This window comes from Henckelia pumila, chromosome 1 (assembly GCF_033568475.1).
Source record: "Henckelia pumila isolate YLH828 chromosome 1, ASM3356847v2, whole genome shotgun sequence".
In the NCBI taxonomy this organism is placed as follows: domain Eukaryota; kingdom Viridiplantae; phylum Streptophyta; class Magnoliopsida; order Lamiales; family Gesneriaceae; genus Henckelia; species Henckelia pumila.
Genome location: NC_133120.1, coordinates 155,490,757 through 155,552,004, shown reverse-complemented (window position 1 = coordinate 155,552,004; position 61,248 = coordinate 155,490,757). Strand labels below are relative to the sequence as shown.

At 34.7% G+C, this 61,248-nt stretch overlaps 4 protein-coding genes and 1 long non-coding RNA gene across 5 annotated transcripts; 3 read left to right on the top strand and 2 right to left on the bottom strand.

Moving 5' to 3' along the window:
• The first annotated feature begins 20,120 nt into the window (after nucleotides 1-20,120).
• Nucleotides 20,121-21,467, top strand: LOC140874277 (uncharacterized). The gene is made up of 3 exons (XM_073277552.1): nucleotides 20,121-20,274; nucleotides 20,403-20,707; nucleotides 20,799-21,467. Exons 1-3 carry the CDS (start codon nucleotides 20,121-20,123, stop codon nucleotides 21,465-21,467), a joined length of 1,128 nt encoding a protein of 375 aa, XP_073133653.1.
• A 191-nt stretch (nucleotides 21,468-21,658) lies between these two features.
• Nucleotides 21,659-22,970, bottom strand: LOC140875394 (large ribosomal subunit protein eL34-like). Its single transcript, XM_073279058.1, has 3 exons — nucleotides 22,775-22,970; nucleotides 22,527-22,606; nucleotides 21,659-22,126 (listed from the first exon to the last, which is right to left on the bottom strand). The coding sequence occupies exons 1-3, from the start codon at nucleotides 22,851-22,853 to the stop codon at nucleotides 22,013-22,015; spliced, it is 273 nt and encodes a 90-aa protein (XP_073135159.1). The 5' UTR covers nucleotides 22,854-22,970; the 3' UTR covers nucleotides 21,659-22,012.
• Nucleotides 22,971-23,756: 786 nt separating this feature from the next.
• LOC140874456 (uncharacterized) lies at nucleotides 23,757-27,542 on the bottom strand. Its single transcript, XM_073277748.1, has 5 exons — nucleotides 27,099-27,542; nucleotides 25,827-26,983; nucleotides 24,631-25,041; nucleotides 24,331-24,536; nucleotides 23,757-24,244 (listed from the first exon to the last, which is right to left on the bottom strand). The coding sequence occupies exons 1-5, from the start codon at nucleotides 27,212-27,214 to the stop codon at nucleotides 23,999-24,001; spliced, it is 2,136 nt and encodes a 711-aa protein (XP_073133849.1). The 5' UTR covers nucleotides 27,215-27,542; the 3' UTR covers nucleotides 23,757-23,998.
• Nucleotides 27,543-35,880: 8,338 nt separating this feature from the next.
• On the top strand, nucleotides 35,881-38,011 carry LOC140874276 (uncharacterized). Its single transcript, XM_073277551.1, has 3 exons — nucleotides 35,881-36,807; nucleotides 36,931-37,233; nucleotides 37,346-38,011. The coding sequence occupies exons 1-3, from the start codon at nucleotides 35,881-35,883 to the stop codon at nucleotides 38,009-38,011; spliced, it is 1,896 nt and encodes a 631-aa protein (XP_073133652.1).
• Nucleotides 38,012-56,208: 18,197 nt separating this feature from the next.
• Nucleotides 56,209-58,502, top strand: LOC140874968 (uncharacterized). Its single transcript, XR_012148279.1, has 2 exons — nucleotides 56,209-57,608; nucleotides 57,745-58,502. It is a non-coding gene; the product is annotated as an uncharacterized lncRNA (long non-coding RNA).
• Nucleotides 58,503-61,248: the final 2,746 nt, after the last annotated feature.

Below are 61,248 nucleotides of genomic sequence, written 5' to 3'. Positions count from 1 at the left end.
TCTCTTCTTCTAGTTCCTCACACCTTGGGCTTGCTCTCATTCTAGCTTGTTTTTTGTATGTAGGCTGCCCACGCTTTGAATCTCATGCCCAAGCTTGTGTTTAATCTTCAAAGTGTTGTATTTATAAGCTCCAAGAATAATTTGAACGTTAGATTCAATAAAATGACCGTTTGGGATGTTTCTGGACACTTTCTGAAGTTGCAACAGTCATATTTGAGTAGCTGGCACTTTTCTAAGTTTGAGCTGAATTTACTGTTCATCGGGCTGGTTTGACCGATTCGATCTGGTCAAACTCATCTGGTCTGGTCAAGCTTTGATTTGGTCTGGTCCGAATTTGATCTGGTCGAGCTTTGATCTGGTGTGGTTCAATTGATCTGGTATAGAGCAACTTCGATCTGGTCTTGTCACTTGATCTGGTTTGGCCATGCTTAATCTGATCTGTTCATTTGATTATAGCTCTTGATTCACTGATTTTTGGGCAAGGTGATGAACATGAAAGTTGTATCCCTTTCTCTTGGCTTTCCACAGAATCTAGAATCGCTCGATTTCAAGTTTGTATGTGAGATATATACTCAAAATACTAAGCTATGTCAGAAATTATGTTCTGCAGAATTTCTGTGCAGATCTCGAAACTTCATCGTGATTTATCTGCTTCTTAAGCTCCGATTCAGATTGAGATTCTTACAAATGATTTGTAGATCATTGTCGTATCTTCGTAACGCATACTTAATCACCCCGTTTGAATAAGTGAGCTGTACGTTATGGCCAAAATACCAGGACTTGTCTGTTTGATCTGGTTGCTGTAGCTTTGATCTGATTTGCATCTAGCTCGATGTTGCAACCAACTTTTCTCCTTGATAACGTCCGAATTAACTCATCTGTCCTGAGATATGACTTGTAGATATTTGAGTAAGATTTCCAACCGTTTTGGCCTCAAGTCATTTGGATCACCGAGCTGTGATATATGATCGATTTACTGAACAACGCTAGCTTGAATAACTTTGAGTTCCAACTCAAACTTTCCAACTTTGATCTACTAACTACAACACTTGATTAAATATGTTAGAAACACAATAAAAAGTTTTGTTATCATCAAAATCAAGATTTCTTGTGTTTTACAACCCAACAATGATTATAGTAAAAATTATACAGTATTTTCAAAAAATTTATTTTTTATTATAAAAGTATGAAGTAGGAGTAACGTTTTTTCATTGTCTATATACATATTTACCCTTTTGTTCTATATAAATTATATAATAATGAGTAAATTGGAATTTATAAGCTAACGAACAAATCTAAAATGAGAAAAAAAAATAAAATAGGCTAATAAACAAATTAATTAAAAAAACATTTAATTAATCTCACTATTAAATTAAATAAAAATAATTTATATTTAATTTTCAACAGTTTTGCTGCTCAAATTTCTTATGATGTGTAACAGTTAGACTAAAATATTTTAAATAAATAGAAAAAAATTCAAAAATCCAAATTTGTTTCAAATAGTATATATATATATATATATATATATTAATAAAAAGTATTGCAAAATAAATAAATTATTATAGTAAAAATTATATAGTATTTTCAAAAAAATTTATGTTACCATAAAAGTATGAATTTAGGATTAAAGTTTGTACATTATCTATATACATGTTTACCCTTTTGTTATGTATAAATTAGATAATAATGAGTTTATATAAGTAAAATGTCAAAAAAAAAAGAGACAAAGATGAAAAAATACACAAAACAATTAGGTGTAATAATTTCTCACATATAACTTCCATTTAAATGGAGTCTATTTAATTATATATCTTCCACTTTACTCTCTTTCTACTATTAATTGTGTCAAAATTGCCACAAAAATTGTTATACATAAATTTCATATGTTATTATATGAAATTTGAGCAGCAATATTGTTTAAAATTAAATATAAATTATTTTTATTTAAATTAATAATGAGATTAATTAATAATTTTTTTAATTAATTTGTTCATTATACTATTTTATTTTAATTTTTTTTCACATTTTAAATTTATTCATTAGACTATAACTTCCATTTTACTCTCTTTATACTATTAATTGTGTCATTTTGTCACAAAATTTGTTATACATAAATTTCATATGTTATTATATGATTTTTTTTCATTCAATCTATGTATTTTTTATTAAAATTATTAAAGATAATAAATATTTATTTGATTAGATTGTGTACTATTTCGATTAACATAAAAATGATTAGATGTTGGAAAATAAAAATTTCTATTTATTAAAATTATTGAAGATAATAAATATTTATTTTATTAGATTTGTATTATTTCAATATAAAACAATTAACATAAAAAATATTTTCACTCTAAATTTTTTATTTTGTCCTTAGATTGTGTATTATTTCGATTCATTGTATATATGGATATTTTTTACATAATGCTTTAAAAATATAAAAATTGATATATTAAGTGAATAATTTATATATGTTTGGAAAATAAAAAATATATTTATTGAAATTATTAAAAGAAAATTATGTATATTTAATAATATATTACCTTTCTTATCTAAAAGTATGAATAAAAAGATAAAGTTTTACCATTGTGAAATAACAACTTTGCCATTTTATTTACACTATAAGTAAGGTCGTATAAAAATATATAGAGATATAAAAATAAAAACAAGATTTTAGTTAAGGTATAAAAGTAAATAAATATTTATATTATATTATATGTAAATATTAATCCATAAATACATTATACACCTTTATTAAATTGCAACTAATACGTCCATTAATACCATTACATAATTTATTTTTTAATTATTATTTTCTGAAAAAAACCATTTTTTCATTTTTCACAATTTGTTTTTATTTATTTTACACCATATGTAATGTTAGGCAATATAAAAATATATAAGAATAAGTTAAATTTTAGTTTGTGGCTTAATTAAGTTGCCGTTAATCAAATAGATAAATAAATTTTGAAAAGAACAAAAAAAAAACTAAAACTTACGGTATTAATATAAAAAGTTAGAATTAAAAAAAAATATAAGAATATAATTCTTGAAAAGAACAAAACTAAAGTTTATTTGATTTTTATTATGAGACCGTGAAAATCTCAATAATTATAAAATATAATAAATAAATATATTATATAAATAAAGTGTCATCACGTGCATCGCACGTGCTGTTTACTAGTATAAAAAAAATACATGATACAAAAGATCTTAAAGAAGCAAATATTTAGTTGATAGCTTATACATGACATGTCGGCATCATTTATTTTAGTGAGATATATAGTTTTTATCTGTGTTTTTTACGCTTTGTGGGACCGTTTGATTTATGAGAAGGGATGGACGAGACGTATAAACACGATGTACATCTAAGTTCTCAAATCGAATGGATGCATTTTTGACACGATCATGTATCCAAAAATCAATAGTAAACATCTGATGAATCAAGTAGTGGCCATATATAGGAAAAAGGGAATGTTCTTTGGTTAATTTTACAACGACACGCAAATTATATAGAGAGCTAGCAATGAGAGGGATATGGGACGCATTGCATAACCACCATATTAATGGCATGGTCCCTCCATGTAAGGGGACAGCCATTACCAGGATGGCAATGTGCCTTCCTCTTTATCTAATATCTTGCGAAGGTAAAATAAGATTAGGGGTGATTCGGTACATTATACCGTATACCGTACCGAATACCGCATATCGTATCAGAAATTTCGATACCAAAATTTCCGATACCGATATCTTACCGAAAATTTCGGTATACCGAAATTTCGGTATGACATAAATCCATACCGATACCGTACCGAATATATGATACCGTGTATACCGATTTTTTTATACTATTTTTTTAAAAAAAATATCGGTTTACACGGTATCATACCGATACCGTGTATATCGATTTTTTTCCGATATACCGAAATACCGAAAATTCGAAAATCTTATACCGATACCGATACCGAAAATTTCGATACGGTATGATTTAAGGTATACCGAAATTTTCGATATTTTCGGTTTTTTTCGGTACGGTAAAGGCGATATGACGGTATTTCGGTATATTTTGTCAGCCATAAATAAGATAATGCTTTGATATATATAAAGAAGGGAAATTCACATTTTAATATTCCAATCAGGTACATGACTTTCAAATAACTTTCACGTTTTTCATTTTCGATCATATTATAAGTTAATTTACAATTTTGTTATACAAAAATAAATATGATATCGTTCATTTTGAACCAAAGTGTCAATTAGTGCATGGATTTGTCATTTGACTTTTTATCTAAAAGACTGCATATCAATGAAGATAACATTCGTCTTATAAACTAATGATCTTCCTCAAATAAGGGACTTTGGTTGCATTCCGAACAATTTTAGTCCACGAATATTTTTTTTTTTTTTTTTGCACTTTTAGTTACGTTTCACTGGGATGCTGATGTGAGATTGGACTAATTGGTAATATCTGTCGTCGTATTAGCACTTTTTTCGATAACATATCAGTACTGCGATAAAATAAATAAATAAAATCGAAATTAAAAAAAAACATAAATTTATGGCCTAAGACCGGAATATTAACAATGAAATAATAATGAAAAAACATACAAGTACTCAAATAACCAAAACTCTAATCTCTCTATATAATTTGTCTCATCGTCATTATATAGAACCACTAGAATTGAAGACATTAAGGGCCTAAAAACTATTATTTTGGGAGATACATAACAATAAAAAAAAACATCGACGAGCGAAAAATATATAGATGAAAGCCTTGAAAATAAAAGTATCGGTTCAAGTAATGTGCAAAGAGATTACGATCAAACAAAATATTGGGACCATATTGGAATTGAAGTGTACAGAAAATGAGGAGGTAACAAATATTATTTTATTTTTTCGAATAATAAAAAAATTTATAATAAAAACATAAATAAATGAGGTTGGGAAAATGTCAATCAATGAATGATGTATGTGCCCACATTCCCTTGACTTAAGCCAATCCACAACATGGAAGTATTCATACCAATTTTTGTGGTTTTTAAATTCCATTTGGTCCAGATATGTATGCAACAAATATTGGCCACAAAAATAAGAATTTTAAAATGGACAAACCTATTTTTCGACATTTTTTTAATGTCAATAATGGAGAGATAATAATTTAGTTTTCATTTGTCAGGTCAGGATATATTTTCGTAAATTATGATTTTTTTTTATATTTCAAGAAAATATTATTTCATTATTTTATAATCATGTCATATATTTTATGATAAATATATTTTCACCACATTTCCGCCTTTTTCTATATAATTAAGAGTCAATTATGAATAAATCTCTAAACTCAAACCTTTTTTTCTCCCAACTCCCTCCCTTAAAGATTCTTTCTTTGCACTCCCTAAGGACCACAAAACTTGATTATTTTAATATTTAATTCTTGTACTCAATATGGGTTGTTTTGTGCTTAGATCTGAAGGTTTTATACTTATATCTAAAGATCTCTGTGCTTATATCTCATGTTTTAATGCTTATTTTGGAACAAAGAATTATGTGCAAAAAATGGTATCAGAGCTTTAGGTTAAATATTCAGACTTAATATTATTCGTTAACTCATACTTTTCTTTGTTGAGGAGAAGATTTTTTACAAAAGATGACTTCAAACGAAGGTTTGAATCAAGAGGATTTTATTTATATGAAATCCTATAAACAAGTTAATCTGTTCACAATAGATTACTTATGACAGAAAGATGATTTCTAACTCTCAATTTTTAGAAATTACCCCAGATTCCTCTAAACTCTCCGGAGATCTTAGAGAAATTCAAAAGACGGTACAATATTATAGCAATCAGCTGTATGAAATACCTCGGCAGATTGAAGGAATCCTTAAGAAACAAGAAGAAATTCTTGTAACCCTAAAGGATCTTCAAACTAAAATCACAAATCTAGAACAAACTTCAGGTTCTAGAAAAGGAAATACAGGAGGAAGGTTACCACTCTCGTTTGGTATCGAACCGTTGTTACATCAGAAAGGTAAAACCAAAATGGTTCAAAAACCTTTAACTGATGATGAAAGGATGATTAATCTTATAAAAGCAGTATCAGAGAAAAACACTATCTGATGACTACTTTAGAGAGATTAAATCTCGAGGATCTACAAGATCTCGCGGATTCTTTTGCGAATCTCAAAGTAGTAGATCTAAAAATGAACTCCCCTGAGGGTGAACAACCCATAGGGAATCCCCCAAGATATGCGGTTAAAACAGAAGAACCACATAGTGAGTTTCAGGTTGGAGAAAATTCACATCCAGTAGGAACCAGATCAAGAAGGAGTAAAATCCCACTCCATCAAACTCCTTACGGAAAAACTGTTTTAGATCCAATACATCCTTACGGGGTTATGTTAAACCTTGATGTTTTGGACTTAAAAAACAGAGAAGATCTTATAGATGATTGGACGTCAGCTATGAGAATTGCAGCCGGGATATTAGATCTCAATAAAGAAGGATTCATTAAACTTCTAGAAATGAGTCTAATGGGATCTGTCAAGATTGCTTGGGAGATGACTATGCCAGATACGAAGGAATCAATCTTAGCAAGAGAATCCCTCAGCGAAATTGGAGAAAGAATGACCACCCTATTTAAAGCACAATTCATAGGGGTAGACTATTTCAACAATCAAGATACAGAGAAAAAGAGAAGATATACTCAAGCTCTGTATAGCCTCGAGTTACATGATATCTGTTTAGTTGATGAATACATTATGTTATTCACTAAATACAGATGAAATTCAGGAGTCGAGGAAAATGTAGCTATTCAGCTATTTTTCGCAAAAATGTCAAGTCCCTGGAGAGAAATGCTGATTAAAAAATACGTTCCAGGTTATCTTGACACTTTGGCAAGACGCGCGTCCTTTTTGAAAGGCAAATTGGCAGAATGGTGCCATATGGCATCATTACAGAAGAACTACAAAAAAATAAGGGGTATAAATAAACGTACACCTTTATGTTGTAAAGATAATGATCTTCCAACGATCATTGGAAACAGATCACAGGGATTTAAAAGGAAGAAATTCAGAAGTAATCCCTACAATAAAAGAATGAGAAGTTCTTGGAAACCAAGAATATTTTGGTCCAAACAAAAGGCCAGATCTTATAGGTCAGGAAGAAGAAGTGGACCTACAAGAACATCTCCAGTAACAAGCTCATCACAAAGTAGGGGAAGAACACCATCAAGAAGAACTTTCAGAAGAACTCATACAAGAGCAAGTGAAAGTTTCAAGGATTGCAACTGCTGGACATGTGGAGCAAGAGGACATATATCTACAAATTGTCCAGAAAACGAGAAAAAAGGAGTTAAACTCTTTGAAGCAATACCAGATATGGATGATGCGGTCTTCTTTCAAGATCTAGTCCAAGTATATCAATTTGAGGATATTCCCTCAGATGAAAGCATATACGAAGAAGAGATATTGTTTAGTCAAGAAGATTCTGAGGATGGATCAGAATAAGAATCAGAATAAAGAAGAAGTGTTTCGGCATGAAACACATGAAAGTTTGGCTGGATTCTTTAGCCAAAACACGATATCTCATAATATGGTCCAAAGGATTATGAGAGAAAATCCAACGTTACAAAAGTACCAGAGATTTTCGGCAGGACAAGTAGGAAGAGTCTTAGGCAACCTAGGGCTTAGACAAAGAAGACATAATTTGATTACAAAGTATCCAGAAGGGAAATGGCAATCCCCATGGAGTTAACAAGTAATCAAATAGAGATGCAGTTAATTCCTTTTGAAGAAATAAGAGAGGAATTGCAAAAGCTGAAAGGTGAGGTAGCAAGGACGATGTCTTGGATTCATATTGGAGCAATCCAAATAATGATCAAGGCAACTTTTAAAGAAGGAATAGATTCACCCATAGATATCGTAGTATGCGATAAAAGAATGGAGAATATTCAAGATACTGTCCTGGGTACTATCTCAGGAAATCTTTGTGCAGGAAAAATTGTAGGAGTTATCTATCCAAGAATAGCCTACAATTTAGCTGGCAGGGACTTTAGTCGAGCCTTGACGTTGCATCAAAACTTCAAGGAAAAGAGACTAATGAAGGAAGGTAATATACCATATTCTATTACATATCAAATTTCATATGCTCTTTCTAATACTCATCATTCTGAATTATTTATTAGAAATGAGTTCATTGAAATTCCAGAGATCTTTGGAAAAGTTGCTCATGCAATATACCCAAAAAGAATCGAGTTTCCTTTAATTCAGGAAACAGACATTCAAATTCAAGACAGACCGGTTCTATACAGAGACCTTAAAATAGAACCTCGAAGGTTATCTTTTCAAGAAAACCGAATGACAAGTAGGAGATGGGACAAATCTCCTATTCAAGAAATTCCACCAGAAGAAAAAGAGTTTTCTATAATAGGAAAACTTAGATCTCCAGAAGGATGGAAAGAAGTGAAAATAGTATTCGATATTACAAGTCATTGGAACCAGTTCCCTTGTAACTCGATTTACTATTTGGAACAACATGAAAAAGGAACTTACCAAGGATTGATAAATATTGGAGAATTGGAAGTTCAAATATGTGGAATTCCAGGAAAAGAAGTGGATCAGCTCATTCTTGGCCTAGAGTTTCTGGAGGACCATAAACTATGAACACGCCTTGAAAAAGGAATAGAGTTCATGGCAGAAAAAAAGACTTGGAGGATTCAATAAGAATTCTACGAAATGGAAAACCAAGAGAATTGGATAAGGGACAATCCCTTAATCAGATTCGAGAACTCTGTTTACAAACAGAGGAAGAAGCAGCTGTTGAAATTAGTAAGTCATGAACATGATTTACTAGATCGCATTGAAGAGGTAGAAAGGAGTAACCATACTCTATCTTCTGAAGCCTTAGGAAGACTAAAGGTGAATAGTCTTAATCGGATTACTGAGTTACAACACAGTCTGTTAAAAATGGCAGGGCCATTTAGTAATCCCTTTAAAAAATGACAACAAGTCCTTTCTCCATATACATTCCGATAGGGATGTTGTATGAACAATATAAGGCTGAATACTTTGCAGCTTATATTGATTCGGGAGCAGGAATTTGTACAGCAAAAATAGGAGTCTTCCCTGAAAAATGTGAAGAAGATTTGCCAAAAATTGCTGGACGAGATTTCTCTCGAAGAATTTTAATTCTTTGCAAAGGAATAAAACAAGCAGAGATCCTTGTAGGAGAAGCAGGTCAGAAACCTTGGTACAAGGTAAAGACACCACCAATCTATTTCCATGATACAGGAGCTGATATCCTGTTAGGAAATAACTTCTTACAAATGTTTAAGAAGTACACACAAGACAATGAGTCAAGAAGACTTATGTTCACTACAATTTGTGATCATAAAATTATCGTTCAAAAACTCAAAGTTGCTTTTTATCAACAATTGTCGATAATATTTCGCAGCCAGCGTGGTGATAAGGGACAACTTTTTCACCCAAAAATGAAAGATCCAAGAAGGTTTGGAGAAACCATGTTGAAAATAACAATAGAACAAGAACTCCAAACAGAGGATATGGAGCTTCTCAAGGTAACTCTAAATCATAGAGATATAGAGTTAGAAAATAAGGTATCCCTTGAAGATGTTAAAAAGAGGCTCAAAGAAAGTTATAATGAGCATCCTTTGGCATGGTGGGATAGAAATCAACTCAAAGCCAGTCTTACTCTAAAGGAAGGCAAAGAGTATGAATTCGTCAGATATAAGCCTATCCCGATGAACATAACAGATTAAAGGGATATGAGAATGATTATCAAGGAACATTTGGACCTTGGTCTAATCAAAGAATGAGTTTCACCATATAGTAGCCTAGGTTTTCTGGTCAGAAATCATGGTGAAATAAAAAGAGGGAAACTCAGGTTAGTTATTAACTACCAAGGTATTAATAAAATCCTGGAGTTTGACGGGTACTTCATACCTAGTAGAGAACATCTAATTAGCTGTGTACAAAATGCTAGAGTGTTTTCAAAATTTGATTGTAAGTCTAGATTCTACCAGATAAGAATGGAAGAAGGCAGTAAGAAATTCACAGCATTCTCTACTCCACAAGGACACTATATTTGGGAAGTTATGCCTATGGGATTGGCTAATGCACCCCAGATATTTCAAAGAAAGATGGATAACCTTTTTAAAGATTATTTAAACTTTATGTTTGTTTATATTGATGATATTCTTATAGCATAAAAAAATATAGACGAACACGTTAAACACTTAGAGATTTTCTCTAAAATTTGTAAACAAGAAGGACTGGTGTTATCTGAAAAGAAAGCAGTCATAGCAACAAGGAAAATTGAATTCCTCGGTATTGAGATTGATGAAACTGGAATAATTCTACAACCCCATATTGTGGAAAAGGTAAAGAATTTTTCAGATAAACTCAAAGATGTAAAACAACTCCAGAGTTTTCTTGGAGTAGTTAATTTTGCAGGGATGTTCATTAACAATCTAGCAATGGACAGAAAGGTGTTCAGTCCTTTGTTAAAAAAGGATGCTAGGTTTATATGGACCGATGACCATACTAAAGGGGTAAACCAATTAAAAGAGATATGTAAGAATCTCCCAAAAATGGCTATACCCGTAGATGAAGATGATCTGGTATTATTTACGGATGCCAGCGACGATTGGTGGGCGGCAGTCCTTACCAAAATCACTCCAGATGGGGAAATACCATGCAGATACTGTAGCGGTCTTTTTTCAGAATCTGAGGCCATTAGATGGCATATCAACGAGAAGGAATTTTATGCGGTTAAAAGGGCTTTTGAAAAATGGCCATTATTTTTACTTGCTAAAAAATTCACTCTGAAGGTTGATAACACCCAGGTAAAAGCTTTCCTAAAGAATAAGATTGAATCTAAACCTGAGAAAGCTAGGTTATTAAGATGGCAAGCATTATGTCAAAATTATATTTTTGATATTGTTATTATTAAATCTCATGAAAATATTCTTGCAGATTTTTTAACAAGAGATGGAAGGCAGTGACGTGGATTCCATCCTGAAAATGCAGAGACATCTCAGGGAACACCTTGGGTTGCTTCAAAACGAGTTCAACCAGTTAGCCATTAATGCTGAAATGGCCGGCAGGTTACAACAAACTGATCAGATCAAAGTATCTAATCGAATTACAGGATGTATGCAAGCTCAAACACAACTATGAGCTCCTATTCAAGGGCCAATTGTGAAGGCTATAGAGAAACCATTGGTTTTTCATAAACAAGATATACTAAAACCATTGGTTTTACAAGAACAAGAAATACAACCATCGGTTGTGAAACAAGATGTTGAGGAATCTAAAACTCAAGAAACAAGAGTTAATATATCATCAGCCTTTGATGATCTGGATGAAGCAACAATTGATGAGAATAACTCATCAAGTCAATCCTCCGCCTCTGGGATAAAAGAGGAAAAGATCAATCTTAGGCCCAACACTGACAAGGGCAAATCTAAGATTGATACTAATCCATCTATTATTTCTCCATTCCAGGTTTATCAACAGAAGTGGGAGAAATTGAATACAAGGAATGAAATCAACCCGAACACTTGCAGGGTTGATGTTGCAGGAATATATCCAAGGGTTTGGCTAAAAAACAATGTCAATCCTAAAGATGTAAAACTCTGGTATGAATTTGGGGTTTTGGCCTCAGTTTATACAACGTCACCAAGCTTTTTGGAGATATCACAGTTACCAAAATGGATTCAGGAAGCAGACCAAGAAACATGGGCAAATAATGATCATTTGTCTAGAGGAGATGTGCTTGAGTTATATTTTTTCAGTGCAGCTCCAGAACCAACAGTGAAAGGATCACACGAACCCTTTCATTTTATCAAGCTGAGGAGACCTGATATAAACAGTCATAAATTTATCAAGGATCCTAAAACTGAAGAAATACCCTTGGTGTCCACTTTCGGGGAAAATGAGATCTCAACCAGAAGGACATGGGGTATTTGGTTCTGTCTTACTGAGATAGACAAAGTCAAGTTTCCATTCAAATTTTATCAGAATTTTGTGAACGGATCGTTCCTGTTGAACACAATGACAGGAAAAACTACAGCATTTGCGGAAGAACTCTTCGAAAAGAAGAGAAATCTTTTGTGGAACAACAAGCTGCCGGGGAGTAAAGAAACTCGCCGAAAATTTTATAGCATGGCTCATATTGGACGATGGTCAGAGAATATCTGCCCAGAATGCCCAAATCAGAAGGAGCCAGAATTTTGAAAAACCTTTAGACCCCGAACGGATCGAAAGGATTTTTCCGAGACAAGCAAAGGTGGACAAGGACCACCAAAGATGCGTTTTCACAGGGGTCTACTTCAAAAGCAAAAGATGCCCCGACAACAATAAAGCAGACATGTGAGGAGAATAAAGCCAAAAGAAAGTGGCAGGCATGTGATTCCTCCACTAGTAAAAGATGCCATCAATAATGGTATAAAAAATTCAAGACAGCTGCCTCCTCCACTTGTAAAGATGCCATCAATAATGGCATAAAGAAATACAAGACAGCTGTAAGATTCCATGAAGTTTCTCGGTGAAACGAGTGGAACTACAGCTATAAACAGCTATAAATACAGGCATTTGAGGAAGCTGAAGACATCGATCATTCCCTTCAGTTTTCTTACGAATAAAATTGTTGTAATATTTCTCTTTCTATTGTAATAAGTTTTCGTTTATGTATTTCAAGAACGAGGCTACTATGAGTAGCTAAACAAGTTGTCTTCTCCTCTTCAAAGGAGTTGATTTATGTAATAATATTATGTCTGAATAATTTTTCTAAAGTCTCTTGTTCTTTCATGTTCATATTTTATAATTAAATTTATATACCATACGCTTTAAGGTAGAAAACGAATTAAGGTTGTGCTGGGTGTCGTTGAAGAAGCTTGTGCAGAAACCATCTGTTGCGACTGCGTGGTTGGAGTGTGAGGAGCACTTCGTAAAACTCGGCAGGTATGACCCGACGATATTATGGTCAAAGAGATATTTAAATTTGATTCACTTTACGGAAGCATGTTGGACCCTAATCTAAAGTATATAGGCTGGAAACCTTGCGCAGCCAATAGTTCTTCACGACATGAACTGGTTCGATAGGTAAAACAACGTCAAAGTACAAAAGATTAGTTGAATACTTGTTTAATCAAAATTGGGGACCACTAGGGAGTGCAAACTAAAAAATTTGAATGTAGAGAGTTAGGAGAAATTTATGTTTAGGTTTAGGAATTTTAAAATAATTACCCCTATAATTAATCTATTCAAATGACCATCGTTATCTAAACTAATTATTTAATAAAATTTAATATAGCATATATATTGCCAATTTTAAAATAATAATGAAAGATCTTATAAAAATGAAATATCCATGTTATACTTGTGCAATTGTACTCGTATCTAGACCTGGCCAAGGGCCGGGTTGGACCTGGACCCGGACCGGAACTGGCCCGTGGTCAACGGGCCGGTTAATCGGGATAACGGGTCAAACCCAGAACCGGGACCGGACCGGCCACTAGGCGGTCCGATCCCGGTTTTCCCTGTGGAAAACCGCCGACCCGACGGGTTGGTCGGTTCAACCCGGCGGGTCCGACCCTCCGGGTTCGTCGGGTTGACCCAGCGGATTTACCTTTTTAAAATAATATTTTAATTTTATTTTAATAATATATATTTGATATTCATACATGGATGAGATTTGAAGCCAAAACCAAATGATTTTGGGTCTTCATTCTTGCCATTATGCTAAGTGTTAATTTGTTAATATTTTGTGATTGAATATAATTAAATGTAATAATATTTTTTATACAAGATGTTTAAAGTTTAAATGTAATATATTTTTTATTGAAATAAATAGAGTTTTTAATTGAGATAAATAGAGTTTTTAATATAAGATGTTGAAATATAATATATATTTTTATTGAATAAATATAATAAATTTTTTATTGATATATATAATTTTTAATATAAGTTGTGAAAAGTTGAAATGCAATATATTTTGTATTTAATAAATATATATATACTTTTTATTGAAGTAAATAGAGTTTTTAATATACAATGTTGAAAGTTGAAATGCTATATTTTTTTTATTAAATAAATGTAATATTATAAGATGTTAAAAATTAAAATATAATATATTTTTATTTAATATATGTATTAGCTTTTTATTGAGATAATGAAATATTTGATAGAGTTTTTAAAGTTCAATTTTACAAGTTTTTTTATTTTTTTATTTTTTTAAAAAATAAGGGTCGAACCGGACCCGGAACCGCCGGTTAACCGGACCCGGACCGGCGGTTCCGGAACCGGCCACGGGCGGGCCGGTTAAGGGTCGGCCTATTTCCGACCCGGACCCGGCCCGTGGCCAGGTCTACTCGTATCCCTTGCATCATATGATCATATCATATGATTCTAGTTACTAACAACATGTGAATGAATTTAATTTTTAAACTCAAAAAATGCATACTATTTCATTGGAAAATTAATTAGGTCCAAATTAGCGACCGACCAATATATATTTTGTCGCAAAAATCATTAGAAACTGAAAGTAATTTACTAATTTATATATTAGAGACGAGTTATTTATTTTGGTCTCCTATAGTTAAATTCAATTCATATAAAGTGATGTGTTTTTAAATAGTCATTTCATATATAGTAAGGACCAAGAATTTAGGCTTGGTCAAGAGAGTCACTGTTCTATTTTTTTGTCTATGATGTGGGCATTCACAGTTGCTATTTTTCGGTGCGCACTGGGTAAACTTCTGGACTAACGCAATAGTTTGCAAACTACGTACGTTAGTCAGATAAATCATACTAGGCAAGCCTTGTGTGATACTTAGAGGTGTCAAAACGGGCCTACGGGACGAACCGACCCACAACCCATCGCAATCCACTATTAGGCGGGGTGGACCGGCCCACCTTTTAGGCGGGTTGAAAAAACACCAACTCAACTCACCTATTTTAGGTGGCGGAGCGGGCCAACACAGCGGGTCTACGTGTAATTGGGCGGGTTTTGGTGGGCCAACCCGCAACCAACCACAACCCACGGAGCGGGACGGAAAATTGTCAACCAACCCATCTATTTTGTATGGCGGGACGGGCCAAACCTGACGGACCTAACTCATTTTGACATCTCTAGTGACACTAGTCCAAGAATGTGTTGGTATATATATAGAAGGAATTGAAGTTATGACGTCTGACCAAGAGTTCACCTAGCTATTTCACCAACTTGGACACCCGTTTATGGGCAAGTGACCGCAAATCACTATTCTATTGTTTTTGTTAGGAGACAAGCAAATGAATGAGCTCATATGTTAGCTAGAGAATCATGTTTACACTCTAGCCCATTTAGCTACTTGGTAAGAGCTAGCCACCTGCATGTTTACAGGCTCGGTTACTTCATGATATAATTCGATCGTGCAATAGAAATGTTAAAAACATAGCAAGTACCTCCTGCGTAATTTAGTACGTAAGATAGAGTAATTTTGGTTTGTGAATCTATGTCACACCAAGAGTAGCCGCTCTCGATTTTGTTTTTATACGATTAAAACAAAAAAAATATGAAATTAATCGGTAGTTTTTTTTTTTATTTTGTATTGATATATTCGCACAAACATTTTGTACAAACACTCACTTTTTTGAGTTGGGATAGAAATTATTGTAATTAAATCTCGAAATTGAGAACTCATCTTACACTCATATTTTGATGTTAGACGAAGCTACACGTCTTTGGCCAAACAATCTCACTTTTATTTTCGTCTATTGATAATAATTTCATCATTCCCGATAATAACTTGCCTTCATGATCCGATCCTCTTGCTAACTGGGTTGACCCAATTCATTTCTAAATTGATGGGCTAAGAAATGGGCCGACATAAGTTTAAACTTGCTTGTCGAAAGTCGGTGTCTAATAATACTTAGCTTTTACATGCATGCATGCATACATACATACATACATACATACATACATACATACATACATATACATACATACATATAGGGGTGGGTTTTCGGTATACCGTATCAAAAATATTGGTATAAAAAAAAATCATAGCGATACCGATATCAAAATTCCGAAATTTTGGTATGAAAAAAATTCATACTAATATCGTATATATACCGAATAAAAATTCGATATACCAAAAAAATATATATATATCGAAAAAATTTCGGTACGGTATCTCAAAAAGTCGGTATTTTGGTTCGGTATCCCAGCCATACATACATACATACATACATACATACATACATACATACATACATACATGTGTGTGTATGATGATAAAGCAAGTAGTTTGTGTGGTACTTTAGGCATGTTAACAAACTATCTGTTTATGTTTTAATAAAATATTTTGAGAAAAATCTATATATGTTGGCCGGTGATCAGTTATTCAAAATAAATATTTCATTTACAATATAATCCTAAATTATTTATATCTTCCTCGCTAAAATATTGTTAATAACTCCATGTATTTTAGGCCAGTTATCGAGTTTTTTTTTTATTATTATTATTACTATTATTTCGGTGCACGTATACATAGTTAAAATAATTGTTATGGAGTTTTACATATTTAATTTTTGAAATTGAATAAGATATTTACACCAAAGTTGGTTTAAATAAGCTCCTCATGCTTTTTAATAAAATGATGATGCTGATGCTGATGAATGATGATGCATATGCACAAAATATGTGCATAGATTGTTTTAGTTTTTGCAATGGAGGTGAATCATTTTCAATTTTTTATATATATACTTTGCTCATTCTATTTATTTTTAATTGTATCTGTATTTTTAATTTTGAGTTTGAATTTATTCTACTTCACTTTCAATTCGACCAAACCTTCTCTTTTAAAAAAATATATTTTTTTAACTAAAAAAAACAATGTATTTTTATATCTTTTAATTTGGATTAATAACACATATATAGGTAGTTAAAATATCCCATATAAAAGTATATTTTTTGAAAATCTTTAATTTACACACGATAATAGGAAGAATTTGGACACGGTTTTTCACATTACACGTTTGGGAAGCAAACCCAAGGTCAAAGATTAGAGATATCAAAGGCTTCAAATGAGGGTTAGGTTTTCGGAGTTCTATTAATTATTAATTTTAATTTAGTCCGGCCAACTTTGCATTTGACTCGGTGAAAATTAATTAAACCCCGCATTTAATTTGGTACGATAACTTATTTATTAAATATTGCTTGGTTTATTAATCGAACTAATTTGAGACAGCTTGGTGGTTTTACAAGAAATTCAAACTTTATCATGGGATTTAGGAAATTTGCATGGTTTCTTTCCGACAAGCAAGAAGATTTGAGGAAATCCAAGACCCTCAGATTTGAAAACATGCTACATATATATACATATATAATATTATACATATATATACTCTTATGAGACGGTCTTACGATTCGATTTTGTGATATGGATCTTTAATTCGATCCAAAATTTTATTTTTTTATGTTAAAAATATTGATGGTCATTGTAGATATGAGTTGCGTCGATCGTCTCACAAATATAGATCCATGAAACCGTCTTAAAAGTGCGTACGTAACATACTCGATGATCATATATATGTTAACCTCATGAATTCCAATTAATGTTCAAATTATACAACCTTCGTAATAATATTTAGGTACAATATTTGAAAATGACAAGAGTAGGTTGAACAAATATATGTCAATTGAAATTGGACAAGAGTTATTCATTTACATTTCTTTAGTGGTAACATGAGGATAATTATATTTTTGTCTTGTAATTAATTTGTGTTTTTTTATATTTTTTATACTTTCAACAACGAATTTGTATTTTTAGTTTTATAATTTGCATGATTAATTTGTTTTTATTTTTGACATTTTTTATCAGTCCATCGTGTTTGCCAAAAATTGCTTATGAGGGTGGACGTGGATACTAACATGAATTTTGGAAGGAAACTTCATATGACTCATGATTTTTTTAAATATTATATGGACATTCAAAAATCCATGTCAGCATCTGCGGCGGTCACATGAGCTCTTCATCAGCCTCATAAATCCTCCTGGCTTCTACTGTTCGATCCTAACATCTTGTGGTCTCACAACTTTACATTTATTGGGCGATCTCTCTTTAATCAAAAAAAAAAAATGTTTTATAAATAAGTAATTTATGAAATGTTAAATTTTTTTTTCAAATTTCGGAATTTTGGTTTTATAATTAAATAATTAATTAATTTATGATATGCCCTTTTAAATTTTTATAATGTGCATGCAATAGTTGGAATAATTATACTGTTGTTAAATTGGTTTCTAATACTGTTGGTTCAAGAGGTCTTATTAATTGGATTTCATGAAAGTATACACAAACTTATGGTTTATGCCTCTCTCAAATATGATATTTAGCCAAAAAAGTTATCTATTAATTGGAACTAAGATTTATATAGCCAAAATATTGAACTGTATGGATTTAAGATATTGTATAATTTTATGTTCACAAATTATCACAAATGAAGATTTCGACGAATTTTAATTAAATTTAATTTTGAGCCAATAAGAACGTTTTACCATGCAAGTGCTTTATGGACAATATTTATTATCAAAGGGAAAATGTCAACGGGTTAAAAGTCAATTATCTATATATATATATATATATGTATGTCATATGTATGTACGTGTATGGACTATAATCAATCCCATTTAAAGAGTTATGATATTAATTTTGATGTTCTAACAGGGTAGGTAACAAGAAATGATTTTGTCGTAAAAATAATTACACAGGACTTAATTTTGGCACTCAAATAGTTAATAATTAAAGACAATTAAGTACTAGTGATAAATAGCTAGCTAGAGTGTTAGACTACTATTTCTTTTTATTACAACATATAAGATGGGAGATTTTTACATGAATTCGAACTCATGATTCTCTCTTAAAAGGTTAGAGGTTTAAATATCACACTCCTATATCCAAACAAGCTATCTAGCTAGGTCAAAATAAAATTTTATTAAAAACCAATATTAATTGCTATTATTGAATTAATTCTGTATTTCGTGAAATAATGCGACCACTAAAAAGAAAATATCCCAAAATGGTCAGCTGGTAGCATTAGAAATACCTTATGATCTATTGTCCACATTAATTATTATTTATTCTTAAAAGTTATTTCTGGCAAAACCCTATATATATATATATATATATATATATATATATATATATATATATATATATCTTTAATCAATTTTCCCTTATTATAATTGAAATAAATATTATTCAAATCTGACAAGTCAGTGGAATAGAAGCTTGGGAATGGAATAGAAGAGGCATTTGTGGATCCTGAGACACTGACTCCACTAAATATTAATTATATTCTTAATTATGGGAATTTAGTGATTTAATATATTAATTGAATATAGTTTTGAGCTTTTGCATTGGGAGTTGGTTTTGGTCCACAATTTCATACAAAATTTGAAATATTAAATCAAAACATATGTTAAGAAGCTTGCTTTGTCTTGACTTTAAAATATATATTTAATAAGACTCTTGACTTAACTCAAACTTTGATACATATGGAAATCATTAATATTGCATTCAGACTGATTATATATTTTTAATCTCCTTCGGATTCCAAGATTTGAACTTTAACTATGAACACAATTTGGGATGAAAGGCAGACGGGTCGGATTTTCGGGTCCCCGATCCATATACATAGATTAATATTAGGAGTTTTGCCATCAAGCACTAAATAAGAGTCAATATATATTTTAGCAAGAATCCCATTTGCATGCATCTAACTGAAATAAATATATTTTCTTGACTTGTGATTTTCTTGGTAGTTGTTCTTAAGGAATTTAATCAGTTCTTTTTGAAGATTATATATTAGTAAAGCAATTTTAGAGAAACAAAGCTCCTTAAACTCACCAGAAATGGCGGCTGATCCTTCGGTTCTTGGGATGCAAGCCAGGGCTTCATATACTGCATAATACTCTTTGCATTTCGTATTAGGTTTTAAAGTACTGTACGTATAATTTCACAAGATTTTTTAAGGTTCTTGTCCTGAAAATTTGCTTTAGAATTAATCTACACACATATATATATATATATATATATATACTTTGAAGAACATGGAGGGGGAAATGGATGAATTTTTGCTGCCAGGGTTCAGATTTCATCCAACTGATGAAGAACTTGTAGGGTTTTATCTGAGAAAGAAGATCCAACAGAAACCGCTCTCGATCGAGCTTATAAGGCAACTCGATATCTATAAGTATGATCCATGGGATCTTCCAAGTAAGTTCAAGAAATAAATGACCACATTCTTGATCTCACTTTACCTGCATGTATGTACTAGGTCGACCTTTGATATATGTTAGATTTGATTTAAGTAAGAGTACTATTGTGTGTGTGTATATGTACAGAGTTGGCGGCGACCGGAGAAAAAGAATGGTACTTCTACTGTCCTAGGGACAGAAAATACAGGAACAGCACGCGGCCTAATCGTGTTACCGGTGCCGGATTCTGGAAAGCCACGGGCACAGACAGGCCAATCTACTCCTCGGAAGGATCGAAATGCATCGGCTTGAAAAAATCCCTTGTCTTCTACAAAGGCAGAGCGGCTAAAGGGATCAAAACTGACTGGATGATGCATGAGTTTCGGTTACCTTCGGTCTCAGACTCAGCTTTATCCACAAGATATTTGGACAAGCTAAACATTCCCGCAAATGTAAGAACCTTATAAAAACTTTGTACCCAATATTGATTCATCTATTTCTTAGGAAAAAAATTGTCATTTACGTATGTATTTTTTTTTTCAGGAAGCATGGGCGATATGTCGGATTTTCAAGAAAGCTAACTCGAATACACAAAGGGCTATCTCCAATTCTTGGGTGTCTCCGGCATCGGATACAAACCCTTTTCTTGTAAACAAGATTGAGTTCAGTTCCAGCAATGTGACATGTTCAGATAAAACAAAATATTCACCCGTTGGATTCGGTTTCTCCGGTGGCGACGACGTCATTCAACAGCTATCTGTTGCTAGTTTCACTCTTCCTCAACCATGCAAACTAGTTTATGACCAAGTGGAAGACAAACCAACTCAAGTATCAATTTCTGGTGGAGATACTTCCCATCCGGTCTCACAATGTACCATCAACGACGCTTCAAACTCCTTGGTGTTGGAGAATATCTCGAGATCCATGTTTGAATATTTCGATAGTACTGGCTCTGATAAAACGGACTTTAGCACGTTGAGCACGCAATGCCACCGCATCTCCGCCGTGTTTGCGGAGGATGAACAAGGAAATCTTGGCCTAGGCGAAGAGCTGGAGCAAAATCATGTGGAACAATTTAATGTGAATATGGGATTTGGTTATAGTTTTCCGTCGAGTTTAGGCGATGCATGGAGGTCTAATTTGCTGTGGGATTCTTCTCCTTGTCCGAGTGAATTGTCTGCTAACTATTCTACCAACAATTGTAACTGTTGATCCGTGGTAGTACATCGTTCTTTAATCTTTCATTTGTTTCTGAATCTATTTTCTTTTTTTCTTTTTCTCATTTTTTTTGTATTATTATTACCTTGTAGTGATGAAAAACGACTGAAATCTGAATCGTTTAGAAGACTAGGAAATTATTTATGACAAGTTTTATTCAGAAATCTTGTGAGTGAATTATTTGGTCCCATCTCCAAAGAATGCTCTTATAACATGTCTTTTAAAAAAAATGAAGATAAAGCCCCAAAGAACAAGTGTTGTATCTCAAAGAGTCTGAACAAAATACAAAAATATAAACTTTCAACCTCCCAATACAATCCCGCAACTCCTTTACTCAAAGAGTGTCCAAAAATGATCTCAGTCCCAAGAGAAAACTTCAGGTCTTGGATGAAAGCTTTTCCTTGGCCTTCAGCATCTTCAAAACCTTCTTCACAATTTTTTGCTCCTCCACCAAGAAAGCTCTTAGAACCACGACGAAATCATTGGCGCGAACCGCTGTCATTGTAATGCAAGTGTCAAAGACTGAAAAATCCAAAAGCCTACCTTTCCCTCACAGCACCACCAGCCAATACTCCACCATAAGCACGGTTGACAGTCCTTTGGTTTCTAGATAATCTAGACCTCTTGTACTCGGCAGGTCTCAAATGAGGTATCTGGTAATCATGATAGGATCATTAAAAAAGATTCGAACATTGGAATCATTACATAAACACGATTTGATGATCAATTGACAAGTAGCTAGAAAGCTCAGGCAAAACTCCCAAAATAGAACAACAAACACCTCCCAATGTAATCAAGCATGGTATCCTACATGCCAAACCAGATATGTACATCATTTCTCAAAATTTTCCTTCAATCCCGTGAGGTGATTTCGAGCATAAACAAAAGAGCATCACTTCTACTACCAGTGGCTGAAAATTATCCTTATCATGTACTAACATTAAAAACATTGATACAATGGATAACATAGGCGCTGACTGAATTTATCCGTTTCATCAAACCATCCAAAAAGTCATATGAGCTCAAAAAAAAAAAATTCAAGAAAGTGCGTACCCCTTGTATTCTCTTGCCAGTAACAGGGCACTTAGGGCCACTTGCCCTCTTCTTAGTACTCTGATACACTAGCTTCCCTCCTATCGTCCCGCACACAAACACCCCGTCAAACACACATCCAAATCAATAATTAATAACCAATAAAAATGCAAAATCGAGTCGTCAAAAAATGCGAAATATTAATGCATCCTTTTACAAGAGCGGTAAAAAAAAAAAGAATTCTCCATCAAATTAAAGCACAAGTTTACCAGGGGTTTTGACGACTCTGTGTAGATTGGATTTCGTGGCATAACTATGCCTTTTCCGGTATGTGAGCCGCTGCATCATTTTTACACACTGCTGTAAAGTTCTTACGAGCTTCGGGAAATCGAAATGGGGGAATCAGCAGAGATTTGGCAATATCGAAGCCCTAGATTCTACGGTTGAGATCTTCTCTCGAGTATAAGTTTTTAGATCTACGGCTAACTTTAGGTGCAAATTTTTTCGAAGAAGGTAAAAATAAGATGGAAAATAGTTTTTTTTTTCATTAATTTATTTATATTTTGATTATTAACTTTGTGAATGTTGGTTTTTGATATATTAACTTTTAGTTTTCGTTTATTTTGGTTTAATTGTTGATATGACGTCGTAAAATACTGACTTGGTGTCAAAATGACGAAGTCACCTAGAGGCTAAAGTTGTCAAAATGGGTTGTCAACCCACCCGTCAACATATTGGGCTGACAATTTCTCAACTTGTCAATCTTATCTTGCTAAAATATAACTAGAGTCCATCAAGTCGACTCGTCCTTTGAGATAGCTTAAGTCCGTCGAATCGACACATTCCATCAAATTATAGGTAGTGAGATGCCCTCCTCCTCTAGCCTGTTTGACAGCACTCAAACTTAGAGTCTGTTTGAGTTTTGTAGATATTTTTTTTTTAAAAAAATGCTTTTTTAAACTATAATTTTTGCTTTTGAAAAAGCTCTAATTTTGACTTTAAAAAAAATGTTTTTTTAAGCACTTATTTGGTCATCCAAACATCTTATTAACTGAAAAAGCACTTTTTAAAAAAATGTTTTTCTAGTCTGACTTTTGATACCAAACGGGGCCTAAGTTTAAAGATAAAATTTTGACAGGTTTTTAAAGAACCGGACTAAAATTCATATATTATCCATTGAGATTTAAAGAACCGAAATAAACACAAACATTTAAGAAATCAACCACCACTCATTTCTTTAAACAAAATTCATTTGATCAAGTGCCTTCACGCGCACATGTTTGTGACTTGTGAGTGAGCAAGGACTCGTATATTAAAAAGCATTTGTACAATAAGTACCTAACAAACAACTCCTAAAATCACAAGTGATCAATGGCCACTAAACCAACAAATTTTGCACCAAAAAAAAAAAAAAAGTGTTCTACACATTTCTTTTCTTTTCTCTATTAGAACACATTATACATTCATAAAAAGGCGATAAAAATGCAGCCTAATTAGCAGGGGAAAAGCAAGAGAGATGGCTCCAAATGCACCCTCCTCCTGTTCACAAAATTGATATTGCGAAGCTTATTCTGGCACCATATCAATTGGTCTCTGCTCACCCTCGAGAGTCCAATAACTCTCGAGACCAATCTCAATTCCACTTCACAAGTGCAAATTTGGTCACATTCTTCCTGTTTTTGCATCATTTTCACTATGCAGCTCTTGCTTCTTATGTTTTCTTTCAGTCTTCTCTCTTTCTGCATTGCAAAAACATCATCAAAAAGGTATTGTTTTAGTCTTGTTAAATAAAAGGGCTGGCTCAGAAAGTTGTTGGATTGCGAACCTTTTGAAGGGTTGTGATTACATCGGCTAGAAGTGCCATGTTTTCGGGTTCTTTAATATCCATCTTGGCTCCATGATCTTTTGAGCTCTTATCAGAGTGAAGAAATTCCCGGAAAACCAGCATCGACTCCTTAATGACTCGCACTAAAAGTTCAAGTGAAATTGAGTCCTCCTCATCTCTTTCCTTCTTGTCCTTCAGACAATCATCTGCAGGGAATTCCAAGCTCATTTTCAACTCCACGAACCAATAAACATGATTGAATTAACGCAAAACTTTATTTATTATCAATTTTTTTTTTACCTCTGATTAATGGGACTTGAAGTAAACTCCGGATCATGCACCGGTTCCTGACATAGTTCTGTACTCTGGGACCTTGAAAAGGTTCATCTTCCATAAATCTTTGCATCAGCACTTGGAACTGCTGGAATTCTTCCACGACGCGATTGTAGGAATGATTCCCTTGAGAATCATATGGTAGTAACTCTTTAGATTTTACATACAACCATGATAAAATCTCCCACGAGAGGCAAATTTGTCCAACGTAAACCAATTCTAAGTCACGGTTCAATTCTACAATCGACCTAAGCGCAGGATCCGCGTGAATCCTCTGTACTTTTCCAGGCCAAATTTTTGCGAAAGCCAACTGTTTTAGCATTGAAGCAGACTTCTTCTTGCCAGAAAATATTTCAGAATCTTTTAGCTGCAAGAAGCCTGTAACATGTTCATAAAATTAGTTCCACAAACACCAGAAATCTCCACAGGGGGATGAAATTTTCCACATATAATATGCCAAAACAAAATCAAAATTGAAGAATAAATTATATGTGAAAGTAGAAGTTATTTAATTGAGGCCGTACATCATTGTTTATCATTGCGATTTAAAATATAACGACTACTTACCAGTATTTCGGGGAAAGACGAAAAAGTGTGTTCAATGGATAGAGCGCCATTGCTATATATATGAATGTGAAGTTGGTGGAATATAATTTTTCGGTTCATAAACAACTAAGTAGCTTTACACTTGAAGAATGTGAAAGGGACCACCAAACAACTTCGTGCCTTCTAAATTTAAATGAGTTCATTGACCAAAATATCTTCAATATTATGATATAAATCTTCATAAATTTAATTTGTTGATCCTCTCAAAAAAATTGTAGGGTCAAATGTGCATCAAAAACAATATCTGTGAGTAGGTAGCAGCACAATAATTAAGTGGGTAATTGTTGGTTTCAATCACGCTTCTCCTAGCAATTGCTTCGAGTCGCAATCAAATACCTAACTTTAAGCCTAATACCATTGTATAGTTGCCCATGTTCAAATCTTTTAATCTTATACCAGCACGAGCGACACGTTTCGATTATTAAGTCACTTAAACGTCTAGCAAAATAGCATATGCATTCAAAATCTCGAGTCCACCAGTTCAAATTATGCAGATAAAACATGAAATTTATGTAAAATAAGAGCATGAAAACAGAAAGGGTTAGCTTTAATCTTACTTATTGCTTGTAAAGTCTGGAAATTCAAGACATCCAATTTCCTCATTTTCTCCGCATAAGTCCTGTAAAACTTGTGAATTTCCTCCATTAAATCCTTGTACTCGAACTTCTGATCAAAGTTTAGAGGCTTCAAGTCTTCCACCATTTTCGGAGTCTCGCAATCTTCTGATATAGTAGGAAGTCCTCCACTTCTACAGTTTTTCAACTCCAGTTTCATCTGTTGAACCAAGTGATGGTGTTCCCACAACACATCAGGCTCATTTTCATCGTTAAAATTCGAATCCCATGAGTTCCCTTCGTCTTTTCGACAATCCAATCTTTCGGGGTCATTTAGTTCCTCGGCTTCCTTAGATTCCTCGCTGGCAAAACTTTCTTGATTAACATTAGTTGGATTCACTCTTGTAGGCTCCAGCTCTATGTACTCATCATCCGAATCGAAACGTGTTTGATTAATCGTTTGTTCTTCGACATTAGTTCCAATATCTTCTGATATTCTATGATCATCTTCTTCAAGAAATGTTCTATTATTCGAATCAACCTTTTGAGGGCTAGCCATGAGCTTAAGTTCCGAAAAATTAGGCGACCTATTAGCTACCAAAGTGGATAACTTACTCCCTGGAAACAATTCTATTTCATAAGAAAAATCTTGATCATCCATAGATTCAACATCCATGGACTCCATAGCTTCAAACCGGAGAATTTTGTCATCGAAAGTTGCCGAATTTTCTATCTTCTCCTGATCAGTAACTTCGAGTTCTTTATCAAATTCTAGTATATTCTCCTCCATTTTCGCCTCCAAATACTCCATTTTCGGAGAATTTTCGTCATCGAGACTCTGATCACTGCAGCTCAAAGCATCATTTGATTCAACAAACAATTCTTCAACACGAAATTTGACAGTCTCGGGTTTTTCTTCGAACCCACTCACATCTTCTCCAGGCATAAACTGATACTTACTGTTGCTAGAAACCAATTCAGCTTCCATGGAAACAGAGTCCTCTGTTTTTGAAGTAATTTCATCAAGATTTTCACTTTCCGAACTCCCTTTTTCTGCAGGCCCACTTAACAAAAAAACAGTGGATTTCTCGGTAACAACTTCGCCACCTTCTTTAGAATGATCAGCGCTAAAATATGAACCATTCCCTTTTGTATTTGATCTGTAAACCCAAAAAAAAAAACCCAGAAAACAAAATCTAAAAATCATCCAACACAGAGAAATCCCCATAAATATAACTAAAAAAAAGTAAAAATTTAATAAATCAAAACTCATACCTGCAAATATATCTGGCGACAAATCCAAGAATCTTGAGTATGAAAGCATACACAGAAATCAAGAAGGTACTACCAGCCCTAACCATTTTATTTACATGAGTAAGCTGACTCATCATTCCACAAAATTGAATCTTGCCCAAGGAAATATACGAAGAACCCAGAAAAATTTGTTTAATCCAAAGCAACAAAATATTAAAGAAAATCAAATAAAAATCATGCACAAGATTCCTCCTTTCCTATCTCTCTGTTATAAACAATGCTATACAGTAGTAGATTTTTTTTTGTTTTTCTCTCATTCACGTAAGTGGAGTAAGCATTAATGCGACACCATTATACGTGGAGGAATATATACATACATATACGTATATAAATATATATATCTACTGAGGAAATACAAATTTGATTGGAATGGTTGAACGTTGGCGATGAATTTTATGGGAAGAAATAGAATGATTTTCAGAGGAATAATAATGACGTGGAAAGCTACGTGCTTGGTGTGTGAAATTTTTATTTTTAATTTTTGAAAATGTGATTATTTTTTTTCGTGTGTTAATTTGAACCGTTGAGAGGCTAATTTTGGCTGGTCTGAAAGCCTTGTCGGTTAGATTTGGAAGTGTGGATAATGGATACGTTACTATAAAAAAATTACAAGTTATATCAAGATATATGGATTTTATATAGGATTTATATGTATTTTCTGTATTCAACTATATTTTTATACGATAAAATTGTTATTGTTGATGTATGTTTATCTATACGTGTTTTTGCTCTTCTACCTGTTCGATTTTCAGTTTTCTTAATTTGGGATAACTATATTTTTTGTCTTTTTGTACGCAGTGCCGTATCTATGATTTTTAGGGTTTGAGTTGAACTTATAAATAATTTTTTCAACTTTTTAAAATTATTTAAGAGGGTTTTTGAAAATTAAATATGCAAAATACTATAGACGGGTGTTTGGGAGAGCTTATAAGCTCTTGAAAACAGTTTATAAGCTGTTTCAGAGCTTATAAGCTCTTTAAGTTTTTTGTCAAACAACTTAAAAGCTGTCAAAATAAGTTGTTTGACAGCTTATAAGCTGTTTTTAAAAAATTAAGGGGAAAGGTACTTTTTTTCAAAAAGATCTTATTTTAATATTTTAATTCACCATATTATCCTTATATATTTTATTAAATTCTCACAACACCCTCTGTGCATTTTTTATACAAAATTTATCAAGTTTTTTTTTAATTAAAATTAAAAATAATTTTATTTTGTAATATATGTTTATTGTTTATAATAATTTAAAACTATTTTTAAATGTATGTTACTATTTAAATTATTTTTATAGTATGTTACCCTTTTTGGTAATTTCAACAGTAAAAAATCTTATAATATCAAACACAGCAACATCTTTAAATTGTTTAAAATAAGTTCATTCAAACACTTTAACAACTATTTTTAAAATAAGACCTGACAGCTTATAAGTTCCCAAAACAACTTATAAGCTCCTAGAGCTTATAAGCTGTATTTTTAATAAGTTTAGTCAAACACTAATTATAAAAAAAACATATAATGTTCAAAAACTTTATAATTTCATTAAATAATAAACTAAAATGTTATAAATAATCACTTAAATAATACTTTGTTATTTTATCAACAAAAACATCAATTATTATATATTTTTTACAAAAATATCAATTATTTAACAATATACGTACGAAACTCAAGAAAATGAATGCACCAATTGAAGAAATTTCCTACACTATACCTAATCATGCCCACGAATAAAAAATATCACAAACATTCCTAAAAAACATCAAAAAAATTGGAAAAAATAACATACAAGTCTATGAAATCCAAGAATCAATAATGAAAGAGAGTGGTTGAAAGTTTTGAAACCCAAGAGTAGTTCTCTATTAATTATCATGCGATGTGATTGAAACTTCATATTTAAAGAGAAAAATGATTGATGAAAAGGACAAAGATGCGGTAATACTATTTTTTTGGCAAAATCATGGCATTTAAAAAAAAATTATGGCACACATACACTAATAATAGTTTATGATTTTTTTGGGCCCTCTTTTGAACCTGGGCCTCACCTGCCTCATGCTAGGTCCGAGCCTGCTTGTACGTATTTTCAATCCTATAACTTGCATATTTTTTTTTTTATTTTTGGTTTTGTTACGATGAATTTTTATTTTTGGTCATGTAACTTTTACATTGTTTGCTTTTTTTGTCATTTAACTTGCACATTTTTCATCTTTTTTTATTGGTCATAAAAAAGATCTAAAATATTTTTAATACAAGTTCAAGGATAAAAGTGAAAACAATACATAAGTTAGAGGACAAAAAATAAAAATTCACCGTAACATGACCAAAAATTAAAAAATACATGCAAGTTGCATGACTTAAAATACAAATTCACCGTGGACATGACCAAAAGTGAAAAACAAAATACAAATAATATGACTAAAAATGTTGTTATCCCTTCTGATTTTAGTCTTTTGTGTACATGTGTCACGTGGAAAAAAGATTTCAAAAATTAAACATGACGAAATAAAACTAATTGATAATAATAAAATCAAAAAAAAATTGATAGGTAAATTCAAATTATTAAGATTATAATTTTCCTTTTTTCACATTTAAATTAGCATTCGTTTCATATATGTTTATCCAATATATTATAACCTAAACTGGCAAGTCCAAAGAAAAGTTGGACTTGGTCGAAGTACTAAATGAGAAAGTAATATTGTAAGAAACTGCGATCCCTTGTTCAATTATACAAAAGATATTTTATTGTTAAAAAATAAATTTTGTAACTTTTTGTTTTATTTATTTAGATTTATAGTATAGTTATATATGTTGGATTTTTATTATTTATAGATCTCAAATATTAAAGTATTAGAAGATAAAAAATAAAAAAAAACTGATATACGTTGTATATAATTAAATCTCCGTACTTTAGAACCAAAATATAGTTACGTGAAACAAACCAAATTTATAAAATTTATTATTATTTTTTAATGTATAAGATTGTTAATTAGGAAATATAGTTAAAATGGTCACGTAAGTTTGTTCATTTTGTGTTTTGGTCATATAAGTATTTAATTTTCAGTTTTGATCCTACAAGTTAAGTTATAATTGATATTTAGTCCTTTTTTCATAGAGTGTTGACGTGACATCAAAAAATACAAACATGACAGCTAAAAATGCTTAAGTGACATTGAGAAATGATGATACGTTTGTTGTGAACATCAACAATTAAATGCTATATTTTCAAAACCGGACTGTACCGATCGGTTCAACCGGTTCGACACGAAATCAATCACTGATTTGATCCGAGACACTCTCAAAAACCGTTTTAACGGTTGAATCGGCAGAACTGGTCACCAGAAAATTGGTTTTTCGATTTTTTTAAAAAAATTAGTTTTTTTATTTTAAAACTTAATTTAACATTTTATTATATATATACATGATTATTTGAAATTTTTTTCTTCATTATAAATATTATTTATTAATATTAGATTTTATAATTTTTTTGAATATATTTATATAGTTATTTAGTTTTCAAACTACGATATATATATATATTATAAAAATTTTTAGGTTTTTATAATTTAAAATATATTATTAATTATACTCCCTTCGTCCCAATTATATTGTCCACGTTTCCTTTTTTGTTTGTCCCAAATATATAGTCATATACCATATTTTGTAATATTTTTTCACACTTTTTTACTAATATATCCCTATTAACTACACCTTGAAAATTGTGCAATCATTTTTTAATACATTGAATAAGGATAAAATAGGAAGTTTATATAAAATTTACTTTTCCAACACATTTTTCTTAATTTGTGTGAAAATCCAAAGAGGACAATATATATGGGACGGAGGGAGTATTATATTATATAAACGGTTTTTTGATCCGACTGTTCGGTTAAAACAGTCCAACCAGTTGGACCGATTTTTTAAGTTAGATCGTTTTGATCACCGGTCCGGTTATAAAAATATTTCTTAAATGAAAAATGACTAAAAACCAAAATATAACTAAACTTACAGTACCAAAACGGAAAATTGAATACTTATAAAACCAAATCACAAAACAAACAAACTTACAGGACTATTTTGGTTATTATCCCTGTTAATTATCATGGATATATAACTCGTATTTGATCATATTTGATTGATGCAAATCAATATGTCGATATATACATACTTTAGGGACCATTAGTTTTTCATTTTATTTTTATGTTTGTTCGTTTTTAGGTGTTACGTAACGTCGATTCTGATTTATGTAAAGTTACACTCCTAAATAGAATAGGGATAGGATTTTAAATTTATAAATTATAATTTAAGGGGCGGGGAAAATTTTAAAATATATCAAATTAATTAAAAAAATTATAAACTTATGAACAAAAATTTATATTAGATTTTTAAGGAGTAAGAAACTAAATTTACTTATATTCTTGGATATTGAATTTTTTTTAAAAATTATGAATAAATTAGTTCTAAGTTTTTGAAAATGCATGTGTTAAAAAATCGACTTTGGACCTAACTTCATCCCACAAGCTAACTCAAGGGGAAAGGGTTGCTCAAGTCTATATATTAAGCTTCCAGGATATCCCTTAATTTTTTTTTTATAAAATTCTTATAATATTCTTAAATTTAAAATAAAATTATAATTATAAACATAAATTAGGAACCAAACACGAAAATACGAGACTAAAAAATTAAGTTAAGCTTCATTGTTATAAATGTAAACAAAGTGACACGAAAATTTGTGGCTCATAGTCTTTTGAAAAATTGAAGTCCAGACACTAAGTTTTTAAACTATACACAACCGGGTTTTAAGGTTTTTAAACCTAAAAACAAATTGTTGAAGCAAGAATCGTTAGATTATAAGTTTCTGAGTTTGACTCTGATTTTATCAGTCGCAACAACTGCAGTGAAAAGAATTTTTTTCTGTAAAAATTATTACGAATATTAATTACTTATACTGAAAAATATATATTATGTAGTTTGTCGAATTAAGTTATTATTATCAATTATTTTCAAAAAAAATTCATGTCATAAACGGTAAATTGTAAGTTAAATTTGAAATCTAATAATATTATTTAAATTTCAGTACTATATTTAACTGTTGTTATGTTATGATAATATATATATATTTGTGATCTTTAGTTTTGTTCGGCTGCCCCCCTCGATAAAATTCCTAGATCCGCCCCTGGATGTAGGACACAATTAACACACCAACACACTCTTCTCACATCTCGAAATGAAACGACTGGAGCATGAAGATATCAACGAGTGAATAATGGATACGGTACTATAAAAATATATTATACGTTAGTATATGGATTTTGTATAGTAATATATGTATTTTTTGAATTCAACCATCTTTTTATACGATAAATTCGTACTTTTGTTTACGTATGTTTATCTATATATGTTGTTTTTTCTCTTGTTGAATTTTCAGTTTTCCTAATTTTAGTCTTTTTGTGTGTGTAAATGTGTCAGCACGTTGGAAAAAAATTTCAAAAAATAAATATCTTAAAATAAAAATAATTGATAATAGAAAAAATCAAAAAAATTGATAGGTGAGTACAAAACATTAACAAAGTATATATGTGTTTGGACAAGATTTTATAAAATATTTTTGAACAATATTTTTTTAAAAAGTATTGTCTAAGGATAGTTTTTTAAGAACACGTGAGAGATCTTTTTAAATGTTTTTAGAATAGAACTATGGAAAGCAAAGATAAGCAACATACATTACTTTTGTGATGTTAAAATAATTTATAGAATAGTTGTCCAAACACATATTAATTAATTCTTAAAACAACTTTTAAAGGATTTTATAAAAAAATTTTAAAAAAACACTTTTATAAAAATATTTTATAAGTACATGTCCAAACGAAACATCAATAGGAGGTTATCAATGATACAAAATATATTTGTTCTTAAAAAATAATTTAGTAACTTTTTGTTATTTATTTATGTATATTTATATTATAGTTAAGTTGGATTTTTATTATTTATATCATAGATCTCAAATATTAAATTATTAGAAGATAAAATACTGATGTTGAAAGAATTAAATCTCCATACCTACTATTCGAGCCTCGAATGGTATTTTAGAACCAAAATAGTTAATTGAAACAAACCAAATTTATAAATTTTTAAAAATTAACATGGATAACTCTTGTTTAATCATATTTGATTGATGTAGTCATGTAGATCAATATGTCAATATATACTTTAGGGACCATTAGTTTTTCATTTTATTTTCTGTTTGTTCTTTTTTATGCATGAGGTCGATTGTAATTCATGTAAAGTTACACTCGTAAGATTTGGAATGGAATAAGGATATTATTTTTAAATTTCTAAAATTATAATTTCAGGGGTAGGGAAAAAAATTAAAAATATCTCAAATTAATCAAGAAAATTATAAACTTATGGGCAAAAATTTATATTATATTTCTAGAGGAGTAAGAAACTAAATTTATTATATTCTTCGAGATGAGAATATAAAAAATTATGAAAAAATTAGTTCCAAGTTTTGAAAATGCGTGGGCTTCAAGTGACCCCCACATTACATTACCTCCATCCAGGGGTGCAAAGAAAATTTGAAAACGTCAAATTTTCAAGAGTAGAAGATAAAAGGAGAAAAACAAAATAAAACGAAGAAGAAAATCATGGCTCGGAAGCGAGCTGCTCAAATTAAACACAAAACACGTTATGAATATGTAGAAAATGGGGATTTATACTATCGGAAGTTGTGATTTAAATTTCATATAAATTTGATTAAAAAACAGAATAAGGTCTCGATGGATGGATCAAGCGTTCGATTTCTTCTCAAAACGCAGTTAAAAACAATGATCAGTTATCTCTATATGTTCGACATGTGATTGTGAATAAGTGGACTGTTAATATCCGATAGTAAAAAAAATAAATGATCGGCAAATATCAATAATTATAAATTCCTTAATTCTTGGATATATAGTTCGGAGTTTCATATTTGTCATTATTGCTCATTAGTCAAGATTACCGGCCTTGGCCGGTACTCGGATATATTCGAATTTTTTTATGAATTGAACTCGACTTTAATTACGTTGTTGATAGTTCACAAACTTTAATATTTTATTAATATTAATTAGTATTCGGGTTTATGCTACATAATCCATTAATATTTTATTAATATTAATTAGTATTCGGGTATATATACGCTACATAATCTATTTTTTTGTAACGAGAAATTTAAAAAAAAATTAGAGGACAATTTTGAAAAGCGACGTTTCTGTAAATAAATAAATTAAATTTATAAATGTGACATTTTTGTAAATTTGTAGTTATTAGAGGACAAAAAAACCATATTAACAATTAAATAGCATTTAAAGAGTCAAAAAAAAAATTTGATCATATCAACATATGAACCCCTCAACTTTAATATATTAATAGAAATATAATTATATATTAAATAAATATATTTTGAAGCTATAGTATCGAGTAACTCGCACATATATATGTTCAAATATTTTGAATTAAATTCGCAAAAAAAATATTAAATTTATTGGTTTCAAATTGAATCAAATTTAAATATAATAAATTCCATTTAAAAACTTAAAATTTTCTACATATTCTCGATTTTACGCTAGCTCTTATTCGCGTCTTACATCTTTGAGCCAGCGCGAGACCATATGTGTCCCAATTTATAATGTCCGAAATTTAATGATTTTTTAATTTAATATTGGACGAATGCATGAAGCTGTCTCTCTCTGCCGCTCGAAATTAAAGCCAAAACAATATGGCCGGTGCGTCAACGTTTGATTGACTATTTGACTGCGATTTCTGCTATCACCAAGGCCACGCAAATTGCCTATAATTTCCTTTAAAACAAAAGAAAAAGAAATCAAATTTCCCCATATATTTAGGCAAAAAATATATATATATGATACCCGGAGGAGGGGGTCACCTCAACTTATCGATGACCCTAAGATAACCCTAAAATAAAGAGAATATCCCTAATCAACTAGAAGTGGGTCGGGAGTTCAGCTCGGGAGCTCGGAGCTCGGCGAGGCTCCCTCGCTATAAATCCCAGCTCAGGTCGGGAGCTCAGCTTGGGAGCTCGGAGCTCGGCGAGAGCTCAGCTCGGGAGCTCGGAGCTCGGCGAGGCTCCCTCGCCATAATTCCCAGCTCGGGTCGGGAGCTCGGAGCTCGGCGAGGCTCCCTCGCCATAATTCCCGGCTCGGGTCGGGAGCTCATCTCAGGTATTAGGGAGCTCAGCTCGGCCCTGGTATCAATGGGGAATTAGCTTCGTAGATTGGTTTGTCCACCTGGACGAGCTAGATAAGGTGTTAGGATCAGTGTTAAGGGTGAGTTCAGGGGCTCAGTAATGATTCATTTCTCTCTTTCCTTTATTCAGACCAGATTCAAGCGAGATCTCAGCCTAGATATCCGGAATTGTAATCCCGGGATTCTCGGGTTCCTGATAAGGAAGGCAAGCGATAAACCCGGAGCTCTCTCCTATAAATACCAGGTTCATTTTCATTATTTGGGGGCTAATTTTCACTCGAGTGCACACACCACTCTCTATATTTCGCTATCCTAGCATCTGACTTGAGCGTCGGAGGAGATACGCCGAAATACCTTCCGGCCCCCCTTAACACTCTTGTTAGTGGTTTCAGGTCAGCAGCAGTTCATCTTTTATTTGGAGGAGTTTTTTCAGCTCATCCAAGGAGATCACTTTATTGAGGTATATCAATTGGCGCCGTCTGTGGGAAATTCAAGCTAAGACGTAGATATGGCAGGAAGAGGAAGAGCAAGGGGAAGAGGAAATGTGGCGGACATGACGGAAGATCAGCTTATCCAGTTCATCACTCAAACGGTGCAAGCGGCCATGAATCAGAATCCACCACCACCTCCTCCTCCACCCGAAGGTCAGCCAAATCCAATGGATGCGGTGTGGGAAGAGATCAAGAGACTGGGTCGGCAAGTCGGAGGTCGGCCAGGGCCCATACAGAGGGAAAGCCCTTTTGATTGGGCTATTCTATATGAGGAACTCCCTGCCAATTTTATGCAGCCCACTTTAAGGGAGTATGATGGGAGCTCAGATCCGGAGGAGCACTTGGGAAGATTTGAAAACGCAGCTTTGTTACATAGATATTCGGATGCAATCAAGTGTAGGGTTTTCCTCACTACTCTGGTGAGGTCAGCTCAACAATGGTTCAACCTCCTACAACCTGGCAGTATTCGGAGTTTTAATGACTTCAGTTCAGCTTTTCTACACCAATATGCGAGTAGCAAGAAATATCTGAAGACTTCCCTCAGTTTGTTCAATCTGAAGCAATCTGAGGTGGAACCATTGCGGGAGTATGTTCAGCGCTTCAACACAGCAGCTCTAGAAGTACCTGCTGCCACTGCTGACACCTTGGTTAACTCTTTCACTCAAGGGTTGAGGGGAGGAGAGTTTTTCAAATCCCTGGTTAAGAAGCCTCCTCTGACTTATGATGAGCTCCTTAGCCGAGCTGAGAAGTACATAAATTTGGAGGATGCACAGAGGCAAAGGAGGCAGGAAGGAACGTCGAGGAGTAAGCCAAATACCAAGTTGGGAGCGAAGGCAGAGGGGAAGACAGAAGGAGGAAGGAAGAGGGTTGCAGAAGAGATGAACAGGGTTAAGGGACCCTATCCCTACGTCCCACTCTCAGTAAGCCTGGAGAAGGCAATGCAAGTATGTGAGGATAGGTGAGCACTTGTGAGGCCTCGTAACACTGAGAAAGGCCCGCGGTTGACGCCGTCGGACAAGTTTTGCGATTTTCATCAGGAGTATGGTCATATCACCAATGATTGTCAGAGGCTAGGTGAGGAGGTTCAGAGGATTATGTATGATGACCCTCGAATCAGAGCTGAGCTGACTCGAAGGGCAAATCCGCCTCGCCAAGGCCGAGCTCCACAATGGAGGAATCAGAGGAATGACGTTGGAGGGAATCAAGGTGATCATCACGGAAGAGCTCCTCAGAATGGTCAGGGAGAAAGGGTTCAACAAATTGCAAATCACCCTCTTAGGGGCATGATCAATATGATCTCAGGAGGTAGTACAGATGGAGATTCAGGAAGGGCTCGCAAGGCTCACGGGCATAGGTTGGAAAATTTTGAGGTAAACTCTCAGCTCAACTGTCCTACTGATCCGAGCATCAGTTTTGGAAGAGAAGATTTAAAGGATGTGGTGATACCTCATAATGACCCCTTATTGGTCACCTTGATCATAGCCAATTATGATGGCTCGCATTTTTGTGGATACTGGGAGCTCAGTGAACATTATCTTCAAAGAAACCCTTGACCAAATGAAATTGGAAGGATTTGAATTGGACCTAATCACCACGAAGTTGTATGGGTTCACGGGTCATGCTTTGCAACCATTGGGACAGATAGTGCTCCCATTATCTCTTGGAAATGGAGAGCAGAGAGTAACAAAAATGGCTTGCTTCACCGTGGTGGAGGCACCATCCTCTTTCAATGGAATATTGGGGCGCCCTGCCCTGAGTGATTTCCGAGCTGTGGCATCTACCTATCATCAGAAGTTGAAGTTCCCAAGTGGAAGAAAAGTGGGGGTTGTTCGGGGTGATCAGAAAGCAGCTTGGTTGTGCTATGTGAATGAGGTAAGGATTGATTCAAAGAAGAAGAGGATGGAGGTAGGAATGGTTTCAATAGGTCGAACATCAAAGGTGCACGGACAGAAGGTGTTTCTGATGTCCGAGGAAGGCCATGAGAAGGTGGAGTTAATTCCGGGAGCTCAGATTGTCAAATTAGCTGTTGATCTGAGCCCATCAGTGAAGCAAAGCTTGGTTGGTTGCTTAAATAAGAACAAAGATGTTTTTGCTTGGTCTGTATCGGAGCTCACAGGGGTCAGTGCAGAAATTATGGTTCACGACTAAATATTCTTGCGGGAGTAAGACCGATAAAACAGAAGAAGAGACACTTTGGTCCAGACAAGGATAAGGTCATTAAAAAAGAGGTAGAGGAACTTCTTAAGGCAGGACACATTAGGAAAGTGCAATTCCCTACCTGGTTATCCAATGTGGTCCTTGTCCCTAAGAGTTCAGGCAAGTGGAGAATGTGTGTTGATTTCAGGAACTTAAATAAGGCGTGCCCAAAGGATTGCTATCCACTGCCTCGAATTGACCAATTGGTTGACTCTACGGCAGGTCATCAGTACTTATGCTTCATGGATGCATATCAAGGGTATCATCAAATTCCTCTGGTGGAGGAAGATCAGGACAAAGTAAGTTTCACCACCTCTCATGGAACTTTTTGTTATAGAGTGATGCCTTTTGGTTTGAAGAATGCAGGGGCCACTTATCAAAGACTCATGGACAGAGTGTTTGCCTCCCAAATTGGCAGAAATGTGAAAGTTTATGTAGATGATATTTTGATAAAGTCTCAGGATGATGTGTGGTTGCTGGCCGACCTTGAGGAGACTTTCTCGACTTTGAGGGCTTATCGGGTGAAGCTTAATCCGGAGAAGTGTGTATTCGGAGTCAGGGGAGGTAAGTTTTTGGGGTATATGGTTACTGAGAGGGGCATAGAGGCCAATCCTGAGAAGGTGCAGGCTATTCGATCCATGTTTGCTCCCCGTAACTTGCAAGAAGTTCAAAGGTTGGCAGGAAGGATTGCAGCCTTGTCTCGATTTATATCAAGATCAGCCCATAGAAGCTTACCTTTCTTCAAGGTGCTTTGCAAAACCAAGAAATTTGAATGGGATGATGAATGCGGGAAGGCATTTGATGACCTAAAAAGCTATTTAGCTGAACTCCTTGTGTTGGCTAAGGCAATTCCTGGTGAACCATTGTACATCTACTTATCAGCTTTGGAAGGGGCAGTCAGCTCTGTACTTATTAGGTAGGAAGGATCAGCTCAACACCCTATCTATTTTTTCTCACATGCCCTCAAGGGTGCAGAACTCCGATATTCGGAGGTGGAAAAGCTAGCGTTGGCCTTGGTTATGACAGCAAGAAAGCTCAGACCTTACTTTCTATCACATCCTATTGTGGTGATGACCAATAGCCCCCATTGGGAGGATATTGACTCGAGTTGATATTTCGGGAAGATTGGTGAAATGGACTACAGAGCTCAGTGAGTATGACATCCAGTATGAGCCAAGATCAGCCATCAAGGCCCAGACATTGGCTGATTTCCTGGCCGAAACGAGACATATGGAAACAAAGGGTTTGTGGAAAGTATATGTTGATGGCTCTTATAGTAATGAAGGATGTGGAGTGGGGGTGTTTTTGATCTCCCCTCAAGGAGATGAGATCAAATTGGCAGTTAAGTTGGATTTTCGAGCTTCTAATAACGAGGCAGAGTATGAGGTTGTGTTAATCGGCCTCCGAGCAGCTAAGCAATCTGGGGCAGCTCGGGTGCATCTATACTCTGATTCACAGTTAGTAGCTCAGCAGGTAAATGGAACGTATGAAGTTAAAAATGAGAAGTTGAAGGAATACATAAGGGCCATATAGGAAGCTCGGGGTCTTTTTGATGAGGTAATTTTTGAACAAATTCCGAGGGAGAGCAATGAAAAAGCAGATTATCTTGCCAAGATGACTAGCTCACTTCATAACTGGAAAAACAGAGAGGTAGTCGTGCAGGTGGAATTAACACCTTCTACTGAGCTCGCACCATTAGCTCAGGAAGAGAGTGACTGGAGAAAATAGCTCTTGGAATACATGGAGAAGGGCGAATTACCAAAGGATCCAAAGAAGGCATATCGGTTGAAACAGAGGAGTCTCCGCTTTGTGATGGTGGAGGGAGTTCTTTATAAAAGGTCATTTTCCGGACCTTTTCTCAAGTGTTTAGGCCCTAAGGAAGCTCATTATGTCCTAAAGGAGATACACGAGGGGTGTTGTGGCAATCACTTGGGGTCTTATTCTCTGGCCCGTAAGGTTCTCTTAGCGGGATATTTTTGGCCTACTATATTGAAAAGTGCCATAGCTTTGGTAACTTCTTGTGACAGTTGTCAGCGACATAGCATACTTCAGCATCAGCCAACAGCGCTAATGAAAGGGATCGTGGCAGCCTGTCCTTTTGATCAATGGGGAATGGATATTGTGGGTCCTTTCCCCCCAGCCCCAGCTCAGAAGAAATTCTTGTTGGTCGCTATTGATTACTTCTCTAAGTGGGTGGAGGCGGAGGCCTTGGCTCGAATTACTGAAGGAGAAGTTTTGAAATTTCTGTGGAAGAATATTGTGTGTAGGTTTGGAGTACCACGGAAGCTTATCTCCGACAATGGGAGACAGTTTCAGGGAGCCCGGGTGCAAGCTTGGTGCAAAGAGATAAAAATTCAACAACACTTCACTTCTGTCCATTATCCTCAAAGCAATGGCCAGGTGGAGGTCACTAACAGGTCTTTGGTGCAAAGCTTGAAGACCCGATTAGGAAAAGCCCAAGGAAATTGGGTGGAAGAACTCCCTAGTGTGTTATGGTCATATCGTACCACGCCTAGGATTGGGACAGGGGAGACTCCATTTAGTCTGGTATATGGAAATGAGGCAGTTTTACCAGCAGAGATAGGGGAGGAGTCAGCTCGGATCATTTTCTATGATGAGAAGAATGGAGAAAAGAGAATGGAAGACTTAGACTTCTTGGATGAAAAGAGAGAAGCTGCTGTCATCAGAATGGAAGCGTACAAAAACAGGATAGCTCGGTCCTATAATCGTCGGGTGCGCAGGAAGGACTTTCAGGTAGGAGATTTGGTGCTGAGAAAAGTTCAGGAGGTGGCTGTAGGGAAGCTCGAACCTAAGTGGGAGGGACCGTACAAGGTGGTGATGAGGCTCAGCTCGGATGCTTACTAATTGGAAGATTCAAAGGGGAAGATGCTGAAGAGACCTTGGAGCGCTTACAATTTACGCAAATATTATTCTTAAAATGTTGCAAGTTCAATTTTCCTTTAAGTTGTAATCCATGCAAGCTATCTTATACGTTTATCTATAAGCAGTTATTTTTTCAGAAATGTTGATATAAGCGTGCCTCAGCTCATCACCTTAGTCACGCCTCTTAGGCCCCTGACTTTGGTTTAGCTCATCACCTTAGTCACGCCTCTTAGGCCCCTGACTTTGGTTCAGCTCATCACCTTAGTCACGCCTCTTAGGTCTCTGACTTTGGTTCAGCTCATCACCTTAGTCACGCCTCTTAGGCCACTGACTTTGGTCCAGCTCATCACCTTAGTCACGCCTCTAAGGCCTCTGACTTTGGTTCAGCTCATCACCTTAGTCACGCCTCTTAGGCCCCTGAATTTGGTTCAGCTCATCACCTTAGTCACGCCTCTTAGGCCCCTGACTTTGGTTCAGCTCATCACCTTAGTCACGCCTCTAAGGCCCCTGACTTTGGTTCAGCTCATCACCTTAGTCACGCCTCTAAGGCTCCCTGACTTTGGTTCAGCTCATTACCTTAGTCACGCCTCTAAGGCCCCTGACTTTAGTCACATTTTAACTTGAGCACATTCAGTACTGGGAGCAAAACAGGTCAGGTTGGGAGTCTATTCAAGCTCTCGAGTAACATCAGTGAGGTCAGGACGGGAGCTATTCAAGCTCCCGGGTAACATCATCTAGGTCAGGTCGGGAACCAATTCATCCCATCTAGGAACATATGTCAGGCCAGGTCGGCGACGACAGCTTAGCTCGGCGCTGGCAGTTCATATGTCGGACGGGTATTATTTTTGAGGTTTATTTTGCTCCTCTCAGGGAGCTTAGCTCAATACCTTCGGGTGTTAGTTTATTTTTAAGTATGTATTTTGCTCCCCTAAGGGAGCTCAGCTCAGCTCAATACCTTCGGGTGTTGGTTTATTTTAAAGTATTTATTTGCTCCCCTCAGGGAGCTCAGCTCAGCTCAATACCTTCGGGTGTTAGTTTATTTTTAAGTATGTATTTTGCTCCCCTAAGGGAGCTCAGCTCAATACCTTCGGGTATTGGTTTATTTTAAAGTATTTATTTTGCTCCCCTCAGGGAGCTCAGCTCAATACCTTCGGGTGTTGGTTTATTTTAAAGTATTTATTTTGCTCCCCTCAGGGAGCTCAGCTCAGCTCAATACCTTCGGGTGTTAGTTTATTTTTAAAGTATTTATTTTGCTCCTTAAGGGAGCTCAGCTTAGCTCAATACCTTCGGGTGTTAGTTTATTTTTAAGTATGTATTTTGCTCCCCTAAGGGAGCTCAGCTCAGCTCAATACCTTCGGGTATTGGTTTATTTTAAAGTATTTATTTTGCTCCCCTAAGGGAGCTCAGCTCAGCTCAATACCTTCGGGTGTTAGTTTATTTTTAAAGTATTTATTTTGCTCCTTAAGGGAGCTCAGCTTAGCTCAATACCTTCGGGTGTTAGTTTATTTTTAAGTATGTATTTTGCTCCCCTAAGGGAGCTCAGCTCAGCTCAATACCTTCGGGTATTGGTTTATTTTAAAGTATTTATTTTGCTCCCCTAAGGGAGCTCAGCTCAGCTCAATACCTTCGGGTATTGGTTTATTTTAAAGTATTTATTTTGCTCCCCTCAGGGAGCTCAGCTCAATACCTTCGGGTGTTGGTTTATTTTAAAGTATTTATTTTGCTCTCCTCAAGGAGCTCAGCTCAATACCTTCGGGTGTTAGTTTATTTTTAAGTTTGTATTTTGATCCCCTAAGGGAGCTCAGCTCAACTCAATACCTTCGGGTGTTGGTTTATTTTAAAGTATTTATTTTGCTCCCCTCAGGGAGCTCAGCTCAGCTCAATATCTTCGGGTGTTGATTTATTTTAAAGTATTTATTTTGCTCCCCTCAGGGAGCTCAGCTCAGCTCAATACCTTCGGGTGTTAGTTTATTTTTAAGTATGTATTTTGCTCCCTTAAGGGAGCTCAGCTCAGCTCAATACCTTCGCGTGTTGGTTTATTTTAAAGTATTTATTTTGCTCCCCTCAGGGAGCTCAACTCAGCTCAATACCTTCGGGTGTTAGTTTATTTTTAAAGTATTTATTTTGCTCCTTAAGGGAGCTCAGCTCAGCTCAATACCTTCGGGTGTTAGTTTATTTTTAAGTATGTATTTTGCTCCCCTAAGGGAGCTCAGGTCAGCTTAATACCTTTGGGAGTTGGTTTATTTTTAAGTGTTAATTTTACCTCCCTTCCAGGAGATCAGTTGGGTTACCTAAAATTGAGCTAAGCTCATTTTAGGGTATCAGTAATCGAAACTTAAGTCGTGATAACATAAAAGAATAATAACCGAACTGAGCTTGCATAATAAATAAAAAAAAAGGGTTATGTACATTTTACAAAATTCAATTAATGTTCATTCTCCCCTTCACCCTCACCTCCCTCAGCCTCGGCCTCACCTTCCTTAGTTGCCTCTCCTGAGGTAAGGGAGAGGGAAAATCCATCCAAATCCAGAAAATCCACAGGAACCCCTTCAGGAGGGTAGCCTGCTGCCCTGAACTGCTGGGTACAACCCTCGAACCCTTTTGATAAGTAGCCATAGGCTTGGACAGCCACCTCATCCATGAACTCATCCGACTTTAGGAAGCTTTCTTTGAAGCCTTCAGCTTCCTTGGTCAGCTCGGTTCGGGACAGCTCTAGCTCTTGGAGGGCTTGAGAAAGCTGATCCTGGGAACCCTTAAGTTCACCCTGCAGGGCTTCCTTCTGCACCTCGGAGACTCGGAAGTCGTTCAGTTGCTTCAGCCGGTCAGCTTGAAAGCCCATTCGCATCTCCTCCATTTGAGCTCGGAGATTGGCCACCTCCTTGTTATGAGCCAGCTTTAGAGCCTCAAACTCTTGGTTCAGCTCAGCCGTATGAGCATCAAAGCTCCTGGTGTCCTTGATGAGTTGCTTCCGAGCAATGGAAGCTCGGAGGGACACCTCGGCGTTCAGAACGGCAGCCTGGCATAAGAAAGATTGTTTTAAGCTGAGTAGTAAGTGCTGAGAATAAAGTAAGTAGAGTATAAAGTACCTCAGCGGAAGCGGTGTTGGAGCGCTGTAGGAGATCAGCCCAGCCAAGGTTCTTCACAAAATCAGCATCGGCTTGAGAGATCATGTCCCGAAGGACTGAGCCTGTTGTTGGGGTAGGACCTACCCCCACTATCCGAAGCTCATCATGGTACATGTCAAAGAAATTGGAGCAGCATCGGACCACCGGGGTTTGAGGCTTTTCCGACCTGAACTGCCGAAGAGGCACTACCTCGGGAATGGTAGATTTTCCCGAATCTAGTTCTACCACCTCGGGGTGGGGGCTGGATACAGCATGCCTCTTAGAGCCTTTGGAAGGGGCAGAGGATGGCTCGGAGGCAGCAGCAGCACGGGGGGAAGTAGCTTTGGATTTGCCCGAGGTAGCTTCAGCCTTGCTCCCTGGCTGAGCGGATGTCTTCTTCTTCTCTAGCATCCTCTTTATGGAAGCGTTCATGACTCTTTTTTCTGAGTAAAGGGAAAGGAGGTCAGTAAAAAAAAAAAAAAAAAGGGGGGGGGAGGGGCAAGGGCAGGGAAGGGCCATACCTAAGTTTCCTCGGACCAAGACATCGGCCGAGCTGAGCCCATGGTGACAAAGCAGATCTTCTGCCAAAAGGGCAGAAATATCGAAGCACCTTCCCCCTATAGCCCTTAGGGCTCCCGTAAACAGCTCCCCCTGTCGAAAGTTCGGAGCAGGAACAGGCAGGAGGGGGAGAGTTTCCCTCCAAACTGAGCATATATCCCAGTCCTCGGAGGGAAGGACAAAAAAGAAATTATTCTTCCAGTTCTTATTTGAACTAGGAGAGCCCTTGAAAAACTTGCAATTGGGACGGCAGGAAAAATAAAAAGGGCCCTCCTCAGAACGTTTGAGGAGAAAAAAGTTACATAGTTACTTCAAAACCTAGTGTTCTAAAGAGGACTATAAAGCTGCACAAAGTTCGAAAGGAGTTAGGGGTGAACTGCCCTAAGTGAAGTTCATAGTAACGACTGAGCTGCTTGAAGATGAGGGATAGAGGAAACCTAAGACCAGCTTCTAATTGGTCTACATAAAAAGTATAATATCCCTCGGGGGGATTGTTAGCTCGGTCATCGAGGTGAGGAATAATGAACTCATATTCCTTGGGGGCATGGGATAGAGCTCTTATTTTATCCTCGTCCGAGGCTTCTAGCTCGGAGGGATATAGCTCAAACCACGGCACCACAGGGACATCAGGGTCATTGCCCGAGTCATCACCCTGTACTGAGGTAGAGGGGTAAGCAGGGTCCTGGCCTGTAGGCTCTCCTGCAGTAAGGGCGAGGAAATCAAATTGATCCACCTCACGGAATACTTCGTCTGAGCTCCCAGAGTGAGCTCGGGAAGAAGTAGCCATGAGAATTGTTTACTTACTTAGGAAGCTCGGAAATTTTAGGAAAGGAAGGAAAGCAAAAGAGCTCGGAAAAAAGGAATTCGAGAGAGAATTCACCGAAGCAAGAGGCGGAGAAAGTGAAAATGAAATTTTTACAGTGAGGCTTATTTATAGAAAGTTCGGACCAATTCAGACCGTTGATTTTAGGACAATGGTTGGCTCAGATCAAGGGGAATTCGAAAAGTTACCGTTAGTGCTTGTCAGAATGACAGCTGGGCTCAGCAGGGCACCTCAGCTCGGCCTTGGCTTAGGGTCATCTCAGAACAAAAACGAATTTTGAGTCTTTGACCTCAATTCGACTTTTAGGGGGGGGGGGGGGGGGACTTGTGATACCGGGAGGAGGGAGTCACCTCAGCTTATCGATGACCCTAAGATAACCCTAAGATAAAGAGAATATCCCTAATCAACTAGAAGTGGGTCGGGAGTTCAGCTCGGGAGCTCGGAGCTCGGCGAGGCTCCCTCGCCATAATTCCCGGCTCGGGTCAGGAGCTCATCTCAGGTGTTAGGGAGCTCAGCTCGGCCCTGGTATCAATGGGGAATTAGCTTCGTAGATTGGTTTGTCCACCTGGACGAGCTAGATAAGGTGTTAGGATTAGTGTTAAGGGTGAGTTCAGGGGCTCAGTAATGATTCATTTCTCTCTTTCCTTTATTGAGACCAGATTCAAGCGAGATCTCAGCCTAGATATCCGGGATTGTAATCCCGGGATTCTCGGGTTCCTGATAAGGAAGGCAAACGATAAACCCGGAGCTCTCTCCTATAAATACCAGGTTCATTTTCATTATTTGGGGGCTAATTTTCACTCGAGTGCACACACCACTCTCTATATTTCGCTATCCTAGCATCTGACTTGAGCGTTGAAGGGGATACGCCGGAATACCTTCCGGCCCCCCTTAACACTCTTGTTAGTGGTTTCAGGTCAGCAGCAGTTCATATTTTATTTGGAGGAGTTTCTTCATCTCATTCAAGGAGATCACTTTATTGAGGTATATCAATATATATACAGCGAATTTTAATTAATGTTCAAATGAAGCCTTTTTCCATATAAATTAGATGAAATTTTATAAGATGCCATTTGGTTCACAGATTTAAAATGGATGATTTCAAATTCATCGTATATATGCCCGACTTGGGTTGCCGATGTACATACGTAGAATACCTTAGAGCATATACAAACGTCGAGGGAGTTGAGTGAGGATTATCCGCGTGCAAGGAGCCAGGGTTATTCTCGGCCCATTTCCTCACTCGTCCCTCCAAGGAGCGAGGGTTATCCGCATGCGAAGAAGTGGTGGATCTCGCGTAGAGGCCTTCAGCAAGTGAAATCCACTAATATTATTTTTTAAAAAAATTTTAAAAATTTTATCACCACAATATTACAGAAACGTACAATGAATTTATCAACACTGACATAATCATGCGATCAAGTTATCAACTTTATCTCAATAACTTGATCACATTGTTGAACATGCTCTTAGAGCACATATAGCGACATAAGTTGGGTATCATCCTCGCCCCTTCCAAAGATGTGTGCGCCGATGTTGGTGGGCTCCGCGGAGAGGAACTATTTAAGCAGTGAGGTACACCAACTCTTTATATATATTTTTACAATTTTTTAAAAAAAAATCTATGAATGGCTGTAAATATTATTAAAATTACAAATAATTTAAAATTTTTAATGAAATATTATAAAAATTGAAAAAAAAATGTAAATGTTTTTAATTATACAAAAAATTACAAACATCTCATTTTTAATTATGTCAATTTTTTTTACATGTGTCATTTTTATTTATGTGTAATTTTTTTAATTATGCATGTTTTTTAATTTAGTTATATTATGTTTTAAGGTTACGTCTAATTTTTTAAATTTTAATTATGTGATTTAATTAATTGTAAAATTATTAAATAAAATAAAAATTAATAATTTAACATCATGTCAACTTTATCTAACCACTGTAAGAATATACAATATAGCTATCAACGCTGATATCATTATGCAATCAGGTTTTCAACTTCATGATCACACCAACTTCGTAACACCCTTGTACATGTTCTTACGACACGATCAGTCACTAGAGAAAACAAACCTCTATATATTATCAAATATTCGTGTATCAGAAAATATTACATTAAGTGTAGCAAAATGTTACGTTCTGAAATATAACCATCGAACAACTTTCTCCAACAAATTGCCGCCACACCATTGTATGCGGTGCGGTTCGAGAAACTTTTTGAAACCACAATTTAATTTTTGGAGGAAAAATATAACAGTACGATTTGATTTGGTTTTATCGATTAAGATTGTGAGGACCTCGGTTCTCATAATCTAATCGACAATAATTCATTCGATAAGCAACAATAAGCCAAGATAATTCAAAAAAAAATTTAACCACAGGGCGGCGCACCCGCGCCCTGTAGACACCACCCTCTCAGGTGGTTTGGGCGCGGGTGCGCCCTGCACACCGCCCTCCCCTCGATCAAATCAACGCGGCTCAAGTCGAAATTTAATCTAAAACCTGGAACAATTCCAACTCGATACCCCGATCAAAACTACATTAAAATGAGTTCAACATACATCAAAACAAGATATAAAATACAACATTCTCACTAATTATCAAAGTTCGACATGAAGCAAAACAAGTTCATCAACTTGACTTCTAATACAAAACGAGTTCGAAATGCTATTTGACTTCTAAATCGATGCCCCACGTTTATCACTCAAACCCGAGCTAACCATGTTGACTCTGACTAGCTCCTGCCCACCTGTTACCATGCACACATACAAAGCAAAGCAACAGTCGGATAACTCCGGTGAGAATAAATTCCAATAAAAACGACATAAACATGCAATATCAATTAGTATATCAAAATCATGATATAACATAAATATTCTTCGACGATAATTAAAATGAAATGCATGTATTAAAAATCGGGATTATCAAATCGGATAATCAAAAGAAATCTCGGTTATTCGATTGGGATCCCGAGGTCAAGATCTAGCAACAACTCACCGACCCTCCCGATCGAGGTGATGTTACGTATCTCAATCCTTTAGACTTTGGTGCAACTACAAAGAGTATTCAGACGCTAGGTGTGACTCGAAATCCTAGGTCACTCAATCATAACTCCCAAGACGTCTAATTCAAAACCAGGCGACTCAAACTTTTCAAATCAAAGATATAGGCTCAATATGAATGCAATTATGAATCGAAAATAAATAAACTAAAATCATATAAGAGCATATATTCAATCAATTATATCAAATAATCATGCAAGTATGTGATTTCATGAAACTCGAGATTCAAATCTATTTCGAGTATTCATCCCTTTTCAATTCGATATCAGCTTATACCTTATTCTCGATTCAAGGCCCCAACTCGGGACAAACTACAATATCAAAGATTTCAATCAAAATCTATTCAATCACAATCAAACGATCAAAGTAAAACTCATTACCGATCACGATCAACTCTCTATCGGTTCGAATTTTGAACAATCTGAGTTCAACAACTCTCAAACAAATCTGTAAGGAGATGCATAATTCTCAATATCAATCTTTCAAACTCAATTCGATTCTAAATCAAATCAAACTTTCAAAACTCAATCATTCTCAAACCGGCGGCATAACGGCTAATATACGGACAACCGAAAATCAACAAACATCATCATATCTATCGAATACAACTCATAACTTCATCAAATCATCAAAATATCATCAAGAACACGTCCAAATCAGAAATCTCAGAATTGACAAATTCGAAATAGCTTCAGAAATTAATAACAAATTCAAACGCTGGTATTTTTTCGATCCGTCTTAGATATACTATTACGACTATCTCAATAACACGTAAATACAATAAAAATCTGATTCCAACAACATTAAAAAATAGAAGTATAAGAGATCGGAATAAAACTTACGGCAAAACGAAACCCTCGCTGTGGTGATCGCGAATATACAGTTTATTCGGAAATCCTTTCTCACGTGAAGGTGATGATGATGAGGATAAAAAATGTATACAATATATATATTGTTGAAAATATATATAAATATATATTATTATTTATTGTTGAATGTTGAAGGTTGAAAGTTGAAAATTGAGTTGTAAAATATTGAAAATTAGTGTGTGATGATGTAATTAATGATGTATTAATTTTTGACTAATCTCCAATTGAGATCTATAAATAGGTCTTTCCATTTGTGTAGAAAAACACAATTGTGAAGAGAGAAAAATTTTATAAAGTGTAGAATTTGATAAATTTTGAGTTTTTGAGTTTTTACTTTTTACCGTAAATTTTTACTTTTTCACAACACGTTATCAGCACGATCGCTCGAAGGTTCTCTATATTTTCCGGCGCTCCAAAATACAAGAAGAAGTCAAAAATATTCAACAAGTAAGAATTTTTATTTTACTGTTTATATATTTTTATTGTGTATATATTAATATATAATATCATGTTATGAAAAAATAAGTTTTTTTTCAAAACTTGTTATAAATCCTGGGAGGATGTTAAGACGACATCCCACACTCCCGGTAAGGGATACGACAAGTATAAAAGCCTCTAAGGTTTTTAAACAATAACGTGATATATATTTATTATGTATATATATATTAACTATATTAATATATAATTTCATGTTATTATATAAAAGGTTGTCTATGACACTGACCTTATAATAACGTGATATGATATATATTATTGTGTATTTATATACTAACCATATTTGTATAATCTCATGTTATTATATAAAAGGTTGTCTACGACACCGATCTTATAATAATGTGATATGATATACTATACCTGACTTTATACTAACTATATTGGTATAATTTCACAACATTATATAAAAGGCTGTCTACGACACTGACCTTATAATAATGTGATATGATATACATAATTATTTAATTATGATTATCATTATATGCATTACATGATTATCACGAATTTTTATTCAACACATACTCAATTTTTTCTTTACCCCCAACGGTCACAAACGGTAACAAAACGGCTAGTTTTTGCCCTATAAATATGTTCACTCAAACTCATTTTCAATCACACCAAATTCATTCTTTCTCTCAAAATATTTTATCCTCGGTTTTTTCGAAGATGGAGATGATGACATTTATAAGGATATTTTTCATAACGACTATGATCATCATGCTCACGAGTCTTTTACTCACCAGCGATTTTCCAACAAATATTTTTTTTCTATTTGTATACGCACTTGTAATTTACGTTCTTCCATTATTTTGTATTGTCATATTTATGGAAATTAACTAATAAAATGCATTGTTATTTTCTAGTACCACCATGTCGAACTTGGCGAAACTCGAATTCATTGCACTTGATATAACCGGAAAGAATTATATGCCATGGACCCTCGATGTAGAAATGCATCTCGAGTCATTGGGTCTTAACGAAACTATCAAAGAAAATAACATATCATCCTCACAAGATAAAGCAAAAGCGATGATATTTTTACGCAGACATCTTGATAAGGGGTTGAAATGTGAATATTTGACCGAAAAAGACCCAATGATTTTGTGGAAAGGGTTAAAAGAACGTTTTGAGCATATACGGGAAGTTATACTTCCGACCGCACGAGATGAATGGAATACTTTAAGATTCCAAGATTTTAAAAAGGTGAGTGATTATAATTCTGCGATGTATCGAATTGTCTCACAGCTGAAATTTTGTGGGCATAATATTACTGAGATGGAAATGCTTGAAAAGACATTTTCCACATTCCACGCATCAAATATAACTCTACAACAGCAATATAGAGTGCGTGGATTTTCAAGATACTCAGAACTCATCGCATGTTTACTCGTGGCGGAAAAGAATAATGAATTGCTCATGAGAAATCATCAGTCCAGACCTACTGGTTCAACGGCATTTCCTGAAGCAAATGTTGTAAGTAAAAATGAAAACCAAAATCAAAGATATAGACAAGATTTTGGTCGAGGTCGTGGACGAGGACGTGGGCGTGGACGTGGGCGTAGAAATGATCGCGGTCGTGGTCGAGGCCGTGGATTTGAAAATAAAAGAGATAGTTATTTCAATAACTCATCTCAAAGGAACGTCACGAACCACCCACAAAAGAGGCAGCATGATAATACGGGTGAAAATGAAAATCATCCAAAAAGAACTGAGAGTGTTTGTTATAGATGTGGCACTCCAGGACATTGGTCAAGAACTTGTCGAGCCCCTGAGCATCTGTGTAAGCTCTATAAAGATTCAATAAAGGGGAAAGAAAAAGAGACCAATTTTACTGAAAACATTGACCATACAAGTGGTTCAATGAATTTAGATGCTGCCTACTTTTTGAATGATTTCGAAGATATTGATTAAATGTACTGGTGGGAAAAGAATGTAACAATGTAATTTTTATATTATAAAACATATTATATTTTGCATGTATTGTTTTATTCTGCAATTAAATTGTAACATATTATAATTTGCATATATCTTTCTTAATTCATTTTATTGCATATTGTTTTTGAAGATCATTATGGAAAATGCTATGATCAAAGATGGAAATAATGCACTGGAAGTTTGCATACCAGATAGTGGTACAACGCACACTATCCTCAGAAATGAAAAATATTTCTTGGAATTAAAACCAACAAAAACAATGGTGAATACAATATCAGGTCCTGTAGACTTGATTGAAGGATGTGGCAAAGCACAATTTTTGTTACCTAATGGTACAAAATTTTTGATAAATAGTGCTTTATATTCACCACGATCACAAAGAAATTTGTTGAGTTTTAATGATATATATTCTCATGGTTATGATACGGAAACAATAACCGAAGGAAATGAGAAATATATGTGTCTTACTACATATAAATCAGGAAAGAAATATGTAGTTGAGAAATTATCAATGCTCCCTACTGGATTGCATTATACACATATAAGTCCAATCGAATCAAATATGGTTATTGGAAATTCTTCAATACTAACAAATTGGCATGATCGATTGGGACATCCTGGTTCAATAATGATGCGAAGGATTATAGAAAATACAAGTGGTCATCCACTGAAAGACCAGAAGATCTTTCAGAATAATAAGTTTCAGTGTAAGGCATGTTCTCTGGGGAAACTTATTATAAGACCATCACCAGCTAAAATCCAAAAGAAATCACCCATATTTCTTGAACGTATTCAAGGTGATATTTGTGGGCCAATTCATCCACCATGTGGACCATTTCGATACTTTATGGTATTGATCGATGCCTCTAGCAGATGGTCACATGTATGTTTATTGTCCACTCGGAATGTGGCATTTGCAAAATTGATGGCTCAAATAATAAAATTGCGGAATCAATTTCCCGAATATACGATCAAGAAAATAAGACTTGATAATGCTGGAGAATTTACTTCCCAGACTTTTAACGACTATTGTATGTCGATGGGAATTACTGTTGAACATCTTGTAGCTCATGTTCATACACAAAATGGATTAGCTGAATCATTGATTAAACGTCTGCAGTTGATTGCTAGACCAATGATTATGAGAACGAAACTCCCTATTTCTATATGGGGACATGCAATTTTACATGCTGCTGCATTGATTCGCATCAGGCCAAGTGCATATCATAAACACTCCCCATTGCAGCTTGTATTTGGCAAAGAACCAGATATTTCTCATTTGAGAATTTTTGGATGTATGGTATATGTGCCTATTGCACCACCTCAAAGAACAAAAATGGGACCTCAAAGAAAGAATGGTATTTATATCGGCTATGATAGTCCATCAATCATTAGATATCTTGAGGCTCAGACAGGCGATGTGTTTACAGCACGGTTTGCTGATTGTCATTTTGATGAAAATAACTTCCCAATGTTAGGGGGAGAAAAGAAACACATCGAAAAAGAAATCACATGGTATGTACCATCATTATTACATTTGGATCCTAGAACTAAACAATGTGATAAAGATGTACAGCAAATTGTGCATTTGCAAAGAATAGCAAATCAAATACCAGATGCATTTGCAGATACAAAAGGGGTAACAAAATCATATATACCTGCTGTAAATGCCCCTGATCGAGTTGAAATTCCAAAGAAACAAAATGAAGACATTCATGATGTCATAAAATGCCTGAAGCGTGGAAGGCCAATCGGTTCAAAGGATAAAAATCCTCGGAAAAGAAAATACATAGAGAAAAATGATGATCAGAAAATAGAAAATGGTGTTCCAGAAGAAACACACGATGATGAAAATATTTTGTCAGAACTGACGAGAATCATGAAATCTCTATCAATTATATTAATACTGGAAAAATATGGAACCGAAAGAATGTACAAGATATTGATGAGATATTTTCGTACAATGTGGCATGTGACATCGTAAATGAAGATAATGAACCAAAATCTTTTGGTGAATGCAAAACTCGAAAGGATTGGTCAAAATGGAAAGATGCCATCCAGGTTGAATTAAATTCGCTAAATAAACGTAGTGTTTTTGGACCTATAGTCCTTACACCTAAAGGTGTTAAACCTGTTGGGTACAAATGGGTTTTTATTCGAAAGAGAAATGAGAAAAATGAAATAGTGAGATATAAAGCTCGACTTGTTGCACAAGGTTTTTCTCAAAGACCTGGAATTGATTATGAAGAAACATATTCTCCTGTTATGGATGCAATTACGTTTCGGTATTTGATCAGTTTAGCAGTGTCTGAGAACTTGGACATGCGTCTAATGGATGTTGTTACAGCTTATTTATACGGATCACTTGATAGTGATATATACATGAAAATCCCTGAAGGATTTAAGATGCTAGAAGCACAAAGTTCAGAACCCAGAGAATTTTATTCTGTGAAATTACAAAGATCATTGTATGGGTTAAAGCAATCCGGCCGAATGTGGTATAATCGGCTAAGTGAACACTTGATGAAAAAGGGATATGTAAATGATCCAATATGCCCTTGTGTTTTCATCAAGAAAACAACATCGGGATGCGTGATTATTGCTGTATATGTTGATGATTTAAACATCATTGGAACGAATAAAGAAATTCAAGAAGTGATGTTATACTTGAAGGAAGAATTTGAAATGAAAGACCTTGGAAAAACCAAGTATTGTCTTGGTTTACAAATTGAACAAAAAGAATGTGGAATTTTTGTTCACCAGTCTAATTATACAGAGAAGGTCCTTAAACGTTTCAATATGGATCAATCAAATCCTTTAAGTACTCCAATGGTTGTCAGATCATTGAATATAGAAAAGGATCCATTTCGTCCATGTGAAGATGATGAAGTTGTTCTTGGTCCTGAAGTACCATATCTAAGTGCCATTGGTGCCTTTATGTATCTTGCAAATTGCACTAGACCAGACATATCTTTTGCAGTAAATTTATTGGCAAGATTCAGTTCATGTCCAACGAAGAGGCACTGGAACGGAATTAAACATATATTCCGTTATTTACGAGGAACGACGGATTTGGGACTTTTGTATCCAAAAGATACAAATCAGAGAATAATTGGTTATGCTGATGCTGGATACTTATCTGATCCACATAAGGCACGTTCCCAAACCGGATATGTATTTACTCGTGGAGGCACTGCAATCTCTTGGCGATCACAGAAACAAACACTTGTTACAACTTCATCAAATCATGCCGAGATTATTGCACTACATGAAGCAAGCCGTGAATGTGTCTGGCTTAAATCAATGACTCGGCATATCCAAACTTCTTGCGAATTATCAGTGGACAAGAATCCAATCACACTGTATGAAGATAATGCCGCATGTGTTGCCCAAATGAAAGAAGGATACATCAAAAGTGACAGAACTAAACATATTCCTCCTAAATTCTTTGCATACACTCAAGAGCTGGAGAAGAATAAAGATATTGATATCTGTTACATTCAATCAAGTGAGAACTCATCCGATCTCTTCACAAAGGCACTTCCCACGGCGATATTCAGAAAACACATTTATAATATTGGGATGCGCAATCTACGAAATATGTGAAGAATCATTCATGTTGACATCAGGGGGAGTTTACGTGGCTGCACTCTTTTTTCCTTACTATGGTTTTTGTCCCAATGGGTTTTTCCTAGTAAGGTTTTTAACGAGGCAGTATACAACACGTAATGGAGATAGTCATTTTATCATGATCATCATCACAAGGGGGAGTGTTGAAAATATATATAAATATATATTATTATTTATTGTTGAATGTTGAAGGTTGAAAGTTGAAAATTGAGTTGTAAAATATTGAAAATTAGTGTGTGATGATGTAATTAATGATGTATTAATTTTTGACTAATCTCCAATTGAGATCTATAAATAGGTCTTTCCATTTGTGTAGAAAAACACAATTGTGAAGAGAGAAAAATTTTATAAAGTGTAGAATTTGATAAATTTTGAGTTTTTGAGTTTTTACTTTTTACCGTAAATTTTTACTTTTTCACAACATATATATATATACATATATATATATATATGGTTGACTAGTCATAAGTCAAATTGCTATTTAGTCCCTGAATTCTTCAAAAATTGCAACTCAGTTCCTGATCAAAGTTCAATATTATCCTCAAATTTCATAATCTCGGAATATCAATATCAATCTCAATTAATCTTCTCAAATTAAGATAATTTTGGGACGTGACAAAAATGATTTTGAGAAAATTTGATCATCTCTGTTTGTTTCTGAAATAATTTTAAATTAGAATTGGGCTTCAAAAATATGATCTTTGGAGTATTAGTATTAGGCCTTAGAACAATGTCCCAACGTGTGGAGGAAAGCCCATACTTTTGTATTTGACGGCGTCGTTTCATGAGGCCCCTTGATAATAATTTCGTAGTTACGACTAATAATTAGGAGCCCTAACCCAATTTTAAGTCCCCTTTCCATTTCAAATCCTTCGGAAACTTTGTATGCATGCAAGTGGGGACGCCTATTTGCTTAGGAAATGCAAGCGACGGGTAAATTCTATGTTTCTGTTTGGTACTTCATGCCAAGCAAATGGGAGGATATTTTCTAGATTTCACGGTTTTTCTTGCAATTTTTGTGCTGCTTGGTGAAAATAGCTGAAGATCATGCAGTGTTTTAATAGTTGGACGACTTTTTGCAAAGTACGCCTTCATCGAATTTGCTTGAATTGACGTTTATATGAAAGAATTTTACTTACTGTAGGAGGGTTTGGAAGCAGTATTTTGTTAATTAATTTGTTTCTTGAATTTTCTGCTCAAGAACAAAAATTTACAGATCCCAACATTGCATATTTAGGGATCTGAAAACTAATATTTGCTTTGTGTAAAGGTGTTATCTAAATGGTTTACTTATCCACTACTTCCCTCACAATGTTCTTGAATTTTAATTTCGACCCGCTATTAGCTGCATTATGTAGGAAGGTTCAGTCTGTTGACTCAAAAGAAGATGATCTGATGTCGTTTCTTGTACACGGAAGTAGTATATTGCTACTGTTTCTTGATACTCATACAGAAAAAATGTTTGAATTGCACCAGATCACTTGTATGTGGGGAATATTGCCATATCTTGGGAGAGTGATCTGTGATTTATTTACCCATGTTCAGATCCATATAAATAATTGAAGAGATTCTATTACTGTGAAGAATAAAGCCTCAGTCTGCCATTAATTGCATGATGTGAATTCGGGCTTCCAATTTATTCTGAACTTTTGCAAACAGAGTAAAAGAAAAGTTTTTCTAGTGGTTAGTCATTAAAATGCTACATCAAACTACAGAGCTAAGAGATAGACGTATCGACTAGCTTCTTGATGAACTCTTGCAATTTATAGAATAGGTTCCTGCTTTTGCTGGTTAGGTTGAACCAATTTAAAATGGTTTTGATGCCAGACAAAGAAAATGGCTCTTGTAGATGATAAATTTTCGCCAACTTAAGCGTCAAGTGTTTAATATTGAAGAGAATTATTAGTAGAACAGGACAAAGGAGAAACAAAAGACTATCAAATTCTGAAAAACTAAGAGACAATGAATCCAAACAGACCAAATCTTCAGAGTGAAAACCACTTGCATGATGGCCTTTATGTGCCTTGCTCTATCAAGATGTGCAACCGCGGTTTTCGACTTTGTGATTGCTTCCATGGCCGATGAATAACTATTCTACACTCAGTATGCACATGATCTAAGGAATCCAAGCGAACAAACCACAGTAGAAGGTATAATGCATCATCACCGGTTTCTTTTCAGGTACGCGAACTTGTATCTGTTACAACATGATTTTCTGCTAGCTTCTGTGTTCATCAAGTCTTGTTATGGATCGGGTTTGACCCTCTCCCGACTAGCCTTTTGTCTGATTGATTTGAATCAAATCTCTTGTTTGCAGGTACTTGTTTCTTGTTTACATCCAGGCTCTTCGTGTCTACTGCCTCGAGCATTCGACGATTCTTCACCATCTCTGGTTGCTCTCTTCTTGCCTCTCTGAAAGCTAGGTCTGCGTTTTTCGACCCGCAAACTTCATTCGGTTGAAACAGTAATAATCCTGTGCAGATGAGTAACACGAATGCACTATGGATGTGCAGAGCCATGGTTTCTCTGCAAAAGATGAAGTGCAGACAGAATGTAGGGGGGGTTGTGGTTTCCATTCGTCTAAATACAACTCTTATAGAATTGGAGGGGAATTTAAAGCATAAAGCAGGATGGCCCAGAATCCATATGTGAGTTTTGGATTCATTCCAATCATATATATTAGCAAATATATGCAAAATAAGGCTGTTTTATATAAAAAAAAAAGAATCTCAAATTGGATAAAGGTGACTGGAACAAACATCCACCATAAGGGAAGCACTTTTTTCCATTGGTTTCCCTACATTTCTATCATTTTTACCTGCTTTTGTCTCTCAACAAAGACCAATCCAGTGAACTGCCAGTTATCCCCTCTTGCGAGGCTGGGACGGATCGATTACGGGATCCTTGACGATTAAGGTTTCGATTCAACTTAATTAGTTCGAACTGATTTGGATCAAAGTTTGTATTTTTATATTTTAAAGATCAAGAAAAAGAGAATCAATATGGCTCTTGAAGTGTTCAAACTAATTAAAATTCAATTATTATATCACAAAATATTATGCATGCTTCACTTTCTTTTGTGGTCTTAATTTAAGATGAATTTGTAGTAGAGGAGCTTGATTCATGGGGTTTGTTACTTTGTTCCATTTCAATATTCCTTAACCACTAAGGAATATGTGAGATTTGGAGCAGCCAAAACACAAAATCTCAGAGCAAATCATAAAGCAAAAGAGGAGTTGAGAGAATAGAACATCTTCCCTTAAAAAACCAAACATTAGCTTTAAGCCATTGATAGATCTCACTTTAGAATCCCAATCTCTCTTCCCTATGCACCAAATATACCAATATTCAATTTTTTCTTATTTTACAAATGTTTCTATTCTTTTTTTGTATAGGTTCTTTGAGTATTTTAATTGAATCCCATTCAAACGTCTCTTTTTCTTTAAAAATAAATATGAATTTTTTTGTTCTTTTTCCCATTTTACCATGCAGTCCATCTTTTCTCCTTGCCCTCTTTTTTGATCACTATCTTATTGTTTAAAAATTGGAACATTCTAAAGTATAGGTTCTATCATGTCAGGCTGACTGGTCATAAATCAGACATAATGAGCTTCACTTGAGTTTGTAATTGTTAGCATAATTCTATGTTTACATAGAGTATTATATAGAAGGTTATACGATCTATTAAATTAGTAAAGTATCACAAAATGATTTTTTAAAAATTATTTCTTTTCAACTTACAATTATTATTATGTGTATTTAATTATTTTGTTATAAAACAAAAAAATAAAAAAATCAAATCGAGTTGGTTTGAGTTAATCGGATTCGGGTTTGAATTGGTTATTTTCGAATTTATTCGGGTTCAGGTTGAGAAATTTTGTAGGAATATATGCCTTGCCGCCAACCCAACCCGAATTCATCCGGTCCACCCGAATTTACAGCACTATTTAGTTTCACGAGATTTATGTTCAGATAATTATACGAGAGAAATTGTATTTTTTGAATAATATTTATGATTTAGTTTAATATTTTTTCCTCGAACTGTTTTTCGTACTTGGCCAATCAAGTTGAGTTATTTGAGAACAATAAAATTCTTTTTTTTTTTAAAAAAAATGATATATACTGTTGTACGCAATCACTAAGAGATCACATTAAAGCTGTCAAAATGGCCAGCGGAGCGGGCCAACCCGCAACCCACCAAAACCCGTCAGTTGGCGGTGCGAGACGGGCTGTGCGACGTCCCGTATTTTTAAACATTTACATGAACTAAGCTGCGGAAAAGTGATGAAAAATTTTTCGAATTCAAAAGTGCAGGGCATGCATTGCAAATGACATAACATGAACATAGAATAACATAATCATAACATAAAACTTTTCATTTGGAGGTGATAAGATATGTGTATTTGTGGCAACCATCAAAGCACATTATAGGTTCCCGTTGTACAACAAGTGACTTTCGCCCTTAACTTTCATTTCATGTTTGAAAATCATGTGTGCTAATTAAATACAATGAGAACATCATCTTTACATTCATAAAATTTCATGAGAGAAATTTTCATTTCAATGCAACACATATTAGTCGCTTCACGTGAGTCGTTCTTTCTGTCCTTGGCTTAAAACTTAAAACCTTTACTAATAAAAGTTTTGAAAATATTTAAAACACCATAAAAGATCATAAAGTACCCTTCATAGACTTTAAAAACATTAAAAAAAATATTTTACTCGGCATCGTAGAGGCTCTGCCTGTTCGAACCTGCAGCGCCCTCTGCGCCATCGTGTCTACTGCACTGCTTGGGCAGCGCAGAAGCGCTGTGTCTTTGTGACTGCAGCGCAAAGGCGCTGCAGATCACCAAAAAAATCTGCTGCAACTTCTGCTATTTCTTCTGAAAATTTCCTTCTCCTTTCTACAATTTAAGCACTATTCAAACATCAATTGATCACACGCTTAAACACACGAAAACTTCAAACATTCCGTATCAAAAGACCCAACTTTTAAAGAATTAAAACAACTCTTTTCCAACATCAACTCACACCAAAAAATCTGAGATTTGAATCGTTTAACCCTTGAAACTCCTTAAATTTTAACCAAGGACATCCGGAACTTTAACCAAGACCAAATACATCCGGAACGTATCACAATTCACGCCTTTGCATCATACCCATGGAAACATGGAAAATCATACAACAATAACATCAATTTCATACTTAGGGTTCATATGAAAAATATTTATACTCTTGGATGATGGTTATAAAACATTAAAAACTTGCTACTTGTATCAATCAACATTTACACATCAACATACCCATTTTCATATCAAAATATTTAAACTCTTGATTGGTGGTTTCAAAAACATTTAAAACTTATATTTCACTTGCTTGATATGTAAATCCGGATTCCAGGAACACGATTCTAGCCTTTTCACGATCAAACCATGCGAGAATTTTTGAAAACTTGAGAGAGAATTTTGGAAAACCTAAGGGTGAGGAGGCGGCTGTGGCGTGAAGGGGGAATAAGGAGAAGAGATTTGACGTAGAATTTTACTGCGTTAAAAAATATTTTTTTCCTAAAATTTTAAATTAAATATCATGCAATACTTTTAAAATAAAATATTCATAAAACATATTAGATGTAAATTTTTTTAAACTTTGCTTTTGGGCTAGTCTCGTTTTCCTTTGTTATCGAAATTAACCCATATATGAAAAATATCAAAGGCTAACTTTTGCAACCGTTAAACATCAAATAAATTATATAATATTAAATCATTTAATACAAAATTTTAAACATATATTTTAACACCTAAAATCTCAACTTAAAATTATA

Coding starts and splice junctions, on each gene's coding strand:
- LOC140874277 (XM_073277552.1), top strand. CDS start 20,121: ATGGATGAATTTTTGCTGCCAGGGTTCAGATTTCATCCAACTGATGAA. Junction 20,275..20,402: donor TGATCCATGGGATCTTCCAA/GTAAGTTCAAGA, acceptor GTATATGTACAG/AGTTGGCGGCGACCGGAGAA. Junction 20,708..20,798: donor AGCTAAACATTCCCGCAAAT/GTAAGAACCTTA, acceptor TTTTTTTTTCAG/GAAGCATGGGCGATATGTCG.
- LOC140875394 (XM_073279058.1), bottom strand. CDS start 22,853: ATGATGCAGCGGCTCACATACCGGAAAAGGCATAGTTATGCCACGAAA. Junction 22,607..22,774: donor CAGAGTCGTCAAAACCCCTG/GTAAACTTGTGC, acceptor GCGGGACGATAG/GAGGGAAGCTAGTGTATCAG. Junction 22,127..22,526: donor CTGGCAAGAGAATACAAGGG/GTACGCACTTTC, acceptor CATGATTACCAG/ATACCTCATTTGAGACCTGC.
- LOC140874456 (XM_073277748.1), bottom strand. CDS start 27,214: ATGATGAGTCAGCTTACTCATGTAAATAAAATGGTTAGGGCTGGTAGT. Junction 24,537..24,630: donor TCAAGTCCCATTAATCAGAG/GTAAAAAAAAAA, acceptor AATTCCCTGCAG/ATGATTGTCTGAAGGACAAG. Junction 24,245..24,330: donor TAATCACAACCCTTCAAAAG/GTTCGCAATCCA, acceptor TTTGCAATGCAG/AAAGAGAGAAGACTGAAAGA.
- LOC140874276 (XM_073277551.1), top strand. CDS start 35,881: ATGGCAGGAAGAGGAAGAGCAAGGGGAAGAGGAAATGTGGCGGACATG. Junction 36,808..36,930: donor GCCTGGAGAAGGCAATGCAA/GTATGTGAGGAT, acceptor AATGATTGTCAG/AGGCTAGGTGAGGAGGTTCA. Junction 37,234..37,345: donor ATAGGTTGGAAAATTTTGAG/GTAAACTCTCAG, acceptor CCTTGATCATAG/CCAATTATGATGGCTCGCAT.